This window comes from Anastrepha ludens, chromosome 5 (genome assembly GCF_028408465.1).
Source record: "Anastrepha ludens isolate Willacy chromosome 5, idAnaLude1.1, whole genome shotgun sequence".
Classification (NCBI taxonomy): domain Eukaryota; kingdom Metazoa; phylum Arthropoda; class Insecta; order Diptera; family Tephritidae; genus Anastrepha; species Anastrepha ludens.
The window spans coordinates 50,003,254-50,075,342 of NC_071501.1; the positions used below are offsets into that span (position 1 = coordinate 50,003,254).

Sequence of the window (72,089 nt, forward strand, 5' to 3'; positions counted from 1 at the left end):
TATATAAACGTAGTATTGATTTACGCAGAATTATTAACTTTTGATTAAATTGTTTCTCAATCAATTTTTAACCCTGCGCAATTCGAATAAAATAATTGGTGTACATGTCTTAAATTTCAATTTAAAATTAATATCAATGTGTTTCAAAAAAAGATATTACAATTTATTTGAAATTAAACAGTAACTGTGCTAAATCTGTGCTGAAATCTTTAAATGCTCGATTACCTGCATCAAAACAGTATCCCATTTCTCCTTTTTTTGCGTATAAGTTAATCGTCATGTACATATGTATGTGTGCACAAAGTGGAAAATTAAAGGAATATGTGTGTATTGAGTAAATTAATTGGAAAAAATCCAATGGATTCACGCGACAAGCAATTGAACAAATAAAATGTAAAAAATATTTTCATGTGTTAAGATAACCAACGTAAAGCGATTATATTTATACATACATACATATACATACATATATGGATGCATACTTATGCACATCGTGTGCCGACGGCTCTCATTACTTTTATACCCCTGACAAGAGAATATATTTAGCTCTGATTGTCTGAAAGTCAAAAATACATTTAAATATCACAACGAAACTAGTTAAATACAGCCTGTTTAAAGGAAGAGCGACTAGGAAATTCAAACTTAAAGTTCCGTTATAAAAAATTGAAAAGCGATGAAAAACGATTTTGGAGCAGGGTTGCTATTCACATTCTAAAAGCCAAAAATGTTACGTGCGTCTGCAGCAAAGTACTTGAAAAAGTCGAATGCGTTTATAAATAAATGGGTGCAACGGTATACCGAAGTGAAGATCGTTTACGTCGTTCACGGACGAGGCCCAGGAAAAAATACAGGGTCCGGCACTCGAAGTGTCACCAACTTCAGACCGATCGCGAAGCTGAAGCACGGGTACAGTCCAGAGTATTGTTTACAAGCACGCGGAAGCATTTTGCCGAGAGTAAACGCCAAAAAAGAAAATCAGTAATGGATTTCAAGCGTAAAGTCTGATGCAAATATTTGGCTGGAAATTAGAACCAGCGATTGTTCGTGAGCTTGAGCACCTTAACGTAAATAAAGCTTTTGTTTATCGCACCATTACTCGTTACAATGATGCTGGTAGCATCGCGAAACGTCATGGAGGTGGTCATCAAAAGAATGCAACGTCACGTGAAATGGTTCAAAAAGTGAAGAAGCGACTTGAGCGAAATTCCCGCCGAAGTGCAAATCAAATGGCGAAAAAACGGAAAATATCTCACCGTAGCATCCGCCAAATACTGAAAAACGATCTCAAAGTCAAGCCTTACAAGATCCCTAAGGCTCATGATCTTACACCAAAGGAGCAACAAGTCAGACTTGAGAAAGCGAAAGAGTTGCTTCGCTTGGCCGATAGCCGTCAATTTCCGAACAGTGTATTTTCTGACGAGAAAATTTTTCAAATTGAGCAATTCGTAAGCTCCCAAAACGATAACGTTTATTTGACCGACCGTCCATACGAGATTTTGAGGCATCGATTGGCCACCAGGAGGCAGCACCCGCCACAGGCAATGGTTTGGGCCGCTGTAATCGCAAATGGGCGCTGTCCATTCGTTTTCATCGAGCCTGGCACCAAGGTAAATGCGAAATATTATCGGTAAAGTATTATGGAGGTTGCTTTGAAGCCGTGGGCAGACAAACATTTCGGTGGCAGACCATGGACGTTTCAACAGGACTCGGTACCGTCTCACGAAAGCTAGGGTGGACCAAGAATTGCTAAAAAACCACGTTCCGAACTTCATAACGTCCACACAATGACTCTCAAATTCACCCGATGCGAATCCGATGGATTATTCTGTCTGGACCATTTTGGAGAGCAAGGTCCGAACTTAAAGATTCACCAGTCTCGAGGCGCTGAAAAAAGTCATTATCCGCGAGTAGGACAAAATACTTGCAAGTCACATTCGGGCAGCTTGCGATTCGTTTCTGGACCATCTCAAAGCCATAGTCAAAGCAAAAGGAGGTCATATCGAGCAAAAGTAAATTGATTCTTAATTTTGAATTGTTTTCACACATTTTTTACTTTGAATTTAATAAGAGTAATTTTCCAAACTAAATTTATGGCCTTTTTAATTGGTTACACTTCGAGTGCCGGATGCTATATATATACGAGCATATATATTGGCGCTTACAACCTGTTTCTGATGTGCGTCTTGATGTTGTTCCACAAATGGAGGCACCTACAGCTTTAAGCCGACTGCGAACGGCAGATATTTTTTATGAGGAGGAGGAGAAATGCTCGTGAATGTTTGTCATTGCCTGCCGAGGGGCGAACGCTATTAGAAAAAACTTTTTCTATCATTTTGGTGTTTCATGTACGGAGACTCGAACCCATGCACTTCCGAATGGAAAAATTCGATTTTTTAATTAAAATTTAATGCATAATGTGCTTAAAAGCAACCTGAAAGCGTTAGTTCTGGTCGCGAATACTCTATCAAGATCGTGGCCAATACAGGCATATTCGCTTCCAGCTTTAAAGAAATGCACCAACGTGATCCGGAGAAATTTCAAAAGAGTGTCCGGATGACCTCTAAGGCTTTTATATGTTGTATTTTCACCATGTCCATGAGTTATTCTTCCATTATTTAATTGTTGAAAAAAGAAGAACTATACTTTAAAGTATTTATTGCCGAAATTGCATATATAAGTATAGTATGATACATACATATATGCCTCGTTTTTTTGTAATGTAACTACAGATTGAGCAACATTCAAGCTATGCGAATACGCAAAAATTGGGAAGCAAAATGAAAATTATTTAACTGATGTCAAAGAGCGCCAAAATATCGGAGGTGCCCATCTTTTTACGTCGCGTAGCATTTTAAAATTTTTACATGACTTTTTTCGTATAAATTCATACATTTCATCTTAGCTGTCAATGCGAATCTGTCACGGAAAGCGCAGCAAAAGTTTTATCTGACACGGCCTATAAGTTAACGTTTGAGTGAGGCCACAATGGCATTGTCCTGGCAAATGAAAAACATTTTTCTTATCTCGTTTATAAAGAAATATCACAATAAATATTATAAATTATTTGACTATAGAGTGGAATACGATGTACTTAATTGAACACATTTCATTTGTGTTAGACCCCCAACAGGTTTTCATATAATAGGAATATGAATAAGTTCGTGCGGTTTTTTTCGAAATTTGAAACTTTATTGACGTAAAATGGTTACAAATTTAATATTCAAAATATTGTCCATCGCTTACTACTACTTTTTCCCATCTTTCTGGCAATTCACGGATTCCCTTTGTGAAAAATTCGGTCGGTTTTGCCGCAATCCACGAATCGATCCATTTTTTGACTTCATCGTAATTACGGAAGTGCTGGTCAGCCAGGCCATGTTGCATCGATCGGAAGAGATAGTAATCGGATGGCGCAAGGTCTGGACTATACGGCGGGTGGGGTAGGACATCCCATTTGAGCGTTTCTAAGTATGTTTTGACCACTTGTGCAACATGTGGCCGAACATTGTCATGTTGCAAAATAACTTTGTCGTGTCTATCGGCGTATTGCGGCCGTTTTTCTCGCAGTGCTCGGCTCAAACGCATCAATTGTCGTCGGTAGACATCCCCCGTAATCGTTTCATTCGGTTTCAGTAGCTCATAATACACAACACCCAGCTGGTCCCACCAGATACACAGCATAACCTTCAGGCCATGAATATTCTGCGCCGACGTCGATGTTGAAGCATGGCCAGGGTATCCATACGTTGCCCGACGTTTTGGATTGTCGTAATGGACCCACTTTTCATCGCCAGTCACAATTCGATGCAAAAAACCCTTTCTTTTGTGCCGTTGAAGCAGTTGTTCGCATGCCATAAAACGGCGTTCAACGTCTCTTGGCTTCAATTCATACGGCACCCAATGGCCTACCTTTCGGATCATTCCCATGGCTTTTAAACGTTTGGAAATGGTTGATTGATCAACTCCCAAAGTTTTTGCAACCTCTTCTTGCGTTTGAGCCGGATCTTGATCGAGCAATTCCTCCAATTCGGTATCCATGAACTTTGGCGGCGCACCCTCGCGTTCTTCGTCTTCCAAGCCAAAATCACCACTTTTAAAGCGTGCAAACCACTTCTGGCACGTTCGCTCAGATAGAGCATGCTCACCATAAACTTCCACCAAGATACGATGACTTTCGGCTGCTTTTTTCTTCATATTAAAATAATGAAGAAGAATTCCCCGCAAAAACACATTATTTGGCACGAAATTCGACATTTTCAAGTGTGGTAAAAATATTGTTGTTTACGCTTCAAATAAAAAACTTATACTGACGTTTGTGCCTTACGACAGTAGCTCTCCAATGAATGTTTGGAAATGTGGATCGATGGAATAATAATCAAGTTACGCCATCTGTTGTAAAACCGCACGAACTTATTCATAGTCCTATTAGTTCCGTGACAAATGTTTAAATGGATAAAATCAGAAATTTTGACCTCAAATGATTCGGCTTTTGAGAAGAAAGCGTGGAAATAAAGCCAAGAGGGAAGAAGTTCTTGCTTCGAACGACGGTTATAAGGCCTTTTGACCTTATGAGTAATTTATAAAAAGTACGATAACCCAAAAGTACAATGTGCACTTGACTTTAATGAAAGTGGAATAAGGGTTGATATTTAAATAAACAAATCTTCTTCAAATATAAAAAATTCTAGGCCGAATGGTTTTGTGCTCTGGCAAACAGTGGCCAATCTCTGTGTGTATTTTTCCTAAGAAAAGTTTTCTTATTAGAATTAGAATTAGAATTAGAATTTGTCGGCGGCAGGCGGCATAAACTTTAGTTTATTTTCTTACATCTCTAAGAAAATATTATTTCCGAGTATTTTAAATTTGATTTACCCTTCGGTGAACTAACTACTTTGAGTGGATACGATTTCCGCGGCATCTTCACGGTGACAATTTCAGAGGTTATAAACGAATAGCAGCACATGATTGTGAAGAGTGGGAAATGGCCAATTGGCAGCTATATTTGAAAATATCATTAGCAAAAATTTTGCTGATAAAATTATTTTATCTAACTATTACTCGTGAAGTGTTTCTTTGTTTGTTGGCCTTGAAATAGAAAAGAACTCTTCATATGTATTGGCAAAAAATATTATTAGCAAACCTATAACATAGGTATGTACATATGTATGCCCGTGTACAATTGCAAAAAATAATCTTTTATGAGAATAAAAAATTGATATAAAGAAAACGGCCAACTGTGCTGTGTCATGGGAACTTACACAAAAGTGAAATATATTCTAACACAGATAACTAACTAATGTTGATTTAAAAAAAAATACCAAAATATTATAAATTTTTTATAACTATTTATTATTTAGTGCGCGGATGGGGGGGATATGGCTAAATCGGCTCCTATTATCGTTCTGAGCATTTTGGTTCTGAGTATATCTTGATTTCTTCATGCTGTTACATACGGCGTTACGTGAAAAAAAGTTACAATACCCTTGTGAATAAGTGTGCGCGGGTATAAAAACGTTGTTCCTTTAATATCTTGGAAAGATACTTGAATTTAAATTATATGTGCAGGAGAGTCGAGGTAAATCCTATAAACATTAAACAAGTCGTGAGGCTGCAACCCGGAGTAGGAAAAAAAGCTGCGACACTAGAACTGTTTTGCGCCGAATAGTAACGTTTGCCTTCTTATTTCTTTCGAAGTATCCGAGGGAGCTAAGTCTGGAGAATAGGAGGGATGTGAAATGAGTTGGAACCCTATTTAAATTAATTTTGCGACCATAACTGCTGAGACGTGAGCTGGTGCGTTGTCGTAATGGCAAAGGCAAACTACTCGACTTACTCGATTCAAATGAATTAAAAACACAAAGAAATATACAAATCTGGCTGAGACTTGGTGTGTGCTATTCCAAGAGATGTTACTAACTAAACATAACTTCGATACGTGACAGTAGTGTGATTTCTCTGATTTTGAACAGACTTTTCTAACGACCCTCTTAATTATATAAATGCATACCAATGCTAGATTTTCAACTTTTTACTGTTTAAAATATATGTAAACATGACTTTCGGCAAAAAACTATGTTTTATAGATTACTTGGGATTATAGAAGAATAAAATTAAAGGTAAATTTTTTTAATAAAATGTCGCCGCCGTAGCCGAATGCGGTGGTGCGTGACTACCACTCGGAATTCAGAGAGAACATAGGTTCGAATCTCGGTGGAAGATCAAAATAAAGAAAACAGTTTTTTCTAATAGCGGTCGCCCCTCGGCAGTCAATGGCAAACCTCCGAGTGTATTTCTGCCATGAAAAAGCTCCTCATAAAAAAAAACTGCCGTTCGGAATCGGCTTGAAATTGTAAGTCCCCCCATTTGTGGAATAATATCAAGACGCACGCACACCACAAATAGGAGGAGGAGCTCGGTCAAACACCCAAAATGGATGTATGCACCAATTATATATACCCCAAAAAGGAAGATGAGGAAGAGGAAGCCCAAATCTCCGTTGGAAGAACCAAGTGCGCAGGATCTGTTAGCTCTCGAGATTTCTAACTGGCACCAGCGAGCGCAGGATAGAAACAGCTGTTGCACTATCTGGAACTAGTCCGAATCTGCTTTTAGGCGTATTTTTTTCACGTAGTTGTGTATTAAAAAAATGCATTTTGACAGCCTCTTGCGAATTTCAAATGCCATATTATGCTATCTGTGGTGCTAGCACCTACGCGACTGTTGAGAGTTATAAATATTTGCTTCGTAAGGGAAGAAGAGTCGATTGCATGTACATCTGTAAGTACGTATGTGTGTATACGCCTATGAACAAATGCATGCATATCTTATCAATGTACATTTATTCTTAGCTTGTTCCTCAGTAGACTGTTACTTGTAAAAATAGAATCCAATTAATTAATTGAATTGTACCACGTAAAGGGAGCATGAATGGATGTAATTTTAGAATTCACAAAACATACAGGTGGCAAATCCCCATTTAGTTGGGGAACTATGTAATAGCTTAGACAGACGGATACTGATACTGAAAAATAATTATTTATTTAAAAAATCTTAAATTGCAATTTCTCAAACTGCTTCGAAATATCAAAACAGTTAAAGTAATTTCAAACTTGTTAGTGCCATCTAGCATTGCATCTAGTCTTTCTTGTTCTTCTCTTGAAAAGTTTTATTACATTTCATTCATTAACTGTAATTTTTCGGCAATGTTGCCATCGAAAATTGCCCTAATCCGCTTAATTATAAGAATTAAGTCAGTTGTCCATTCGCATTAGTTGCACTTTTTTCTTGAGATAAAAAAAATTAAAGTCGTTATTATGCACGATTACGTCTTAGCAGGTAAATAATCATAATTCAGTTATGAGAGGTTTGCTGACTTGTGAAATTAGAATTTTGAAACTCCCCTACAAAAGGTTGCGTTTAAGAAGTATGCAGAATGTGGAAAAAATGAAATCGCTTTTGGTAAAAATGGTAGCAAAAAAGTATATCTTTACTTACTGAAAACAAATGGGTTAATTTAATTAAAGAATTATATTTTAGTTCCGAATTTCCCCATTATTAAGCTTTCCTGTTACTTACGCAAAATAGGGTTATATTAAAGCATTTCATAGAAGAAGCGGGCTCATCATAAATTTAATTGACTAAACAAAAACTTTGAACATACTTACACCTTACTTAACTACGCTTTGCCTACGAATGCTTAGAGTTTTGACTCCCAAGTCATGACTTTTCAGACATTACTTACTACTTCCCCAGCACCTGTACTTATTTAAAATAATTATAATATTCTCCTGCTTAAATCACCTACCTTTGTCGTACCGACCCCTGTGTATGCTGGAAACAGTGAGAAAGATACACGGATGCATTATCTGTGAACGAAGTCAGGAGCATTTAGGAGACCCAACAGGTCTCTCTTACAACCAATTCGGCTTCCGGATAGCTAGATCTACGGTCGATGCAATAAGAACGATGCTAGAAATAGCACGAAGGGCTATAAGTGCGGAAGGTCTGCAAGAAAGTTTTGCGCTGTGATCATCTTAGGCGGTATCAATGCTTTTAACTCGGCAAACTGGCGTAGCACCATCACTACCCGTAAGGGATTTAACGTCTCAGCCTGTCCACTTAATCAGCAGTTATTTGATTTTTTGATTTGTACGATGCAGTGCTGAAGGTGAAGCTTCCGGCCAATACCAAGTAGTAGTGCTCTGGTAGTAGTTGATAGTTGACCACTTATCAGGAGGCCAAAAAACCGAAGCTGTTCTAATAGGTGCTGAAGGGCGAAAGTCCTTTGAGTTGAATATAGGTAGTCACCAAATAAACTCGAAAAGGCGATCAAATATCTCAAGGTCTCGATCGACACAAAACTTTGTTTCAGGCTGCATTTAATAAATGCAAGTCCCAAGGCGACTTCTATCAATGGTGCTCTGAAACGATTTTTCACTAAAATAGGAAGGTCCCAAAGTAATCATGGGCAATTACTGTCATTGGCTGCTGACTCCATAATTCTTTATGCATGACCTATCTGGCAGGAACCAAAAAGTTCAATCTACGGGAAGTCACCCAGACATACGGGCAAGGTGCGCTGTGTGTAGCTTGCGTGTACAGAACTATATCTGATAACGCAACCTGTCTAAAAGCTGGAAAGCTGGACCGGCTCTATAACGTGCAAGGAGCCCGGTCCACACCAGTATAAAAAGGTGCTGAGCGTTGGCCAGCGCCGTTTTAAGCTGGCAGTTAGACCTTTCTGTTCAAACTGCCCGGATACTGACGGAAGCGCAAAACATGTAATTTTTTATTGCGCCTGCTTCAAAGAGGAACGAGCTATTCTCGAACAAGCCCTGGATCATCAACCACCCGCCAGCAACGTTATACAAGATATGTGTACTACCAGCAGTAAGTGGGAGGCAGCCCAAACGTTCGCGGCTAAAGGTATGACGCAACTCCGCCATTTTGATTGGAAACGGAAGGCGATGCAGCAACAGTTACAGCAGCAGCAGCAGTGAAGGCGGACGGTATGACGAACCGACGACAAGCACAGACTTTTTTAGTGAAGCACTCACTACAATATCGCACAGAAGACCAGATGGTAGTGGGTTAATATAAGACAATTGAGACTTTTCCGATATCTCCTTTACTTTACTTTAGAATCACCTTTGAACACAGTGGACGTAATCGGGACAATCGTCGGCGTATAGCCTTCATATGCCTGCAGGAGATGAACCTGGACGCAGGTACTTATTGAGTCTTCGGACATAAAGGCGGCTCTACCTATATGTTACACCTTTCTAGTCCCAGGGTAAATTAAGTCAAAGTGGGATAATTGTTATAGTATATACATATAATATATAGTACTAGTGGGATTATTATTATTATATTTGGAGGGATTTTTGTCCTGTAGGCGTGGTCGTGGTGTTAATTTGCCTGATGTTACCACTATTCTTTATAATGAAATAAACATCCGTTTTTAGATTGGATATGCCTCCTAGAACGAAAGTCATTGGATTCGCGGATAATATCGTGGTGTTAATGGCAGCAAAACACATTCAAGATGTTAAAGGGATCGCCAGCGAATCTGTGAATAGCATCAAGGCTTAGTTGACATCCATGAACCTGGAATTAGCTGACCACAAAACTGATGCGGATGTACTAAGCAGCAGGAAGACAATAGAATTTATGAAGGTAAATGTTGGGACTGTCCTAGGGGTGTAACTAAATACCTAGGGGTGATGATTGATTCCTTTGTCTAGTCTTGGACTAGTTCCGATCGATATTTTGGCAAAATAAATGTAGATGGTATACATATTTATATCCAGATACGGAGGTAGAGCAAGGCGTACAGAAATTGCTGCAGAAGAAAGGCGTCGTTCGATCGCCCACTGGCAAGAACGGCGAAGCAGATCACCTAAGGGTGGATGGACGCATGAGTTAACATCTACTCTTACGATGCTGTTAAAAAGGATCCTTGGGGGAACAAATTACTACCTAATTCTATTCCTTTCAAGGCACGGGGAATTTAGAAAATACCTTCCTAGATTTGGCCATGACAGTTCACCAAACTGCCCAATCTGCCCGGAGACGGAAGAAGATATAGATCACGTTTTGTTCCAATGCCCACGCTATGCTCCCGAAACCTTTAAAATCCTAAACGGAGAAAATAGGGTAAACTTTATGCTGAAGTCAAGTGATAATTGGAAAGGGTAATGGGCGCATTTAACCCATATTCATATACATTTAAGCAGTTCCGCGGGGAGACTGGTGAATTGTGGAGAGGTGTTTAGTACGTTGGTGTAGTTGTGATGCTGCTATGCCGGTATACCAGTGCTCATGAGAGTTTCCCCTTCAGGGGCGTCATCCCGCTAAAACCCAGTCCCCTCTACTAGTGCTCCTGCGCACTCTTGACTTTGGTTAAATCTATCTAAATTGAAATTTATTTGATTAGAAATAAGATATCAGACTTCCAAATTAATATAAGCCATAAACAAACTATTGGCTCACACTCAAATAATACCGTTGTCATAGGTATATTTGTTTGCATACTAGCAATTTTCATTGTTATAAAGATACTAGTCAGACGGTCTTGATATTGATCTATTGAATTCTACACTCTTGAATATTTGATCGACTTCAACAATTTCAAAAAATATTTGTTTCGCGTATACATATATGTGTGTTTGTATATGTACATATGCATTTATAGATACAGTGTTCGAACAACGGGAAAATGAGATACCGCTTTTAAAACGCTTGTACATTTTAAAGGTAGATGTCAAATTTCTCTTACATATCTTCACACATGTTTGTACATAACATACGCACATACACATATGCGGGAAAATCTGTAAGTGAAATGCTATAAAAATGAGAAATATTTTCAATTTTTGCACAGTGTAACGGTAAGCATCACCTAAAACACTATCGGCAGCAGTATTGTCGGCAGCAATAATTCTCTAGGCAAATTTCATCAGATCCAGTACAGTATGAGGAAAGCTCTTGGTAAGTGAAGTGCAATCATATTGCAATTATTAGGACATACAAGTTATAATTCACATATGCATATTCTGATTCACTGTATTCTGTATACTTTTTCTTCATGTAATTCATACGTCATATAACGACTCTATTAATATGGGGTCGCAGTATTCGTAGGCGTGTTTCTAGCCTTAGCGGGCGTAACTAATGCTGCGGCTTTGGATTCAAGATCATGTGGTAACGATGTGGAGACAACAACACCCCCCCCGTGCACCAAAACGCCTCAGCCAACAACAACGTGTGCTCCAATAAAAACTCCTGCACCAACAACAACCCCTTCACCAACAACAACTCCTGGTCCTACAACAACCCCCGCTCCAACGACAACTTCTGCACCAACAACGACCACGTGCAAAACAACCACTCCTGTTCCAACAACAACTCCTGCACCAACAACAACCCCTGCACCAACAACAACCCCTGCTCCTACTACAACTCCTGCTCCAACAACAACTCCTGCACCAACAACAACCACGTGCAAAATAACAACTCCAGTTCCAACAACAACTCCCGCTCCAACGACTACTCCTGCACCGACAACAACCCCTGCCCCAACGACAACTCCTGCGCCAACGACGACGCCTGCACCAACAAAATCTCCCGCTCCAACGACCACTCCAGCTCCAACGACAACCGTGTGCAAAACAGTGACTTCTGTTCCAACAACAACTCCCGCACCAACAACAACTCCCGCTCCAACGACAACTCCTGCACCAACGACAACTCCTGCGCCAACAACACCCACGTGCAAAACAACAACTCCTGTTCCAACAACAACTCCTGCTCCAACAACAACTCCTGCTCCAACGACAACTCCTGCTCCAACGACAACTCCTGCTCCAACGACAACTCCTGCACCAACAACAACTCTCGCTCCAACAACAACTCCCGCTCCAACGACAACTCCTGCACCAACAACAGCCTCGTGCAAAACAACAACTCCTGTTCCAACAACAACTCCCGCTCCAACGACAACTCCTGCACCAACAACAACCCCTGCTCCTACTACAACTCCTGCGCCAAAAACAACCACGTGCAAAACAACAACTCCAGTTCCAACAACAACTCCCGCTCCAACGACAACTCCTGCTCCAACGACAACCCCGGTACCAACAACAACCCCTGCAGCAACAACAACCCCTGCTCCTACTACAACTCCTGTTCCAACGACAACCCCTGCACCAACCACAACTCCTGCGCCAACAACAACCACGTGCAAAACAACAACTCCTGTTCCAACAACAACTCCCGCTCCAACGACAACTCCTGCACCAACAACAACCCCTGCTCCTACTACAACTCCTGCGCCAAAAACAACCACGTGCAAAACAACAACCCCTGCCCCAACAACAACTCCAGTTCCAACAACAACTCCCGCTCCAACGACCACTCCAGCTCCAACCACAACCGTGTGCAAAACAGTGACTCCTGTTCCAACAACAACTCCCGCTCCAACGACAACTCCTGCACCAACAACAACCCCTGCTCCTACTACAACTCCTGCGCCAACAACAACTCCCGCTCCAACAACAGCCTCGTGCAAAACAACAACTCCAGTTCCAACAACAACTCCCGCTCCAACGACAACTCCTGCACCAACAACAACCCCTGCTCCTACTACAACTCCTGCGCCAAAAACAACCACGTGCAAAACAACAACTCCAGTTCCAACAACAACTCCCGCACCAACAACAACCCCGGTACCAACAACAACCCCTGCAGCAACAACAACCCCTGCTCCTACTACAACTCCTGCGCCAAAAACAACCACGTGCAAAACAACAACCCCTGCCCCAACAACAACTCCAGTTCCAACAACAACTCCCGCTCCAACGACCACTCCAGCTCCAACCACAACCGTGTGCAAAACAGTGACTCCTGTTCCAACAACAACTCCCGCTCCAACGACAACTCCTGCACCAACAACAACCCCTGCTCCTACTACAACTCCTGCGCCAACAACAACTCCCGCTCCAACAACAGCCTCGTGCAAAACAACAACTCCTGTTCCAACAACAACTCCCGCTCCAACGACAACTCCTGCACCAACAACAGCCTCGTGCAAAACAACAACTCCTGTTCCAACAACAACTCCCGCTCCAACGACAACTCCTGCAGCAACAACAACCCCTGCTCCTACTACAACTCCTGCGCCAAAAACAACCACGTGCAAAACAACAACCCCTGCCCCAACAACAACTCCAGTTCCAACAACAACTCCCGCTCCAACGACCACTCCAGCTCCAACCACAACCGTGTGCAAAACAGTGACTCCTGTTCCAACAACAACTCCCGCTCCAACAACAACTCCCGTTCCAACAACAACTCCTTCTCCAACGACAACTCCCGTTCCAACGACCACTGCTGTTCTAATAACAACTCCTGCACCAACAACTCCTGTTGCATCTACATTAAAACCATGCGAAACTACGCCACCACCGTGCACCACGGCTCCTCCTCCGTGCACCACAACTCCACCCCCATGCTCTGGATCCGTCTCCGGCAAGGCTAAGCCATCTATGGACACCAATATCGATCGACAGATTCAGTATAGTTGTTCAGATAAAAGGAATGGCTTTTTGATACCATCTTTAAGCAATTGCAACGATTTTTACATTTGCCGTGAAGGAGAGGCTGTAAAGGTTACCTGTGGTAACTTACATTTTAATGCCATTAGGGGACTCTGCGATCTTCCTGAGTATGCTGGTTGTATGAAATCCTAAACCTAGAAAACGAAACCAAGAAAAGAAATGGAATGCATGCAACCCATGTTATTCGTAATTTATAATAAATGATTTATTAACAAACCTACGTGACATTTATTTTAAAAAGGGCATTGTATAATTAATGGCAATAGTAAATATATGTTTATCTATTTTAAAAGCATGTATATTTCATTCTAAGTGTAGTCTATAAAACTATATATATACAAGTATAAATAGGTATATAAATATATGTGGCGCGTAAGTCCTTTGTCCGGCATTTGTCCGAGCTTTTGCTCCAGTTTGTGGTGTGCGTCTTGATGTTGTTCTACAAATGGAGGGACCTACAGTTTTAAGGCAACTCCGAACCTCAGATAGTTTTATATGACGAGCTTTAGGCGTGAAGTTCATAGAGCACTGGCGGCATCATCGGTCCTTATTTCTGTCGAAAGGGGGAAGGAGCTGCCGTTACGGTGAATGGCGAGCGCTTTCGAGCCATGCTGACTAAATTTTTGTTTCTAAAAATTAATCAGCTGACATCGACGACATTTGGTTGCAACAGAACGGCACAACTTGCCCTGCAACGCGCTTAGTTCCGATGTTTCATTCGCGGTCACACGAGGAAAATCGTTTTCGACAACATTTGTTGCTTTTGACGTTTACTTCTTCAGTCGTGATTTTTGTGATTTTTATAAAGTGAAGAAAATAATTTGTTTTAAGTTTACCGCCAAAAAAAGTGTTTCCCTGTGTAAACCTGGACTTAACAAGCGATTTATTGCAATATTCAAGCCACCATTGACGTTATGCGGCCAGATTTATTGGATATCGTATTCAGAAAATAAATGATATTTACCAGATTATATATTAATAAAAAAAAAAAATCATTCCAACAATATTCCTTTTAGTTTATTTATTCGGTTTTCTTATATCCTCTTCCTGACAATATATCATAATTTTCCATCAACAAAATTGAATTCATTATCACAAACTGTCTTCTGAATTTTAGCAAACAGCGAAATATACGACAGTATTTTCTCAATTAAAGTTTTATTATTTCGTTACTGAAGTAGAGAGCCGCAACGTGTCATGAAAATTGAGCATGAAAAACAATAAATGTATGTTTTGAATTTGCATAAATATATACTAAGTTGTCCAATATGTTTTGCGGTTCGGTAAGAAAAACATAATTTTATAGTTTGAAATACACTTTATTATTCAGTATAGTCGGATTGAAGCGGCGATCAAGCTAAGCAGCTAAAAGAACGACATTGTTATCTCTAGAACACAGCCCAACGCGTCGTGCGTCGGGACAAGAGGAGCTACATCAACAATTTGGCAGACGATGCTGAAACAGTACTTAGACCCGATGATTTTCGTGTGTTATTCAAGATCACGGAAAAAATGGTGGACAAAAGCTTGAGCGTTAAAGACCTAAACGGAAATCTCCTAATGACGGAAGAAGATCAGATTCGACGCTGCTTAAAAATGTTTTAGACCCTGCTTTAGACAAACAGTCCGTCTCCAGTAGAACAATAGAGATTAATGCTAGAATCAAAACTGCACCACCCATCGCTGCTGCGATAAAACAACATCCCAATAATAAGGCCGTCGGCATTGAGGGCATACCATCTGAGCTTTTTAAAGCCAATATATAGTACTGCTCTCTGACGAAATATGTCTCCCACTTATAACATCTGTGTGGGACAATGTAACCTATCCTCAAGAGTGGAAAGAAAGAATTATTTGGAAGCTGGCAAAGAAAGGTCACTTGAAAAACTGTCACAACCGGAGAGGCATTTGTGTCTCCCTTCTGTTGCAAAAATAATAGCCCGCATTAAACTTGGCCGGTTAAAAACCCACCTCGAAGCATCGATTAGTTCCTGCCAAGCTAGAGTTCGTAGTGGTTTTCCTGTGCATACCATATGAACACACTCCGTGTTATCATAAAAGAATGCACCGTGCATAACTCCAAACTTCACCTGCTGTTAATCGATTTCGAAAAAGCTTAAAATAGATATGTAAAAACACGTTTTTGACAGTTGAGAGAAGCATTTGATTTGTTATTGTATTTTGGTTTTTGCTTGCTTTCAAGGATTCAAAAAGTGTACCGTTACAAAGTACTGCTAACTATGTAAGTTAATGAAATAATTTTCAAAGGCTCTCCTTCAATAAGATAGTTTAATGAAAGAAGTGCAGATGACTGGAATATTTTAGTATGTCAAAACAAACTTCTTGACCAACCGTATGTATGGCTGGCGATACATGCAAACTAATTATTTTGTATTAAAAATAGAATTTTCTTCTTTAACCAAATAAAACGAATTAAAATGAATGAATGCTGTAATAATATAATAAGATTATTTTTATTAATACTTTTTAATCAGTTAGTAGCTATTTGATTTGTAAAACTTTTGTTTTTTATTTCTTGCAGCATCTGCCTATCAAAATTGGCAAAATATTGCTCATACACAGCAAATGGATCCGTATCGTAGAATTTATGAAATGAAATTGGTGGATCAAGCGCCAGAACCTCGCCCGGATAGTCCTGGGGACGAAGCTGGAAAATCAATCATTTATTGAGTATTCAAGAAAATATTTACAGAGAAGCGTTCGTATGTACGTTTGACCGTTTTTCGATTTTGTGCAACTAACCTGATGAAATTGCGGAGAGTGTATAATTGGCACTTCCAGGCTGTTGAAGCAGATTCCCAACAACATGTCATCGGCGTCTTGAGGATGAATGCAATGACAATACGCTATCAACTTTTGTACAGCGGGCAAACTCATGGCAACCCCACCTCCACTAGTTATGTAATTAAAGCCGTTATTAATACTATGATGAAAACCGTATCGTTCTCCAAGATATATCTCCTGTGTATGATTGAAACAACCAAGCAGCGCACAAAGGTTCGGAATGCTTAAAAAATTTTGTGAAAAAAGTGGATGGATTTGTTTGTAGGTAGGTACCCCACACAGTAACATATAAATAGTATTAAAGAAAAATTGTTAAATTATAAATTTACAAACCTTATCAGCGTATCATCATCCGCTAAAACCAGCCAGTATATACGTTCATCACGCTCAGACACTAAATTCTTCAACTGCATATTTAATTCATCGATTTCTTGCAGTGCTAACTTCAATATTTTCAACGTTTTTTCACAATGTCCAATTTCTGTGTTGGGTATACCTGTGTAAGTTGTTGGAATTTTCGGATCTAAGATGAGGTGGTTGTTAAAATTTATATATCAGATAAATGTGTATTCAATTTATAAAAAGTGATATTGTTTTTTTTCATTATTAGCCCTGAACTCACCTGCTACATCGCTGTAGTATCGAATATGGGTGGCAATACGTCCCCAAGTTGCTTTTATGATAGGCATGCGATCGCTGTGAAAACGTTTGCAGGTTTTGACCGCAAAGAAAACGTTTGGTGGTCGTAGAGTAACCTATAGGAATAGATTAATTAAATAGATTAAATTTAGTTTATATTTAAATTAAAATCTTTGAATGAGGAAAGATACTAAGGCTATTTAAGGCATAACTTGTGAAAATTTTAAAAACAGAGAAGTTGCAACTCCGGTACTAAAACTCAAGAAAGACATTCTCCAAGCTAAAAAGCAATTGAGTCCAACTAATTGGAAGTTAAGGCATTTTCTAACGCAAGTATTGACAGTGATGGTGTCTTTTAACCTCTATACATCCACTATACTGCACAACACTAGCTGGGCGGATGACTAAAGGGATCGATAAATATTTTCATTCCATTAAGGAAGGATAGGATAGGATAAATGGCTGCCCATGCGAGGGGCCCACTTGGACAAATCATCAAAATTCGTTCGCTGTGATATCATACAAGGGAGAGGGGGGACAGAAGGAAAAGAACCAAACAGGTAGAAAAAAGAAGAAGGGATTTTGGATTAGAGGATGACGACCAACAGTGACTAATTACGTTCCCATTAACCGCTTCAAGCTACTGATGAATTTCACCAGGTGTGTGATATTTAAATCCGCAATATCCTCAGGTGTAGTAAAAAAGTGAGAGACCAAATGTGTAAATATTTGACCGATGAAAGCAAGGCAGCTTACAAGACGGTGCTGAGGCTCCACCTCATCCTCCAGACAGTTTCTCCAGAAAGGACTTCAAGCAATCTCAAGTCTCGCGGCATGGACACCTAACGAGCAATGTCCGGTAAGGGTACTTACCAAATTTGAGAGCTGCGGCTTTGTTAGCCTTAGAAGTTTTCTTCAGCCCCCTCGACCTAATCGTGACCAGAAGGATCTCGCGACTTTGCACATGCCCGCTTTAGCCCTGCGCTAGCTGAATTGATGCGAGGCTCATCTATGAAGGAGTAGACCACAGATTCTCAAGTATACCGTAGGTCCTCCCGTTTTGCGTTAAAACCGTCTCCAGAGTCCCCTGTTTAGCCAGCTTATCAGTCCAGCAGCTTCCCTCCATGCCGCTGTGACCAGATGAACCCAACATTGAAGTATTTAGATGCAATAGAGAGAGAAAACACAAACAACGAGCCCAAGGCCCTAATTGCCGCTTAGTAAGGAATCTGTCAAAATTCATACAGAGTACTGATTAGTATTTGTTCCTTTTAAATGTGACTGCTTAACCTCATCTAACCTATTACTCATAAATCGCCGGGCTCTTTAGCTATTCAAAAGCAGACTTTTTTTGTACCTAAGAAATCTGTAATGTACCAGATACTAATATAAAAATGTATGTTGACTATATTTTACTTACAATTTCTCAAACAAGCGAGCCACATACAGAAATCAAACATTTTTTAAGATGTTCTCTACATTAAATGTAATGGAGTTTACTGAAATTTAAACTATGACTGGTTTACAATATTTCATAACTGATTGAAAAAGTTCCTAGATTGGAGGCTTACTAAATCTAACTTCTCCGGTTTCCGCTACAACTTTGGAATGTGGGTTAGGTTTCAGCATTATGGGACACAGTAAAGATCATAGCCCATAATGCGCACGGGAAACTTGTCCTTATCTCTCCTATAACCAGTGTGTGCTTTTCAAAAATTTTAGAATATCCCTGATTTCTGCAAAACTGAGATCTTTCAACTGATTGAAAAATTGTCTACCTCAAATGGTGGATCTACAATGGCACAGAAGCTGCGAGCTAAACAAATCGAATTATAATCTATTTGTTGTGAACCTATGTTCCACCTAGAAACCAAGGGAAAATATATAATACATATTGTCTGTGTACTCATCAGATGTAGATATCATCTCCAGGTATCGTATCACTATGTATCAGTGGCTTTTATTATTGGCATCAGTTCAGCCTGAAAGACACTGCAGTAGTGGGGAAGCCGAAAACTAAACGAGATCCCTAGATACTCGGCATATTCACCTCAGCCCCCCTACCCTCTGTGTATACATGGATGGACTCGGCCTATTTTACATCGTCCCGTTCCCACTCTTTCCTTAATGGTATGTACCGGTTATGAGAACAGAGCGAGTCTTTGAACCTTGCCAACCCTCAATGTTCACATCCTTCTGAAGGGCATTCCATCATACTACAATACCATAGTAAAAAATTGGCCTCACTACCGCTGTATAGAGCTTATGTATGATTCTGGGTTCCAACCCCCATTTTTTCCCAATTAGTTTTCTGTAGGAGTATAACGCCGTTATTGCTTTGCGTAGTCTATTTGCAACTGTGAGTCCTCAATTAAATTTCCTATCCATACAAGGGATAGATATTTAGCCCTTTCCGTCACTGTAAGGGGTTTCTCCCCTAGGGATATTTGTTTAAGAACGGTGTCTTTTGTCTTCTGCAAAAAAGTATCAAAACCGTTTTTTCGGGTTTTACTTCCAGTCCCCGACTATTACACCAAAGTCTGTTGAGAGATCACAATGCTGGAAGGTGTTTTCCCGAGATCGCTATTACAATAATATGGGGGTTTAATTTTGTCCGTCAGATTTTGGAATGTCATCGAATGTCTTTTGATAAAAATTGTATCGGTTCCACTAGGCGCACAACTATTTTTATATACAAACAACACACAAACGCACAAACGTTTTCCCTCGTTCTCTGATACACAAATACTTACACAACTGCTCTTGTCCATGGGCTGAGCGTACATTGCACACTTCTCGTCCAGCGTAGTTTTAGTCTCTTCACCCGATTGCGGGCAAATATAATGTGCTTTTCGCATTAGCACTTTTCGTACGGTGTTGAGTTCCTTGGCACCTACAGGGTCTTTGCCACTGTATTTACTTTCAATAGCATTCTTTTTTACTTGGTTGTATATGTAAATAGCTAATTCGTGTTCCATATCTATGATAAACGGAGAGTTATAAATATTTGTTGCTTCCATTTCATCTGCTGTCTTGCTGATTTGCCATGGGAAAAAACAAATTGTGTTTATGTTTTTATTACATATTTTTATACAACGAGCACAAATTTACATATTAATAATTTTAATAAAAGTGAATATCGTAATCAAGATACAAGAAATATTAGATGCAATCAACTAAGTATATGAAAAACTTCAAATCGCCTGGGGAAGACAATTTAACATCTGAGCTGCTAAAAAAATGCAAGTACCCAGTTCATTGAAAAACTCAGTTGGAAACTCCAAGTGAAGCCAAGTCCTTCTCTCCCTGATCTTCCCAATGCAGAGCAAACCTTCTGTTCTTCTGCTACCACCAACTGGAAGATCATTTGTTTCCATTCAGACGACATGACCCAGCCAACGAATCTTTATTCGCTGCGCTATGTCTATGTCGTCTTAAAGCTCATACAGCTCATGGTTCCATCGCCAACGATACTCGCCGTCGCTAAATCCGCAGAATCTTTCTCTCTCATCGGATGTTGTCATCGCCCAGCTTCTACGCTATACGTAAGGACGGGCATGATGAGAGCCTTATGGAATGTTAGTTTTGTTTTTCAAAAGAGAGCTTTACTAGTCAATTACCTACTCAGTCCAAAGAGGCACTTATTGGCAAGAGAGAGAGAGCTTTACTGCCATGGCCGTAAAAGTTCCACGCCTTGCAGAAGTGGCAAAATCAAAATACTACGAATCAACGCAACGAATAACAAATGCCTTTCAATAAATAACCAGCCGACCAAAGATGTCAACTTTTTCTGCTACCTGGGTAGCATTATTGCCGCCGATGGCGAATCTGACGGTGGATCAAGACAGGCCTTTGGGCGACTACAACCAGTTTGGACGCAACAAGCATCAAAATAAAATAATTTACCCCCAATGTAAACTCAGTACTCTTGTACGGCTGTGAGTCGTGGAACATGGGTGCCAGCGATATTAAAAAAGTCAAAGTTTGTGGGCAGAATTCACAGGGCAGGGCAGGGCAGGGAAATCCGTAGGCCAGGACGCCTAGCACCTGGAGAAGGACAGACCGAGCTCGAAATTGTAGCCAAAAACAATAGCTGAAGAGAGATAAAATGCCTAGCTTTAGACCGAGAAAGTTGAAATATTTTTATAACAGCCTTGTAGACGTGTATTATATGGTATATTTGACTGCCTCGTATCTTACCTTTAAAAGATTAATATTTTTCACATACGATATGTACTTGGAAATCGAACTACATAAGAAAATAAGTAAGGAAGGCTAACATCGGTACGCACCGAACTTTATATAACCGCGCTCATTTTAATAAGTATTCATTTGGGTTGGCTGTTAATTTTTGAAATAAAAAACTCCTATTTAACAGAGTTACAGCTCGTAACCTTCAATGGGCGGACGGGAATTTAATCTTAGCATACAGTCTGTGTCAGAAAAAAGGAACCGCGATTATTCATGAAGTATAAAAGATATATATTTAAAATTGTTTGTACATGAAAGTATGTACAAAACTACGAGTCGCAATTACTTAATCAGCCGTGTAGTCTTCATCGCCGTCGAGTATAGCTTGGCATCTTTTTCATGCTTTGAACCAGCTTTCCGAGAAACAGGACTAGATTTTGCGAATTTTACGTACGAGTTGCTTTAAATCGTGGACTGGCTTTCCGGCAAGATGCGTTTTCATAATTCTCCAAACATTTTCAATGGGGTTGGCGTCTGGGGACGGGGGAGGCCAGTCCAATACTGTGACGCCATTTTCTTGTCTTGTAGTTTCTCAATGTGTTTTTCTGAGAGTAGTGGTTTTGATGATGTGGGACGGTAGGATATGTTCGCCTCCTTCAGTCGACGTTCGATGGCGTTAATACCCACATCTATTCCCTTTTTAGCAAGAATTGAGAGTGTTTGGCGTAGTCGCAAAGAAAGGTCCTGCTTAAAAAGTTGGACGATTACTTTATCCTGCTTTTTCGTCGTCACTTGCTTCAAGCCGCGCTCGGAAAAGTCATCATCATTTTTATACACCTTATACGGCTGATTCCACATCACAACAAACTTTTTTGTTTTTTTTAATCACTTTTGCAGCAGCGACGTAAGATAATTTCGGCCCCGTCGAATGCGTGCATAAAAATACCGTCTCGAAACGCTTCGCGTAGTTCTCACTCATTTTTGTTTGGTTGCATTTACGCGAAAATTTCAAACTACACTAACCTAAGTAGTCCTTGAGAGGGACTATTACGCAGCAAAAAGCAGAACGAAATATATCTTGAAGTTACAAAAATACTGGTTCTTTTCTTCTGATACAGACTGTCAAAGTGTGCGTGGTTTTTATCTAATCTGAATCATATTTATCCTATTTAGCTGAGATGGGGTGCAATACGTGAACTAATTTTGGGCGAGTTTTCTTAAGCTGTTATCGAGATACACGTATTCACCCAAAAGTAAGCCTGATGCCGCCTATTTTGAAAATTTTTCTTGCACAATTCCTTTTTTGGATTAATTCATGTATCAAACATAAGCAATTTTTCTTCGTTTATAGCAGAGTTATCACGTTTATTTCTTTTTTGAAAATTGCCCTTATATGGTAGGAGAGCGCGGCCATTTTAATACCACATTACCTTGGAAAAAGAGTAATATGTGTACCAAGTTTTACTGAAAAACGAACGCATGGACGGACGACACGGCTAAATCGACAGTATACAAATAGAGACAGTTCTGGATGGTATTCCTTTTCCTAAGTATGTACCATATAATCTTTCAAGTAGTCACTAGCGTAAGTGAAGTAGTGCCTATTGGCTGGATATTTGGTAAATGCTTAATAATAACAATATTAATATCCTTAACTCCATTGGAGTCTATACTTACATTATTAGTGCTCTTGAAAAAACAATTCCCGCTCGTTGAAACGGAAACGGAAACCATTCCGAATCTTTGTGAAAAGCAAAATGATGTCTGATGTTAGCCTGATGCTCATAGAGCGTATGACCCAAATAAATATACTGTAATAATAACAATAGAAAAACTATTTTTAAAATAAATTAATTTCACTTAATTGGCGAATATAAATTATAGCGCTTTAAAAATGTTCCTACATACATATATATATTATCTATTATGTTACACCATATGTAATTTGACAGCCACTTACTTTTCATAGAATAAATTGTGCAATATATTTTACTCATAATCTTCTCACTTACCTGTGTCGCATCCTCAAGGGCTAACTGTTCTAAAAGCAGCAGAAGTGAAACATGTGTACTCTCCTCCAACCACACCACCCATTTGGTATGCTCTTCAAGCAGTTTGGAGCGCACTAAGGGCATAGAATTTTTTATCGCCCAATAGCTTGGAAAATTGAATATTTCATGTAATATATGAACAGTGACAATGTAGTTAGTGTTGTCCAATTGGCTTTCGGCTTGGTTAATAATGTCATGGCGTAGACGTGCTGCTAATGGACGATGGTACGTTGTGTCTTGGCTGGAGATGAGAAACAATACCCCAGTGGGTTCTGCATAGAAAGAAACGTTAAGACGGCAAGAAATAGTGGATAGTTAAAGTAGAAAGTATTGGCATAAAAACTTGCGACTTTTACGATCGATTATTGTACATACATACATACTTATATATATGTAAAAAGCAATATATGTAAAGAATTCTGAAATATTTATATTATATACAAGGTGGCGCAAAATTAGCCATCCAATTTTGTTTTTGACTACCAAATAAACTAAAACTTTTACTAAATAAAAAAATAATTATTATTTTGAGGCATGGAAAGCTTTACTGCGCAATCTTCAACGGCATATAAGAACGCCAGTTTGGTGCCAGCTAACCTCCCTTATCGTAAGCTCTTCACTTCTGTGCTTCTCCTTAAGGGGGGAAGCTGGTCTAGAATTTTGAAAAAATCGAAAAATTTTTTTTTGTCTTAAAAGGTGCTTTAGGGTCTTAGAAATAGTATACCAAATGAGGGATGCCAGCAAAAATGTCTAAATGCCCAAATTTTTCATTCGACGGCAGTGCATCGCAGGTATGCCCCGAACGCTACTTACAACTTTAAACGCGTTTTTCTCGAAATCACTTTTTTTAAACTGGCCGAAGACATAACTCGAACAAATCTTTACCGATTCTTACGAAATTTTGACAATACATTCGAAATACCTTTCTCCGGAGACGTACGTAGGATTTTTTATTTATATTACATAGTTTTTTTTTTAATCAACAATTTTATGTCGTTCTTTATAGTGAAAATTGTAACTTTTTGTTCAAACGTGCACCATTTCGCGAAAAAACAAAATATCGAAAAAATCCTACGTACGTCTCTTTCTGTTGTTATATAGAAACTAAAAAAATTTTATTTTTTGATCCAGGACAAAAATTAAGGAGTTTACGTCTTCGGCAATGGACCCACTAGAAAAAAAGGCGCCTTAGGAGAACTGCTGGACAGCGGCCATTTTGAAATTAATTCAGACGAAAAATTTTGTATTTGTACCATGAAAGCTATATTATTAAACCTATTTCACAGATTTTCGATTGATTCCTTTGTTGAGTCAAAATAAATTCATAAAATATGCCCATTTTTTGCGCTCTAGACCAGCTTCCCCCCTTAATGGTGTGTTTTCTCACAACAATGAAGAATCGTATTAATAAGGAGGCCGCAGCTTCTCTTGCCAATGTACTGGGCCGTCGAGGTAAATCCGGAATATTGAACTTAAAAACAAAACTATTGGATTTTTACTCAAAAATAATTTTATTTGCACTTAACTTTGTATAATGTGAGTACACATGTCATAGTTGAAAATTATTCAATGTAACCTCCATCTCGTGCAATTACCTGCTCCAGTCGGGACCTGAAGCGCCCACGTGCGTGAGCTACCTCCTCTTTGTCCATTGTGGTCATCACTTCCTCGATGGTTGTCTTCAGAGCGTCCTTAGTGTTAACTTTTGCTTCAACTGTGCCCCACACGTATTAATCAAGAGGATTGTAGTCTGGGCTTGAAGGTGGCCAAAAATCTGGTGACCAGTGGTAGGGTAGGTTGTTCTGTTCTTGAGCCAAGCCTGAGACTTCTTTGCCTTGTGAGCAGGTGCGGAGTCCTGCTGAAACACATATTCTCTTCCAGCAGCCACGCGGTCCATCCAGGGTTGCGTTTTTTTGTAGCCAAACCACTCAATTATCTCTTTAGGGTTTTTTTCCGGCGCGAAGTGACTCTAGTATCGCAGCTCTTCTGTCCTGCTTTCGACTCATCGTTTCTCTAGCACTTACTCCGGCACTCCAATGTCAATCAAGAATCAATACACTAAAAATGTGTCCATTTATCAGCGGACTTAACGCTACTGCTCCAGAGCTTTCGAAATGTTTTCCGGGTTTACCTCGACGGCCCTGTATACGCTGCTTCGTTCCCAGTCATAACCTTGTGTACTGGGACCTAAATTATTCGGCTGTGATAGTGAGGCCGTCGCAGTCGAATGGGTTGGTGAATTCAGAATTCAGTGAGAACATAGGTTCGAATTTCGGTGAAAGACCAATTTCATATTGTTTTTCAATTTCAAAAGTTTTTTCCAATAGCGGTAGCCCATCGGCAAGCAATAGCAAACCTCCGAGTGTATTTCTCCCATGAAAAAGCTCCTCATAAAAAATATCTGCCGTTCGGAGTCGGCTTGAAACTGTAGGTCCCCCCATTTGTGGAACAACATCAAAACGCACACTACAAATAGGAGGAAGAGATCGGCCAAACACCCAAAAGAGGTGCGCGCGCGCCAATTATATATATATGTATATATATGCGTTCCTAACAAATCCAGCTTCTTGATACAGTGCCTTGCCATATACATCAGCCTTCTGGTGTATTCGAGCCATGTGTGTACCAGCGTACACTCCTGGAGTTTCCTTTAAATGCAGGTGCACTTCAGTTTACTTTGTCGTCCAGTTCAATTCTGGACTTCTTTTCAAATTTGTTGACGATAGTGATATAATTTCTGGGTAGCTGGCCAAGTGGGAGCTGCACGCTCAGCAGTTCCATGTTCCAGTCACCTTCACTGCACGGCATATTCGGAAGTACAAATCCACCACTACTCTTCATATTGCCTTGTAACAATCGATAATGAACAATCCAAAATACAGGCCGGTGTTCTAAAACTTATTCATACATATAATCAAAACTGAAGTCTACAGTGAAAGAGGCACCAGAATTAGCAGAAGTTGGTGTTTTAAGCCACCCACCATCAATTTTGTATATTATTAAAATATCATTAGTGGCAAAAGAAACTTATACTAATTACACAATGGAGCATACAACCTTACGCTATAAGAAATTTAAAATATTACAATAAATATCCGGTAAACAAAAATGTATTCGGAATCGAAAAAAAAATTGTAGACGATATAAGGACTTGAGTATTTGTAAGAAAAGTGGCTTACTTTGAAATGTTGCTAGCAACATTGATTGTTATGTGAAAAGAAACGTCAAATTTATGATTTAAAAGCGTTTTAAACAAATTAATACACATACTATACTATATACTTTGACACAAAAAAAAGATTTACTTACACAATTTGCGAAAACATTTCGCTAAAAAATGCCATATCTTCAGGTAGGAGAATTCGAACTCAGACACTTCACTTGCAAACGAACTTTTAGTTTTCACATAATTTTAAATGACATGTACATTTTAAATACATAGGTGTGAAAAAATGTTGCTGGCATGTTGCGCAGTGTTTTCACGGTGTGAAATGAGCACTATTTTGCGGTGAAATACATACGAAATTTCACGCCTATTTCCCCGCAATGCAATTTGTATGAATTTTGACGGCCATTCCACGTGAAACGCAAACTTAGTACACACCCTCAAATTATCTTGTAACGTTAACAATAGTCGAAACATCTCCCGGAATGAACTTATAGCTTTAGGAATGTTTTTCTTGAACAAGAAAAATTTACCATAGATGGTAATACTAGAACCATAAATGGTATTTTAATCCAAATTCAACAAAGCAACAGGTGAGAAGACTTACTAAAACTTCGAGTTACCTCCACAAAGTGTAATGCCTGCAATAGCTCAGCCAACCTTAGGAGAGGCACTCAACGAATTACATATTAACTAAAGATGCAAACAACTTTAACAAGTTGTTGCTGAAGGACCAAATCTCAAGCGTCATCCGAAGTTAACACTTCTAACATCCAAAATTTTCAGTATCCAATTCACCAACTTCAATAATACCCAGAAATGCAAAACCCCACCTGAAGGCCAGCAAACATGAGCAAGCTTAATTAGTTAACAACGGAACTACACTTCCCGTGGGAAAGGTTTTCCATGCGTTCATCTGCAGGCTGCAACATGACAGAGGCCACTGCGTGGATTCTTAAACTCGTCAGTTAACTTATACAAATGATTTTGCATGCTCTCTCATGTTTTACGAGCATACTAATGCCTGTTAGCGGACATATGTACTAATGCCTGTTATGAACACATGTCCATACATACATATGTATGTATTGTAGATTTCCTCAATAAGCTTTAGTTAGTTATTCTACTTTTTGAATCGTCTTTCAAAAGACGTGTTTTAAAATAAAACATGTAAAAATTTAGATTCCTCCAGGTTTCGCTATTTTTATTCAAAATACGGCTCTTGACAGTTTTACCACTTTGATCGAAAAGTTCTCCGAACAACCGTCAGGTGACGCTCTAAGTCAACTGATGAGTTCTGTATATTTTTGTTGATACATCTGTGATTAATAAAAAAATAAATAAATAATTGGCGCGTACACTTCTGTTAAGTATTTGGCCGAACTCCTCCTCCTATTTGTGGTGTGCGTCTTGATGTTGTTCAACAAATGTAGGGACCTACAGTTTCAAGCCGACTCCGAACGGCAGATATTTTTATGAGGAGCTTTTTCATGCCTGAAATGCACTCGGAGGTTTGCCATTGCCTGCCGGGGGCGACCGCTATTAGAAAAATGTTTTTATTAATTTTGCTTTCACCGAGATTCGAACCAACGACCTCTCTGTGAATTCCGAATGGTAATCACGCACCAACCCATTCGGCTACGGCGGCCGCCGTGATTAATATTCCTACCAAAATTTTATCGGCATTGCTTTAAAAAGTTCTGGAGTAAATCTACTCGGAACTTTTTTTCGATTTTTTTGCAGTTTTAAAAATAGATTTGTATTTGCTACAACGAGTACGTCTTATATTTTGCGTTCAAAGTAGATTCAATGGTGCAAACACTTTAGAAATGTTGAAATACTGTTTTGGTAATGATACACTAAAGGCAATAGCCGTTTACGAGTGGCCTAAGTCCATCGAGTATGATGAACGTAGTGGCACAATTGATGAAAATATCAATGAAGTGGCAGAGCACTTGAACATTGCTTTTTGATCCGTTGCGGATATTATAGTTAATGATTTGGGCTTGCGCAGTGTTGCTGCAAAGTTGGTATCAAAGGTCCTAAATTTCATGCAAAAAAGAAATCTCTTTGATATCGTCAAATACATGATTTCCAAAGCTGAATCCGACCCAACTTTCATCAAACGCATCATTACTGGAGACGAGACGTGGGTTTAAGATTACGACACGCAATTCAGACATCAGACGAGTGAGTGGAGAGCGCAGCCGAATAACCCAACACTAAAAAAACTACGTCGTTTTCAGCCAAAAATGAAAGCGATGCTCACGGTTTTTATGGATTACAACGGTGTTGTGCACCACGAATTTTTTCCAGAAGGTCAGACATATAATAAGGAATGACGACGGCGTAGCCGAGCGGGTTGGTGCGTGAAACCCATTCGGAGAATGTAGGTTCGAATCTCCGTGAAGCACCAAAATTAAGAAACAGTTTTTTTCTAATAGCGGTCGCCCCTTGGCCGGCAATGGCAAACCTCCGAGTGTGAATGGCAAACCTCCGTGAAAAATGTTCCCAAAGAGAAAGGATTTGCGGTAAAATAACTCGAGGATTTTGCACCATGATAACGCGCTGTCACACAGTGACATAATTATCCGTAAATTTTTGACCAAGAACGAAACGAATACCATCAAAATACAGAACAATCATCGAATTCACCTGGCTCTGTGCAATTTATTTCTGTTTGATCTAGTCAAAAAAACCCCAACGGGGATCTTATTTTAACAGCGGAAAGGAAGTAATGGAAAAATCGAAGACGGCTCTAAAGACTATACCGAAAACAGAGTTCCAGAAATGTTTCAAGAGCTGTATCAAACGTTGGCATAAGTTCGTTGCAGTTGATGGGGCGTACTTTGAAGACGATAATATCAGTTTTGAGGAATTTACATATTTTTTTTGAGTTTTCTGAGTATATTCCGGGAACTTTTTGATCAAAGTTTTATATACAAAAATTTTTGTTTTATTTCAGCAATTGGAAACATTTTAGTATATGTTTTTATTTGAAATCAGCAAAATCTATACAATTCCATCTGCTACGTAGCAGCCATTTTAGAAAACTCAAAAATTTAATACTTTCTTTCATTATTTAAAAAAGAAATAAGATAATAAATAAATTAAAATTTTTGGAAACAAATTTCAGGAGTAATCGAATTTTATATCCGAGTATATGTTTACTTAGTATCATATTTGAGTTAACGTTATTTACAGAACTCCCAAATTCAAATCGGTCTTCTATTTGAGGTATTTACTATATACAGTTGGTTCTGTTTTTATGCGGTTTTGAAATAGTGCGGTTTTTTTTTAATTACAAAATGCATGTCGACCTATCGGGAATTGTACATATAAACAAGATTCTAAACCAGCTAAGCAAAAACTCATCACAGATTACATCAGAAATGCTAACCCTACAAGTATGGAACCGCCTGCATAACTATCTAGATCAGACGTGCACATTTCCTCAAGTGACGAAAGTGATTTTACGCCAAATCCTAAACGAACGCGCAACATGTGGGTATTTTCTGAATCTATTTTTGACTTAAATTTATTTTTCGATTCTGATTCTAAAAACAGAACCTACTGTATTTTAATACACAACCCCACAGTTTTCAGGGACAATAAGGAACATTTTTCCATGCCAAACACATATAGACCACCCTAATTTATACAAATCTTCTATGCATAATATAAATTCTACAACACAAACTTCGATGCAACAATATCCCTGTGTTGCACCCTATCAATTAACTCATGATTTCACGTGCGCCGCAACGTACATACGAGTATAAACCTCCCCATTGCCGGTTGGGCGTTCGTTGTCAATTCGTTACGTTTACTTTGTCAAACCACACGGTATTAGTTTGTATTGTAATAACATCGTAAAACTGAACTCAATATACTCGATAAGAATAAGAAGTTTGCAAGTGAACACGATTTGACAATATTTGCTCTAAAAATTAGCACAGTGTAGACGGACGGGCGGAGTTTAAGGGAAATTGATAAAACCAACTTAATCAATTTGACTTTATTGACGTAAAATGACTGATTTTCTATGTAAGTCCTTGTAACACATTAACGGCTGAGTAGTAGATACAGGTATAGATGCAGTGCATCAGATACAGATCAGATACAGATACATATTCATATACTAGGTTGCTCAATAAGTTTTGCGGTTCGATAAGAGAGAGCGTTACTACTGGCCTAATTTTTTGTTATGTTGGTACACTCTTCATATGACCGTATGTTAACCTTCATTTCAATCTGTGAATTCATTCCTTGTTTACAAGCCATTTTGTATCGACATGTCATAGTATTTTCTAGAATGGAAGAAATCAGGTATCGTGCAGTTTTTTTATTTTTAAGGTTTTAATGCAAAGGAAATTTATGAACGAATGTTGAAGTTGTATAATGACTTTTCGCCATCAAATAGTACAGTATGTAGAAAGGTAAGTTGCTGTTGCCTTGAAGAGGATTTATGTCAAGGACGTCATAAACCAGCAGCAATACCAGAAATCATAGAAAAAATACAGGATATCGTATTGGAAAATCGTCGAGTGACTGAAAGAGATTTAGTAGAAGCCTTAGGCATCCCATTGGATAGTTTCAGCAATATTTTGACTGAAGTATTGGGTTTCAGAAAGCTAACAATGGAACAATAACACATTTGAATGCGATTTGCTCAGCAACATTTAGAGCGCTTTCGAAAGGATGAAATGGATCTTGTGCGTCGATTGATCACTATGGATGTGACTTGGGTTTATCATCATGATCCTAAATCATAACAAGAGGCTAAATAGTGGTGTGAACCTGGTTCTTCGCCTCCGAATCGAGTTCGTGTCCAGAAATCGGCCAAGAAGGTGTTAGCATCAGTTAAATCGTTAAAATAATAAATTTTGAGTATAATTGTAACCTTTTACAGGGCGAACGATATGAAGTGTTACCAACTTCACACTGCTTGTATCTGTAAAATAGCTCATGATATCAACGTCAAAATTGTTCTAATGACAGTTCAATATATTGTTTATAAGCATTTGCGTCTCAGTTTTGTTGAATTTTTTTTTCTGTGATGGAATTCAAACGTAATAGTGTGATTGCATTATATTTGGCTGGAAAATCACAACCAGGTTTTTTCCAGCGCTCAAAAGTATCAAGATATCAAGATGGCTTTTGCATGTGCCTCAAATTGTTTATTAATTGTTACTAAAATTATTGTTTTGATCAATTTGTTTATAAAAAAGTGTTATTTTTTTCCACTTCAAATTTTAATTTTTTCTTTTCGTAAAAAATAGTTAAGTGCAAAGCGGAATAACTTATTTTAATGGAAAATTTTTGTCTGGTTGATTTCAGTTGAATACAAGAGGCTGTAAATTCCACGGCGCAAATTGGAGGAGCCACGTTTGAGCAGCTGTAGCGCCGCCATTTTGTTTTTGTTTTTATTTCAAAAACATTTTTGTAATATATATTCATTTAAGTATGAATATTAATATGTAACTTATTTATTTAATAAATACTCTCAGTTTTTGGAAACCTCGTTGTCGGGAGGAGCTGCCCCTTTAATAAAATTTGTTAACACACCGGCTTTGCCTTTTGTAAATACAAAATTAGCTAATTTACAAGATTCACTTTCATTTTAACGAGAAGTGAGAGTAAAGTGAATGCCATTTGCACTTAGAAAAGTTAAACAAGTTAGCGAATAACGAAGAAAACTTTAACGGATTGGGTGTGAAAACCCCCATCGCTCACATATTAAATGTTTGAAACAAACATTCACTGATCATTTGGTTCCATTATTGAATTATTAAAAGTTTGCTCACTTGTGACACTAGAGTTTTGACACTCCCTTACAAAAGATTGCATTTAAGAAGGGTGCAGAAAGTGGAAAAAATGAAATCGCTTTTGGTAAAAAGGGTAGCAAAAAATAATTTTTTACTTGACTGAAAGAAAATGGTTTAACTTAATCCAAGAATTAAATTTTACGAATTAATTTTTAAATTGAAAATAGATAAAGCTTTCATGTTACCTAAGTAAAATAGGGTCATTGTGAATGATCTCATAGAAGAAGTGGATCCATCTTAAAATTAATTGACTAAACACAAACTTTGTACTTACTTACACCGAACTTTACTACGCTTTGCATACGTAAGTTTGGAGTTTAGACCCGGAAGGTTTTGGAAGAAGGTTTTGTTTTCCTAATTCTTCACTAATGTGCAACTTCGGCGAAACTACTGGGTTTCATCAGTGAGCACGTTACCAAAATTGCGGTGTTGTGGGTTGTGATTAGTTACGTTATAGTAATTAATGCAACGTATATTTTAATATGCTCTAAAATCTTCACATTATTCAATTTCCAGCCGTGTAGTTGTGCTAACCGGTCATTGGTCGATCGGCACATTAGCGGAAAAGCTGGGTTTACCATTTAAACCGCATTGCATAAGCTGTGGGGACCTTTCCGAGAAGTATACTGTTGAGATCTTTCTCTGTAAATGTCCGGGCTTGGTGGCTAGATGATTAAGGTCGCTAAGTGCTCCTTTCTTCACCTGGGGCAGTGTGCCAACCTAAATTCCATAAATCTTCTTCATTACGTCAACAGCTTCGGTTGGCTATAGGTTGGAGGACTCATAATGGTAATGGTGCTTTTGTGCTAATTGGGGAGTGCCAGAGTGGTATTTAAAACATTTCACTTACCTACCTACCTAAAGTATATTAAAAAGCGAAGAGCAGAAAATGGAGAACTGAAGTTTAGTTTAAAAATTTAAACACCTTTAATTTAAAGCGTTCAGCATTCTTAATGGATTTTATAGAAATCGCCACTGAATTCCACAATTTTTTAAAAAGGGGTTCCGAGTTTTATATGGATGCAAAAATAAAAGGTTACGATGCATTAAAATAACAAAAAGAGGATGCAGGTTATATGAAATCGGTGGATCTATCGGCAAGTGTGTTTTTGTTTCTTATTCTAAATCTTGTTCTCTTATACCCACTTCCTACCGTATTTGTGGTTCTAGTTTAGCCAATCGAAGTGAAATTACGGATCTTGGCGTGGTATTCTAAATGCTCTTTTCAAAAACATTTAAATTACACCATTTCAAAACTTGCGTTTATTCGACGTTTTAGTTCGGACTTTGTTGATCTATTGTATGTAATCTTAAGTTGTTATATACGTCTCTGATGCGCTGGAAGTTGGAATACGCCGTCTTTATTTGGATACCATATTATGCTTGTCATATTAATAGGCTTGAACGTGTCCAGACAGCTTTTGTGCGTAATGCTTTGCGTTGTTTAAATTTCACTGATCCAATTCCATCCTATAAAAGTCGGTACTTGCTTATTAATCTAAAATCACTAGATATTAAAAGGACTATTCTCTCCATTACTTTCCTTTTCGATTTGATAAATGGCGTTATTGACTCCCCATTGCTACTCGAGAAAATCAATTTGAATATTCCTCAATGAAGTTTACGCAATCTTGATTTTTTCTGGTTCGGGATAGTAAGAACTAATTATGCTTCCAATGTTCCGATTTTTAGAACTCTGGGAGAATTTAATTCGCTTTCAAATTATAATGGCCTGGATTTTTCTTCCACAAAGAACCACTTCAAATTGATACTAAATGAATTTTCGAAGTAAATTCTTAGTATTATCTAATAACCTTCCTCTGTAAATTGTAAGAAATGTTATCTTTTTCTTTTACTCATTGATTAACTTTAATCATTGATTATTTGATTAATTTATTTAGCATTAAGCTGTTTTCATAGTCTGTAAGAAATACTGTATTTTTTAGACTATTAATTGAATAAATAAATAAATAATATACATATGTTTCCCTATGCGCCATCTTGGGACTCTAAAAATGGATAATCTATATATATGTATATGTAAGTAGGTACGAGGTGTGTTTAAAAAGTATCGCGAATTTTGAATTTTCGCAGGTTATGTATATTCGGATTTTGGTTTTTTTGTGGCGATATGTTGGTACTCATGTTTCTCACTCATGCTGACGAGTTCGACCATTTTGAATGTTCAGTTAATTGTTGACAGCTGTTTTGCTTGCACGTGTTTCGGCTTGTCTTCGATTGTTACCTATTCAAAAATATGGATCAAAAAACCTGTAGCAAAATTTTGTGTGCAAAACGAAATTAAGTGCGCGAATGTATTCCGAATGTTGACTGTGTCACACGGAGAAGCTACTTTGGACCAAAGCAACGTTGGTTTTACAAAATGTTCTCAGAAGGCCGAGAAGATGTGAACGACGAAAAGCGTGCCGGACTCCCGAGCACTTCAACAACAGAAGTGAAGAAAATGATATTGGCCAATCGTTGAATCACCGTTAGAGAAGTTGCTGAGGACCTAGACATATCGATTGGCTCGTGCCATTCGATTTTTTTCAATGATTTGGGCATAAGACGGGTCGTCGCAAAATTCGTACCAAAACTGCTCAATTTCGACCAAAAGCAGTATCGCATGGACATTGCTAATGAGATGTTGGACTCAGTCCGCGACAACCCAAATTTGCTCCAGAGGATCATAACTGGTGACGAATCGTGGGTTTATGGTTGTGACGTGGAAACCAAAGCCCCAATCATCTCAATGGAAGCTGCCGCACGAACCATGACCGAAAAAAGCACGTCAAGTTCGGTCGAATGTAAAAGTTTTGCTTACCGTTTTCTTCGATTGCAGGGGCGTTGTGCATCATAAGTTCTTGCCCTGTGACTTTTTCTTGTTCACGAAACTGAAGAGGCCCATGAAAGGACGACGCTACGCTACGATTAACGAGATAAACGAGATAAAGACGAAGCAGGAGGTGAACAAGATAAAAAACAATGATTTTTGAAGGGCTTCGACGATTGAAAAAAACGTGGACACAAGTGCATAATATCTCATGGGGACTACTTTGAAGGGGACAAAATAGATATTAATGAATAGATAAATAATTTTTGAAAAAATACAAAATGCTCGATACTTTTTGAACACACCTCGTATATTTTAATTTCACGACTTGTATAAGTATTAATGTAGGATTTTATACGTGTTCTGTTTTTCAATAAACCCCATGTACATATGTATGCATGTGTATACATACGTGAAAATCTCATTTTTTAACTATTTACTTACCGGTTGTAGTTCTCGAAGCCTTCAGCAGCATTACGACCAGAAGGGCAATACAAATTCGATGCATTGTAATTTTCGTACTTAATTCATCCCTTTCCCTTTATACTACATTTCTATGGTATAAATTATAAGACATAATTCATTTTCGTCTCATAAAGGGGAAAACAGTTAATAAAATTAGTTTAATATAGGGCGAAAAAATTAATTCACAAACTAATAGAAATACCTAAATTCATATTTTAATATTGATACTCGATTAAAGGAATGTGTTAGGTAGCGGCTTAAGAAAAATATTTAGATTAGGATTAATACCAAGTGACGTAAAATTAGCGATCCAATTTTGAAATTTGAATAACTCTTTTGAAAAAAAAAAAAAAAAATTATTTTGAAATGGAAATTTTTATTTTGACCTTTACGCGCGCCATTGCTTGTCTGTTTATATACTTCAGCTGTCTCATTCACAAGTGTCAAATATGATTGACGTACGACGCCATTTGCAATTATTATAAATCCTTCGAAAGGGTGACTAATTTTGGGTCACCTTGTATTAATAAATACACATATGTATATGTAAGTATAATACTTCCATATATCGCCATAATACCTGTAGTTATGTTAAAATTATTTAAAAAAAGCTCCATTAACTTAAAAGTGGGAACTCATAATTACATACTGCAACCCAGGAGCTTAAAAATATATATGTACAGTTGCGAACACGAAAATAGCAGTGCTAAAAAGTATTAGATGTTTTCCAAAAAATTTGAATCTATGATGTGACTAGAAAGTTTTTATTATCGTTCCAAATATTAATATAGGTATTTTTTAACTAAACACAGTTTGAAAACAATTTTGTAACGAAAAACAAAAAACTTTTTATAACAAAAGATAGAAATTCAGGGCTAACATTAAAATAGCAGTGTTCATATAAGTAACACATTCTGAACGAGTTTATAAGAAAATCAAAGAAAAACTGCATTGACAAAGTTTGCATGTACAAAGTTGTTACTAATATTTAGTTGAATTTCCCATTTTTTTATTACGGCACCACAACGACGGGGCATTAAGCCCAACAATTTCTCACATCGCTGCTTTGGAATCTTTAGCCCCGCATCTTTAACAATTTCCTAAAGTTGATGATTGTTGCTTGGTTTGGCATTGTGTACAGCTCTTTTTGAGTCCCTTGAGATTGGGGTACTGAGCTGGCTATTCCATAACCTCAATTTTATTTGCGCGAAACTAATCCTAGACCTTTCGATTCGTGTGTTTAGGATCATTATCCAGCCGGCAAACCCATTTCATTGGCATTTCTTACGTGCAATATGACAACACAACATTCTGCATTATTTTGAAATAAATGCTGGTGTCTGTCCATTACGCCATCAATTCTGTGTATGAGGCATGCGCTACAACATGAGAAAGATCCCCATAACATTATTTTTCAACCCTCATATTTAATGGTTTTTTGATTCCACTGTGGTGATTTTCGGCGCCAAGTAGAGGCTTAACATATTGTCGTGAATCCGTGTCACCATACAAAATTATTTTAGACTCGTCAGTCCATAAAATATTCGCCACATATCAGCTATCCCGCTAGCATGTTTTCTTGCAAATTCCAAACGGTTTGCCTTATGTTTTGGTGTCAGGAGAGGCTTTTCCTGTAGACTGCGAGCTGCTTATCCAGCTTCCAGTAGTCTTCTGCGTACAGTTTTGTCAGAAACATTTAAGTTAGCCTCTTCTTTAATTTTTATTTTATCATGGAATTCTCTTTGGAACATCTTACAATACTGCTATCGTATTCCAGGGAAGTTTTCCCTTTTTCTCTTCTTTTTTCCGACTTTTCCACAAATTTAATTCCATTTGAAATCATTTTTGCTAAACGGAAAAGAATATTTCGTGTGCCTGTGTGTCCATCTGCTCACAATTGCAGAATCTATTTTCGTTGTTCTGTGGGGCAGCGTTTTGCTCGAGGCACTAAAGTCAAAACATAAGAAATACTTGTATGTGCATGGCACTCACTAAAATTAAAAAAAAATATAAATAAATAATAATAAGCACACTATCGCCTAAATCTGTGCAAAATTTTATTAATACTCCTAGTATAGTCTAAAAAAACTTAAGGCACTAAACTCCCCTCACCCTTCGAAGTTATGGTATTTGTTATTGAAATTTTTTTTTGTACGATTTTTAGGAAAAAAATAAATTACTTCAAAATAATTTTTTAAGGGTACTGCTATGTATTTCCATGTTCACAACTGTGTGTATATAGTTTGTTGCGTGACATATTTTTCTATATTTTTCTTTAATTGCACGTCATTGGAATGTTGCTGAAATCAGTTTAATTTCACTTGGTAGAATTCCTTAAGGCTTCCTGCAACTCCCTTTGTACTTTAACTTAACACATAATTGCAACTAAATTAAAAAAAAAAATTAAAAAAAAAGTTCAACAAGAAACTTTAAGAATTTATTTGGCTTATTTTCCTTTAAAAAGTAATTTTAATTTTTTATTAATCATGTAATGCGATCGTTGAAGAAAACTCCCTAATATCATATTTGTTCTCGTTTTAAGTGCTCATTAAAATGAAAAATGGAAAATTTAAATGCAAAAGATACAAATAATATTGCAGGTTCAAGTTCAGCAATTGACACAATCACATTTAATCTCATGCACTCAACGAGCCGTTCTGACGTATTTCATCTTTTTCATTTTCGTAAGTTCGCATTTAATTGAATTGGATTGAAAATTATAGCCACACACATATAAAAGGAAAAATACTTTGACACTATGCACTGATATACCTATTATTTATTTGATTTTGTTTGGTTTAGTGCTGTAGTTCCAGCTGGACTTTTGTTTATTTTTTTTTTGTGTTTTTTTGCACACAATCATTTAACATTGAAATCGCGTTGGTTTTGGCACATGTTACAGAGTGCGTCCCACAGCCGAGCGGGACGTGACTTACAGAGTGGACGCCAGATTATCAACTAACTGAAATGTGCGCCAAAATGGCAAAATTCTAAATGTGCTGCTGCTGCCACTGCAAATAACTCAATTTTCCACTCAAGCAACACGGGTGCACTGCGGCGGCGTGAAAATGCAAGATTTTATGAATGAAAACAAGCGGAGTTACAAGCAAAAAGTTGTAAGATTTTGAGTGTAAGAATTGAGTGCGGAGGCACTGCAAAGGGAATCCTGTACTTTATGATGTTAGCTGTAGTTTGTATCGAAATGCTGCTTTGGTGACACTTTTATGGAGGCACATTGCTTTTTTTGTTGTTTTGTGTAAAACTCGCTTTAAAGTGCTCTTGTTGGTATTTGATTTTAGCTGTAGGCGATCGCTTATACTAATTGGCGTAACGAAAAATGTACCCTAAACATTTTAAATGATACTCACGTACATGAAAGTGCAAAACCGCAAATTTGTTCAATGTTATAATATTTTGAATTACGAAAGTTTGTATAAATTCATATGTATGTATGTATGTATACATGCAATTTGTGTTGAAAAAACAGCAGCAGCGGTGATGGCTTCCTTCTCTCTGGAACGGCCACCTTTGTTATGATTTCTTTTAGCAGTTTTCACTTCAGTAATAATTTACCAAGTTGAACGCTAATGACCTTTTAGTGCAGTTTTTGAACAGCTATACAAAGTTTATCGCTGTACAGGGTGGCACGACTACACTTAAAACTTATTTGTAATTGAACTTCTTTGAAGCAAAGAAAATAAATTTAGGATAAAATATAATTTTGTCTTTAGCGCGAAGTATTGCTCTGAACTGTTCGTCAATGATCGCAGTTCAACGTGCGTATTTCCATCTTAGGATTTCCTCCCTTTATGAAGGAGAGAATGCTTGAGCAAATCCAAGGATGATAGATTACAAGGTTTGGCCATATGACACAACTGTGAGAGTAACTTCGGCTGCCATGTCATCGGGTATTCGGCAGCAGAATTCTGTCCGCTCATTTCACATGTATTCTTATGGTTGCCCAATCAGTCCTTTTTCGGACGCCATCGAAGCAACATGAGCGAAGAATGTATTGATTTTTTTCGTATATTACGGACACAATCTTAGTTTTTTCGTAAGCTTATCTCAGCTTATCTCTCTTTTCGTAAGTTATCTCAGCCTCTGTCACAACCACGGTATTGTTAGCGTATCAGCTTATTCCTTCAAAAGCGCTGAGAGCCGGTTAACTGTTTGATGTTGGTTACACTTTGTGAATTCTTTTCACCCTGAAGCAAAACAATTACTGGTAGCTTTTAGTTTATATGTCTGCATTTTATTATGCAAAAATTATTATCTATTGCAAAATCGTGCGAGTTTATAGCATCTGGTCGCGGAGATCATGTCCGGTCGATTCGTGTGAAGCGCTGTACTCAGTTAGTTTTCGTTGGAGCGTACTTTGTGTGAAAGTGTATAATCTTGCTGAGAGGGTCCCTCGGTTAGAGTAACCGAAATGCTTGATTGCCCATGGGCATGAATGCAGAAAATCTTCCGAAATTTATGCCCTTCACACCATTGTCTATTATAAACAGGATTGCATGATTTCCTGAGCTCATTCGAATGTTGAAATTTTGTAAGACTCAGTTATTAAGTAAGTTAGATGCGTTTTTTTCGGCTTTTGAGTATTTATTGCTGCTGAGCACTCATTTGCCTTGTACTATGGATCGAATTTCACACCATCATACTAATTCCTTCCACTTTCTCTGTCTGCTATGTTTAGACTCTGATCACTTGACGAAAAATTTCCATGTGAAAGCAACAACAAAGCTTTCGAGCAGGAATCGTCACTAGCAAGTATGGTTTTAAAAAATAAAAATAATAATAATAATTGGCGCGCATACTTCTGGTAGGTATTTGGACGAGCTCCATCTCCTATTTGAGGTGTACATCTTGATGTTGTTCCACAAATGGAGGAACCTACAGTTTTACGCCGACTCCTAACGGCAAATGGTTTTTTATTAGGAGCTTTTTCATGGCAGAAATACACTCGGAGGTTTGTCATTGCCTGCCGAGGGGCGACCGCTATTAGACATTTTTTCTATAATTTTGATTTTTCAGGTATGGAAATTTGAACCTACATACTCCCGAATGGTAGTTACGTACCAATCTATTCGGCTACGGCGGCCGTCGTATATTGGTTATGGCTATATGGTTATACCTCATAAAATTTGTGTCACCCACTATATTCAATGCTGCCAATTCTCGTTTCTGATATTGGGCAAGCCTAATTAGATTGCGTTCTTGGCAACTTTGTGATCGACGGGGAAGGTAGAGAGGGACTGAATTACATGTGCTCGGGCAACACGCTTGATGTTCTTGATTTTCTAATCTAGTTGTTGAATGCCGGCAACACCTCGATTACGCGAGTCTGGATGCAGTCTTACTAATGCTCATAAAGTTCTTCCAAACAAATGCCACTTTTGGCAGCTCTTCTTCAGTGCTGCCAAAATATGTTTATTTATGCAAGTTGCTTCATCTATTCGCGACCCGCTAGCGGATATAAAATCGAATAGGATTTGAGTTAAATGCTGTTAGGCCAGTATTTAAATAATTATAACAGTTTTAAATTTATTTGATTGGATTACTCTGTATTTATATATGCATATATCCATTTTGAGTAAAGCCTTAGAGATTCATAACCATATTTTTTATTACTTCTTGCTAAGTGTATAAGTTTTCAGGCTTTAATAGGCTTTGAGGCCTACATTGTTAAAAAATTAATGTCGTTTGGGTCAAAAAAATTCTTCGATTTTTCGTTACTTCTACTATTTTATAAGTATATTGTACATATTATGGCAATTGATTTCAGGTGAAATTTCTTGTTCCCGACATTTCTTCACAACGACTTTTATTTGAATATTGAATTTGCTTGTGCTAAAATTTTTTGACTTTCAAGTAGGGCGCTTTTTTCTCTTCATTTTCACTACGCATTTACTTTGCACTTTCGCCTACCATTCCAATTTATTTTATTTGCATACCGACATCGTAGCGAAAACCGTTATTTTCGCTCGCCGGTGTCAATAGCAAACGGTCCTTAGACGTTTCGTGTTTTAGTATATGCAATGAATTCCATATATTTTCTCATTAAATGCAAATTATTTTCATTGAAGTGAATTCGACCACAATTTTGCATATTGTCTACAATGATGGCTTTCAAGAGATCAATACTAAAATATGATATAAACGCACACCGTGCCAAATATATAATGATGAAGTAAAAACCATTTCTCATAAAAAACACTATCTGAAGCGGCATGAAGCAGAGGCCTCTAGGCCTTCTAGGACGACATAAAAATGTAAGATGTAAGAATGTCAAGTGTTAATTCGTAATTTTGAAATATACATACATGTAGGATAAACCAGTCAACTTCTTCAAAGTATCAATGGTCCTTCTATTCGAGAAAGCTGTGGAAATAAAACTTGGAAATGCGCTTTACTAATATTACTACTAAGTTTTCCAAACTCGATAAAGAAGCAAGGAAAATGGGCTTGGTGGACAATCTTCCCACTCGCGTGTTGGCACCCACGTCTCTTTTGGCAGTTATGATTTTGGAGTTGTAAACGACTTAGGAAACAGCATTAACACTGATAATAATGTCAGCCGTGAAATCTCTTGCTAACAAATGCTACTTTGGACTAAGTAGGCAATTTATTAGTAGAACGCTCTCTTGGCGAGCAAAACTAACACCTTAAAAGTCTCTCATCATGCTCGGGCTATCGCTTCGCGAAGAATCTTGGACGATGACAATATCCGATGAGGCGTCCCTTGGAGTGTTTGAGAGAAAGATTCTGCGGAAGATTTTTGTACTTTTGCACGTTTGCGACGGCACGTAGGCGATGGAACAATACTGTATGGTAGCAGAGGAAAAGAAAGGTCTCTTCTGCGTTGGAAAGATCAGGTGGAGAAGGACTTAGCTCCACTTTGTGTTTCCAACTTGCGCGATTAGTACGAGAAGGAAACGACTGACACGCCTTTTTAAACTTGCCTGAAATCGCTTAAGCATTAAGCTTAATCATGATTTAGTGCGCAACTTGTTATTAGCATCTGACCTGTTTTGGACAAGATATTGCGACCGATCGTGAAATTCAGTTACTACCAACGAACGATCGGGAGTGATCGAGTCGGTGAAACTATGATTCACTATTTAGGAATTACGGTGAAAATTTTTTAGAGGTGTGTTAAGCTCCTCTCAGCGTATTTGAAAGAATCAGCTGATGGGCTGACGTCCCATGGGGTATGACAACGCTTTGTTTGCGAAAAACTGAGACCGTGTTGGTGGTATATGAAAAAATCAACACAATTTCCCCTGTTATTTCGTTGCCGTCTGAACATCTATTAATTAGACGAGCGTGAAAGGAGCGGGAGCAATTTTGCTGTCGAGTCCCATGTGACGTGGCAGCCAAAGTTACTCTCACAATTTTCTTTTTCATCACAGTTGCTGACCAAGCCTGTCAACCTATCATCTTTAGTTTGGAACGATGCTATTGCTCTTGAGTACTCAAAATTCGATTCATTATTAATTTAATACAATTTCTCATTTTCGGATCGGCCAGGTTTTTCATGCTACGCCGCTATAACAGAGCTATACTCTTCATGCGGCTAAAGTTACTAGTGAATATTAAAATTAAATTAATATTCAACAACAACTTTAGCAACACTTTAGTTACTTGTGATCACTTTCATACAAGAAGGCACAAAATTCATTTTTCATTTTCATTTTTGTTTTTGAATAACCTTTTTACTAAGTAAAAAAGTGATTTTGAGTGATGGAAATCTTTATTTTGACCTTTACCTTTATCTCTTTGTATACTGCAGCTGTCTAGTTCACAAATGCTAAAATCATAAATTTTCCGACAGGATGTGGCCGAAGTTGCCAGCGAGTACCCGAAACTGCCTATTTTGTGTTTCGTTTCTTAGTTCTCGGCAGGTGAGAAAATAATTGAATTTCTCATTAGCCTGTTACTATATGGTTGATTCATATACAATTTTTCATTATTAAATCCAAATGGAAAGGGTTAACGGCTCTCGTATTTGACGAAATGAACCTGACTCCCATATACATATGAGTACCATGCATTATTAGCTATAGTTCGGAAGCCATCCAATATTGTATAAAAAAAAAACAAAAACGAAACTTGCTTCAAAAGAATTTTTGAAGCAAATAAAGGTGAAATCATTTTTGAAACTAACAACTCGCTCAGAAATTATTCAAGATTGATATAATACAAGATTTTACCATCCAAAGCAAAAGTGCGAGAGTAACATTGACTACTACGTCGTAGGGGCTTGATATCCTGCTCATTTCTCACAGCGATGTCCAGAATGCAAAGATGTGGCCAATATTAAATCGTTAATTGAATATCATTGAAGGGATCAGCTGATTTGGAGATATATTAAGTGGGATGACAGCAGTTTATTAACATACAACAGGGGTCAGTTGGAGCTGATATTGTGCTAGTCAGCCACTGCCCAGTGCTTCGTTACTATCTACATATTAAATTGACTGCCTGTGATGGAGTCAACCTTCGTTTTCAGCCAGGAATTGAAGTCCTCATTATTTAGTAAAGGATCTTTCAAAAGTGACGCCTAGATGACAGTAGTGAATAATTCCTAGGCGATACTTTTTTAATGTCATCTTTGTCAAGTAGACAAATTTAAAATTTTACACAATAAAATTATTGAAACTTATTATGAAAATGGTGGATCAAAATTCGTAATTTTTTGGTAGAAATATTTGTTCGAATGAGTCGACAATTCAAAGGTTGGCGAAAAAATGTCAAGCTACTGGTGCTGTCAAGGATAGAAAAAGAACCGGCAGACCAAAAACTGGATGTTCTGTTGAGTATATTGCCGTTGTTGCGCAAATAGTTGCTGAACAATCTTCAATACCGAACTCTCGACGATGAATTCTCAATAATTAGGTCTTCATGAATCGACTGTTTGATGGATTTTACCTGCAGACGTGCGCATGGTGGACATTTAAATTATATTATTTTATTATACATATTTATATAATTGTTAGGAGTTGTATTTTGAATAAAAGTAGTGAAACCTGAAAGAATCTAAATTTTTACATGTTTTATTTTAAAACAACATCTAGGTGCGTCATTTTGAAGACTCTTTATTTTCGAAAATAAAAAGAAGAGCGAATGACGAAACCATTCCAGAATCCGCACAAGTTTCTCTCTAATGCAATGACTTCTTAAAATCGAGTACGAATTTTCCGATCCCCAGATGCGCAGCTATATGTGCCTACAAAAATGCGTCTTGTTATAAAAAACAAAAACCAACAAAAATCCGTATTCTGTGTTTAAAGAGTGCTCCAGTAGCGCATTGATGTAGCACCGTATAATAAATTTTCAGACAAAATATTTATGTACGTTTTAAAGAAATCTATATATATTATATAAAAATTCAGCCGTTTTTCGTGTTTAGGATGTGTTTGTACAATATGGGTAGCAAATGGAAGCTGTTGATGATTTCTATAGTATAGAGTATTTTTCATACCGTTCCGTGACTAGGCTCTCGAGATATAGGCCAAAACATGGACCCGGGTAACCCTAGGATGTGTTTGTACAATATGGATATCAAATGGAAGCTGTTGGTGAATGCTTTAGTAAAGAATATTTTTCATGCCGCTCCGTGACTGGGGTCTCGAGATATAGGTCAAAACGTGGGCCCGGGTAACCTTTGGTTGTGTATGTACAATAGGGGTATCAAATTAAAGCTTTTGATAAGTGCTTAAATACGGGGTAATTTTCATACCTATTGATGACTAGGGTCTCGAAATATATGCCAAAACGTGGACCCGCCGTGTCTTTGCACCCAATTAAACCAAACTTACACACATTGTTAAGTAAGTATTGAAAATGGGTTTCGTAAAGTTTGGTTGTAATTCGGAACACCGACAACGCGTACAGCGTTCTTTTGAACCAGCCATAATGTCGTTTACTTTTTTAACGCTAGGGGCGGAACTGAACTGTCAAATTGACAGTGTGAGTTACAATGTGTCAATATTTCTTTCTGATTTGGACGCCATAAGGAGAAGTGCAAAGTGTAAACATTTTTTGTGAATTTTTGTGGAGTGGATTTTGGAACAGTGAATAATTTCTTACGAAATTTGAGAATTTAATGTGAAGTCCGAATGTTCAAATGAAATTATGTTTTGTGGATTTATTTTTTCGGTTCATATGCGATAAGCTACGATACACCATGAGTGAAAAAATGGTAAAAAAATGAAAAAACAAAAGAAATTGTTAAAGGATGCAAAAGAAGAGCACGAAAAATGCGAAACTTTGATGAAAAAAATAATAGTCTTATCATGCAAATTGTCAACAATTTTCAGAAGAAAAGAGATGATTTAAGAAAATCACAACAAAATAAAATAATCCTGACTATGTGGACTTGGGCTTTGAAACACATATGTATCGAAAATATAATCCACAAAATTGAAAAAAAATATGTTTTAAAATCTCAGAATACCATAATTACAATCATGTTTATTACAGTACAAATGCCAACACAATCACGTAATCATATTGGTCGTTCGACAAATAATAATAGGTGCATGAGAAATGCCCGGAATAACGCGACATCAGAAGAACGTCAAGAACAAAATGAAGTAGTCAAACGATTGATGAATAATGTTATCCAAGCAACTATTTTAATTGGCAAATTCAAGAATGAAGACGTTCTAATACCAAGAATTCCAATGATTCCACCTGAATTGCCATTTGAATTCAAGCGTTCGCAACTGCCCATTCGTTTAGCATTTGCAATAACTATTAATAAATCACAAGGGCAAACTTTAGAAAAATGCGGGATGAATTTAGAAGAACCAGTATTCACCCATGGTCAACTATACGTTGGCTGTTCACGTGTTGGGAAGCGAACAACATTATATATTTACTCAAAAGCAAATAGAAAAACAAAAAATATTGTTTATGCCAAAGCGCTTGAATAAAGAATAAAGAAGTAAATAATATGAAAACCATATCTTTTCTGTTCCAAACCATAAATATTCTATTTAAGTGTGCCCAGCGAAGCGGGCCGGGTTTGCTAGTATATATGTACATATATAAACATTTATTTGCAATACAAGAAGGTGGTTCTAGCGATTAAGGCCTTCAGGCCATATAAAAATTAATAGTAAAACCTTCATGCCTTTGTTTTAAGTTATATGATTGAGTTACTCCCGCTACTCTTCACAATGCTTTCAATAATCTTAAGTAATCAAATCACAATCAACTGTTGACACCAATAAGAAAGGGGGCATTTGGTGGCTTTGGCAAGACAAATGAATTGACTGCTGAGTAACCGACACTGCTGACTGCTGACGTGTTTCCGATTAACTGTAATAAAGGGCGATTGCGACGGTTGATGATTTTGGCGATAAGAGCCAGACTGCGGAGGGAACGCGATATCCGTACAACGAAACCGGACGCACACAAAAGGAAGTTCGAGCAAGTTGCTGCCGATTTATTTAACACAAACAATTATTCCATTAATAATACTTACAAATATAGTGTACATCGATTTTGTACTCACACTTGCTAGCTCACGATTTATAAGAACACTTTTGTTAAAGCAGCGAAAGGTTAACAAAGTTTTCCCATTAATTATGTTCGACAAATTGGGCTTTTCTGGCGAGCGTTAGTGGCTGTTTACATATAAATCCGCTGAGGATAAACCATAAGTGACATTTCTAACTACATATATTGTATTGAACAAATTTCACTACAAACCCTGCAGGGAAAAACTGCTCCAGAACCAGTACGCCCAGTACGTTTATGACAATTTCGAAAAGTAAACGCAAACGATAAACAAATAAATGCATAAATAGATGACGGTATATATGATCTCTTCTATCATATTTGAATTTTAATAAAACTGAAGTTATTAAAGAATAATCATTTAAAAATACTATCAATCAACAACAATGCAATCAATCAATAAATTGTGTTGTTGATTAAACACTTTTTTAGTTTACAGTTTTATTTCCCATAGGCACTTTAATTCCCTAACCAATACCAGTATTATGTATCACAAACATAGATCATCGAATTACAATCCAACGCCTCTGATAGTTTAAGCTCGAGTTGCCCGAATAGTGGAATTGAAATTTGAAAAGTCGAGCCAAAAGCACCGAGAAATTTGGTAACTCTTAAAGCACTCAGATAAAAAAGCACATTGTATTCAAAGCTCTTTAAAGTGAAAGGGTAGGGGAAAAGAGGGAAGTATCGGAAGGAAAAAGATAGGATAAAGAAATAGAGGTAGTTAGACTTGTGAAAATTTTCCAGATTCTTCGGTAGATCTGAAAATACCGTCTAGTTAGAGAAAACGAATTTTACTCGTCCTTATGACATCGGAACCTAAAATGGGCAGCCTTGCTCTAGCTCACAGATCCTTTTGTGCAACCTGACTGTCACTAAAGACTCCAATCTGTTTCCTGCTCCATCTCCTCTCAATTATCCGTTCTGCTACGTTCAGAATGGCACAAATTTCCATTTGGAAAACAGTTGCCATTCCTCCCGTAGCGTAATGATACTAGCGAATTATTACTATCGTTACGGCCGCCGTAGCCGAATGGTTGGTGCCTGACTACCATTCGGAATTCACAGAGAGAACGTAGGTTCGAATCTGGTTGAAACCCCAAAATTAAGAAAAACATTTTTCTAATAGCGGTCGTCCCTCGGCAGGCAATGGCAAACCTCCGAGTGTATTTCTGCCATGAAAAAGCTCCTTATAAAAATATCTGCCGTTCGGAGTCGGCTTGAAACTGTAGGTCCCTCCATTTGTGGAACAACATCAAGACGCACACCACAAATAAGAGGAGGAGCTCGGCCAAACACCCAAAAAGGGTGTACGCGCCAATTATACATACTATCGTTCAAGTACCATCCGGCTCCAGAACCTATTTCACCCATCGGTAAAGAAACCTCTTTGAATGCTCTCTGGATTATTCCATGGGAAATCTCCTTCTGAATGGTAGTATGTGGATTTGAATTGAATAGAATTTCGAACGAAATTGGAGGCCTCCTCGACTTCACTTGGTATGCCGGGTGTACCCGAGTATCCGTCGAGGCATTTTTATACTATTTACCAAATTATGATCTGAAATATCTATAAAATTTGTTCAAAGAAGGCGTTAATATGTGTGTAGCACTTACTAAATTTGAATTGCTAATTCCCTAGAAACCTACTAATTAGTACGTATCAAATTCTCTATTTGGTCGTTTCGCATGTGCGTATTCGTAGTGCGAGGTTGGAATTTTCACTCGTCTACTATCTATCGATGTGAAATTTCTTCAATTTCGATACTATGGCCAACAGCAATTGCTTTGAAATTAATGCGTTTGTCGTTACTTATTTGCCAATCATTTAATGTAATTTTAATTTGTAGATATAAATACTAAAATTCATTGTAAATATGTATGTATGTACGTACATATGCACAGAATTCATACTAACAAATATTTTTTTAAAAGGTTGAAGGGAGGAGCTCTTCTGTATACCTTCCTTATAGGACTTTAATTGGATATCTTGCGTTGATACTTTTTCTGATTGCCTTGCAAAATAGGTTATTGCGGTTAATCAAGAAGAGGTTTGATAAGGTCAAGAAGACTAAAGTTTTAGATGTAATTGTAGGGTTCCTCACTTAATTGAGCCCAATTTTGTTAAAATATTCTGATATTCTATCTACATTTATATTTTTCTTTAACACTAAGCATGTATTCATGAGCCAAATTTACCCAAACCACTTTACACAATGAATATTTCTTTATGGCTTTCATATAAGCGGATGCAACTCTTTTACTTTTATAACTAAATTTGAAAAGCGTGTTTTTTTGTTGCGGGGCAAAATTGCTCACTAAGCTAACGGTACATGTTTTATTATAAAAATGACATATTTGCACAGTGCCGTCAGTATTTGGACATACTTGGGTTGAAATAGATAGCAGCACTATTGAATAATATTTTGGGCTCTTGCCCTTAGCTGGAGAATTTCGATCAGTCGTCGAATCACCCGAATGTTTATGAGATGATCATAAATGCCTTCAGACTTTGAAATCGGCAATAAGTCAGCGTAGATTTCAAAGTATCTCCCGAGTTGTGCGATTTGACATGAAATTTAACAGAAATTAGAGGCAAGCGATAAGCTGGTTCAAATTAGAGATGTTCTTAATCCTTAAGGGGGTAATATTTTAATACAAAAAATGTCCAACCATGGTGGATGCACCACAGGCGATGAACAATTGGTGGCATTGCGAATCAAAACCTGGAAAATACGGTATTAAAGTATCATACGAGTATGACTATTGCGCATAAGCCAAGATGGAAATTGCGAAACTGATAAAGAATAGGGACGACGTGTTGTACTCGATCTAGAAAAAGATGCAGAAGGCTGTAATGTCACATGCGACAAATTTTTTTAATCTTACGATTTGGGAATTGAATTATTAAAGAGTAAAATAACCCTTCTTGGCACAATCTGCAAGAACAAAATATTATTTTCTGTGGAAATTACTAAGAAACCGCAGAAATACGTAAACTTCTGTTTTGATAAATATAACAAAATAGCCAGAACGACATATTTACCCAGTATTCTTTCTAAAATTTTTGAAATCAGTGCCAACACAAAAAAGGCCGAAATCATTGACTTATACGATAAAACTAATGTTAAATTAAATGGCTGCCCTTCCGATGGGCTTACTTGGACACAAATTTAAAATTTGTCCGTTGTGATACCATACAGGGGGAGGGGAGGGGAAAAGGAGAACGGGGAGGAGCCAGACAGGTGGAAAAAAGGTAGGTTGTAGGTTGTAGAATTGTTTCAACAGTTTCTTCGGAATTCTGGTAGTTTCTTGCAATGGTATTCACTGGACTGGTACAAGGAAAGGTAGCTCTACACAATATTTTCTGATTCTCATATTTTCTGATTCTAATTCATTTCTTGGCTCTTCTAAGGCTAACAAAGCCGCAGCTATCGAATTTGGCAGGTATCGTTACCGTATTTCTTAGGCGTCTATAACGCGAGGTTTGGGATTGCTTCAAGTGCTTTCTGCAGAAGCTGTCTTTAGGACGAGGTGGAATAATCTAAGCACCTTCTTCTCAGCTGCCCTACTCTCGTCGCACGGAGGCTTAAACATCAGGGGTCTCATTTTTTCTCTACACCGGCGGATATTACGGATTTAAGTATCTGGTGAAATTCATCATTAGCTTGAAGCGGTTAATACAAAATTTAATCTCTACTTATCTTGGATAACCTGCAAAAAATTAATTCATAATAATAATTCATTCTGAGACATCGATCAGACGCGTCAATTTGTTAAAACAAACGTAAAAACTTCTTTTAGGCTTAAACACTTCGCCCAACGCTATTCTAGTTTGTTGATCCTTTCTGAATAATAGGAGGTGCCCAAGTCTGAAAAATAGCCATTCGTTTTTGTAATGAATAAAATCTTTTTACCCTTAAGATATTTGTTAAAATTAGGGAACAAATAGTAGTCCGAGGGGTCCGAGGAAGCCAAGTCTGTAGAATAAGGGAGATGTGAAATGAACTGGAACCCTATTTCTATTAATTTTCGACCACGATTTCTGAGGAGTAAGCTGGTGCGTTGTCGTGATGGAAAAGGACCTTTTTGAAAATTACTAGACTTCCTTGATTCGAACGAATGCCAAACACAGTTCCTGATCTGGCTGAAACTTGGTGTGTGTTCTTCCAAGAGATGGTACTAAATAAATGTAACCTCGATACCCGCCGGTAGTGCCATTTCTCTGACTTTTTAAACGATATACTTTTTTCCTTTTCTTCTCCAAAATACGTAAATATGTGAAAGATCAAGGAAACTATTGAAAATAATTTATGCACACGCGGGTTAAATTCGAGATTTGAATCAGTTGTGTATGAGTTGAAGTTGAAGCTGGCTGCATAGCCGAACTTATCACTTGCATATATTTGGATTTGGGTAGGACGGGCTAGTAATACAGAGTATCAATACTTGCAAAACTGTTTTGGCTGACTGAAATTACTACTTATTTTTTTCCCAGGACTGCAGAATCATTTCGTTTGCGCTGGATAAGTTACGAGGGTTGCCTTTTTATTTTGTGCCTTTAAAGTACTTACGTGTGAGACGTTTGGTGTTTTTTAGCATAAACTTACATATTATGTACAGAATCGGCAAATATCCATTCCTATGTCACAAATGGAGGGGAAGGTTATGTAGACCAACCTCCACCATAGCAGGACAGCATCGGTAGAACTCCTCCTCATGCTTGAAGAAGGTGGCTTACGGTAATAACCTATTACACAAATCTTTAATTGGAAAGTGCTGGAGCAACCCTCCTATTCAGATCATAGGTACATTAGTTTTACGTGTTCTGGTAAAATCCCGAAGACAAAAGCAAAATTTAGAGATCCTGGGAAACAAACTGGGACCTCTATGAAATTTTGCTGAATGATTACACTCTTTCATCCTCCTAAATACGAGTACTCTCCAGCAGAGGCATAGAAGCAGTTATAGACTTCAAAAACTCTTCTTGCATATTAAAAATCCTGCCCGCTCACAAAGCTCAGTGGTAAGTCTAAGCCACCGTGGTATTGAGTATTGGTAAACAACGAAGAGAACTTAGAGAATTTCTGCAGCTAGCTAAACTTGCAGATTGTGATGAGGGGTTGGAGGGAATATAACCTATTACGCAGGTTATACAAAAAGGATATCAGGAACGAAAAAGGGAGCTCTTGGCGAGACTTCTGCGGCAATTTGGACAGAATTTCGGAGGCATCAATACTTCGGGAAGTTCTCGCCAAATCTCGTAGTGGAAGCGGGACTGAAAGTAAATCCTGAGAAGACGGACCTAGTACTGCTTACCAAGTAGTACCGAATTGGGCCCCACCTAGGCTGGATAGTATTCCATCATACCTTAAGACATATACTAGGTACTTAGGAGTAGTGTTGGATACCAAACTAATGTGGAAACTCAATGTGGAAGAACGAACGAAAAAAGCTCTTAATACCTTATACGCCTGCAGAAAAATGCTCGGTAATACATGGGGCTTATGCCCACAACTTACACAATGGATTTACGAGGCGGTAGTAAGACCAATAATGCTCTATGGCATTTTAATATGGTGGACAAGTTTGAACAAGAAGACATATGCAAACAAACTGGGGAAAGTACAAAGAGTTGCAGCAGCACTGGACAAGATACTTGACTTCCACTCAACTAAGTCTAAGTAGCAAAAAGATCTGTAAAGAAGTCTGCACTTAGGCTATTGACAACAGCGCAACTAGTTGGAATGCTTATGGCCACAGCCATAAACACTAACTCGGACTACGGTATTCCTCAAAATAATTTCAACAGGGAACCTAAGATAGTATTAGAAAAGGATGGATGGCGGAAGGGACAACTTTCAACACACCACACTTTCAACATATACACAGATGGTTTCAGAATGGAAGAGGGTGTCGGATCCGCAGTATTCTCTCCGGAATTAGGATATGAACAGTCATCCAAATTGCCGATCCGAGCTGAGATCTACGCGGCAACAAAAGTCGCAGACTTAGCCATAGAGAACACTCCTCCGAACTCTCTTTTACATTGACAGCCAAGCAGCCACAAAGGCAGTAGCATCTGTAATGATGCAAATAACGACTAGATATAGACGCAGCAATGATTCGAGAAGCGAACTCTAGGTGGGAAAGAAACAGCTTATGCAGAATCCCAAGAAAGAAAGTTTACACTTGAAGTAGGAATACTGACGGAGCACTGTCTCATTTCATCGTATGCGGTTAACTGAAACTAGCGCAGAACGATACATGCACAATGTAACGAAGTCAACGCGGGAGAAACCCTGGAACACTTACTCTGTCTCAGCAGAACACGTATTTACCTCTTAGGTTCCGCATGATTTTCAACATTAGAAAGGGTGCCAGATCAAAAAATTAGCAGCCTACTTAAATTTTCCAAACGGTATATCAAAGAAAAATTAAAGATAAACTCTCCATACTAACACTTGGTATCACCACGGATCAATTTCGAGTCTATGTGCGATATAGAGGATCAACCAAGCCTAACCTAACCTAACCTACATATTATATAACGTTTTCACTTTTACTTACGAGCTTAATTTGTTCTTTTTCAGTCAGTAGCAAAATTCATCTCGTTCCAAGGATGAAATTAACTCGTGAAATTCCATTGATTGATTTCCAAAAATATTCTATTGACTTGCAAGAATGAGTGAGAATATTTTTGAAAACAGTAAAGCCATTTTTATTATTATTTTACTATGTTTTCATTGTTGGGCGCGAAATATAAAAGGAACCCTTGTATATCGTCCAGTTCTGAAATTATCGCCTGCGGTACCTACTCAAGAGCATTATTTTACTTAGTTTTCCTAAGTAAGCCCGTAAACTCGTCTAAAATCCTATAGGGATTTGTTGAACCAATGAAGAAGTTCAATTTAAGCGAGGAAATAGTTGCGCATAACAAAACCATTTTTTTTTTTTTTCAATTAACATTTTTGCATTTTAATCCCGCTTTAAACAAACTTAACCATGCAACTCTGTACGTATAATTGTATTAAATTTTCAACAAGAAAAATCCCGTAAAATATAATGGCACAATTTTGGATTTAGCCACAGAAGTGCCAATTACTCACAATGCGGTTTCAAAAAAATTATATTCGTGTGTAAGGACGTGCTATACATAGGCTCAGTCGTTTTTTTTTTCCGTATGTTGCAATCCACAAATTTATGAGATTTTCATATGACAAAAATTCAGCAGCCAGCAGACAAAACGACCGAAATTAGCCACACGTTCAGCGCGCAAAAAAGCGATCAATACTGAATTACAACCATTGGTGGAAAAAGGTCCTCTTTATTCGTGCAAGGCGAATAATATCCGACTTTATTGGCGGCGCGCAAGATAACTGGGCAATCAGATTTCTTTTAATACTATAATAATAAATAAATTGAACTCAATTGGCGTTTGTCATTGTGTTATGTTGAGGCGGCATTGTTGTTGTGGTAAACAAAACCAAATGCAAATTTACTGCTGCAAGTGAGGCAAAGGTGCTATGGTTGCACTGTGAAACTCATAAAACCGCATTTTCTTAGTTTTCGAAAGTCACTACGTTTGAAGTACAACCGAGCTGACAACCGCATAGCCACGCAAATCTCTTAACGCGTCGGCACACGCAAACAATTTGCGCCAAGTTGCCGAGAAAATTAAGTAAAAACTTCAGTTTCACAGCTCTTCGGTGAAGGAGGCGATGGTGTCGAGGGAGGTCGTGACGATGTGTATTCGATGAATTTTCTGAATGTATGCCATGAAGAGGCGAAATGATTCGTTTTTAAGTAAGAATAAACCACCTTAACAGCGTTATTCTGAAGTTTCATGGTGTGCACCTGTCAGCTTTCTCAAAAAGTTTATGTCTGAGAATTCTTTAAAGAAATGCTTACTAACTTTTCGTAAGTTTAGAGTTGTGGACTAATGAATGAAATGCTAGAATATACGATTTATATAAAAAAAAAAAAAATAATTGGCGCGTACGCTTCTGTTAGGTGTTTGGCCGAGCTCCTCCTCCTATTTGTGGTGTGCGTCTTGATGTTGTTCCACAAATGGAGGGACCTACAGCTTCAAGCCGACTCCGAACGGCAGATATTTTTATGAGGAGCTTTTTCATGGCAGAAATACACTCGGAGGTTTGCCATTGCCTGCCGAGGGGCGACCGCTATTAGAAAAATGGTTTTATTAATTTTGCTTTCACCGAGATTCGAACCAACGACCTCTCTGTGAATTCCGAATGGTAATCACGCACCAACCCATTCCAGCTGGAAACCGGAGTAACTCTTATAACGAATTAAGGTGATCAGATACATCCGAACTTTATAAGTAAATACTAAGATATTGTGTTATCCTATAGAAGCTACGAAAAAGCGTTGTGCGAGCGCCAGAAATAGCAACTGACGAATTTGAATGGTATATACACAACCCCAGCCTTAAGCCAAACTGTAAGCTAGAGTGAATTCGTGCGTTATAACATGAACACACGTGTGAACACAGTTTTTTTAGGCGGTAAAATGAGCGTACAGTTACTAACATATAATGCTGAAGATCGAAAAATATGGTGAGCAATTTACATAAGTTTTGATCGACTATAACGCCAAAATGCAGGGTCTTTCAGAAGTGACATCTAGATGCTAATAATGAATAATCCCTAGACAGTATTTTTTGCCGATAGAACAACCCGTTAAAATTATTGAAATTTATTATGAAAATTGTGGACCTTCAAGAACAACATATCGCAAAATTCGTGAATTTTTTGGTGGAAATAATCTAAGGTTGGTGGAAAAATGTCAAGAAACTGGTTCTGTCGCGAATAGAAAAACGACTGACAGATCAAAAACTGCACGTTCAGTTGAGAATATTGCTGCTGTACCACAAAGTGTTGCTGAACAACCTACACCCAACAACATCGATATCTCGACGTTGTCCACAATTAGGCGTTCATTACATATGTATGCATTAATTATATGTATGCGCTCAAACGTTAACTTAAAGGCCATATCAGATAAAAATTTTCTGTGCTTTCCGTGACAGATTCGCTTTGACAGCTCAGATGAAATGTATGAATTTGTAAGAAACAAGCCATTTAAAAATTTCAAAATGCTGCGCGACGTAGAAAGATGGGCAACTCCGTTCTTTTTGCGCTCTTTGAAATCAGTTGAATACTTTTCATTTTGCTTACCAATTTTGCGTGTTCGCATAGCTTAAATTTTACTTGATCTGTAGTTACATTACAAAAAAACTAGGTATATATATATGTCCGATGAGGCAGGTACATTATTTCTCGATATTTTTTCTAGCAGATTCGGATTTGAAATAGCTCTAATTTTGATTGACCTGAACCAATTGAATGCGGTCTCTGACTACTAACTGCAGGGTATCCAAAGCACTCTGGCGAAAATTGAATCTTAAAAGAAAAAAATGCCTGCTTGGATTCAATAGGTCAACTACCAGCGTCGTCACAGGTGTTATAACGGGTCCCCGCGTTTTTGGCACCCTAGCCAGTGGAATGGGTGTACCTTACAGGTGATTTCTGCAGGAACGGTGGAGATGAACAAGAAATTGAGTTAGTACAAAAACTTTTCTGCGAATAACCTGCACTTCAAAGAAGTTGTGACAAATATATTGGCGATTATTTCCTTTGAATACCCGGGAAATTTGCAAAAAGTCTCACTGGAGGGACTAGTTACCTTCTTACAAAGATCTAAACGGTTAAAACAACTAGGGGATGAAAATCAAATGCAGGTATGACAACGGGCCTTAGGGCCCCCGATTGTCTTGTCTTAGACAAACAACCTGTTCAACCTAAGCTGCTTGACAAATGTCAAAGGTGGCATAAAAAAAGCGCAGTCTAGGAATTATTCACTACAGACTTCTAACCGTCACTTTTGAAAGACTCTTTACTTTGGTCAATATTAATCTTCATATTAGCTTCGTTATAATTAATATTTGAGGCGATCGAAATTGATTTTAGAGCCATGCTTTAATGGGCCTTTTTCTAAGAATTTCATATGGAATACGAATCTGCTAGGAACAATGTCGGAAAAAAATTTACCCGCCCTAACACGTATGTACATATAATGAGCCCGGAAAGATACTACTAGCCTCGCTTAATAGTAAATATATTAGTATGAGAAGTTATTAAAAATTCATGAGAAAATCCAAACACATCGTGGACACAAGCGAATAAATGTGAGTAAGATAAAACTGTCGCATTTATGCTAATCGGCCAAACATTATAAAAATATTTCGTTTATCAGTTTTAATCATCACAAGCAACAAATTGGTTACATTACAATATTATGCAAATATGTACGTTCTGTATGTAAGCCACATGTGAGCCCTGCAGGAAAAATATTCATCCAATATTCGAAATAAAACTCTTGTAACTTGCTAATGAAGATTATGAATGAGCGTCTGAAAACTAAGCTATTTAAAACTAATGTTTTTAAAACTGTTTAGTATTCAAATATTAAGCTTTCACAAATGAGTGCTATATGTTCGATTGAGTACCTATTGCACATTACAACGGACTAGACATTGGTTAAAATTAATGTCTCAGATGATAACTGATTTTTTCCTGTTATTTTAGAAAAACACCCCATTTTCAAGAGATTTTGGCTAGTTGAATATGAATCCGGCTATACAAATTTTCCAGCACGTCAGAGTTTATAGAAAATCGTGGTTTCAGGTGTTTTTGAAAATATGTGCGTGACAAAACTGTCCCAGCAACTCTTCGGAATAGCAGAATAGCATTATTTAAAGCGGCATAGTAAATTGGTAGCCAAATTTGGTTTTTAAGAGTTGCCAGCTGAAAAAAATTGCCTGACAATGGGAAGGAGTGTCGTGCTGACCTCTTTCACAGCTTCTGCAATGGGGGTTAAATGGTAACCCTAGCTTTTGCGCGTGTGTGCCGATCGTCCAATGAGCGGTAAACATAGCTACGAGTTTGGAAATTTAATGGCGAGGGGTCCAAAGGACTTTCTGAGTCCTTCGTATATTGTTCTGGGGCCAAAGGATTTTCGAAATAGCGCATGAAGAAATAGATCTCCATCTTTTCTGCGCTTTCGTGAGAAATAATTTGTGCAGTTCCCCCTTAACAACTGTCAGGTGAATGCCGATGACCGGGTAGGAGGTCTCTGCCTTGATCGCGGCTTACTATCGGCGCGTTCCCTAAGCATTTTGCATGCCTGCAGGATCGCCAAAACTTCTGCTTGAAAAACACTAGTAGTATTCGGCAGTTTAAAGGATATAGATAAATCGGCTGATTTAGAGAAAACCCCTGTTCCGACTCCCGATTCCATCTTGGAACCGTCAGTGAAGACAGAGGTACAAGCTTCGGTGCAGATTTTCCCTTCGATTCAATCCTGCCTGTTTGGAAAGATTGTTCTCGCACGATCCTCAAGCTCTAGTTTGCGGATAGAGAGATCTGTTCGAAGTTCGGAGAAATACGGTGTTAACTGCCCGAAAATGCTACCATGTCCCTAGAGAGATTGCCTCCAGAGGCGAACCTCTTTTAACCTGATTAAAAACGTAAGAAAATAACGTAAAAGTCGATGGGAAGTAAGTACAAAACGACATTCAGGGCAGCACTGGGACAAGTTTTATATGCTCCGGTGATGCCAATGCATGCAGTCCTTTGCCCTCTTCCCAGTTTAGTTGTAGCCTTTCCGAAGAGCTTTCCACCAAACCAAGCATCCATACGTTAAAATTGGTAAAACCACTGCGTTGTACATCCTCAGCACAACCTGTGGCTTGAGTCCCAATTTTTTAACTGAACATAGATTTGCAGAAGTAGAAGGCTATACTGGCCTTCTTTACCCGATTTTCACGGTGTAGCTTCCAATGGAGCTTGGAGGCAAGTATCACTCCAAGATACCTAACTTCCGATGAAAGCGGGAGAACGTGGTTATTTAATTCGGAAAGTCGAAAGGGTGGAGGTTTATATTTTCTGGTAAATAGCACCAGCTCCGTTTTGTCAGAGTTGACTAGAGGGTCGCAAGTGATAGGCCAGCGACTGAGTACAGACAGGGCACTCTTGAATTTAATGAACAACTTAATAATTTCTAATTTCTGATTAATCTGGTTTCAGATTCATATTTAATTATCCAGCAAACCTCGTGCACCTCTGGACTTTTAATTATGAAGGGTGATCAATTCACAGGTATCGGAAAAAGAAAAGTAAATCAAATTGTTTGGACAATCTTTATTATTTTTGAGTAGAACCATTCATAAAATTTGTTTTTTAAAGATAATCCCTTTGAAATGTTGGCCGCAACTGTGCAATAATTCAGACATCCGCAAACACCAATTTTGAATGACTCGCTGGGGGACTACGGTCGGTGTATCGTCAATAACTTTAGTAATGTAGGCTTCCAATGCCTCATTCGACGCTGGTTTATCCAAAAAATATTTAGACTTTACTCCACAAATAAAAGCTCAAAGGCGTAATATCAATCTTGGTGTCCGGTCAATCCACTGGTCCGAGACGAGAGATAATAAATTGCTCAGCGAAACGACGACGCAGTAAATCCATTGTTTCACGGGCTGTATAGCCCTCTTGCTGGAAACAAATGTTGTGGAGATCAAGGGCTTCAATTTCCACCATCGTCGTTTATCATGGTGCGATAGCGTTCCCTTTTCTCTGTTACATTAGCACCATCCTCGTGTTGGAAGAAATACGAGCCGACGGCTCCTCCCGCCCATAGGCCACACCAAACGGTTGTTTTCGATGGATGTAATGGCTGTTCTTGAATAGCTTCGGATTGGTCTTCAGTACAAATATGGCAATTTCGCTTATTGAAGTAGCCATTAAGCCAAAAATGGGTCTCATCGCTGAACGGTTATATACATCATAAGATGACCTGTATAGTATTTAAGGATACTGGATCTTTAAGGATACTGTAATCTTTGTAAGATGAGTAGTTTTTCCAAATTGTGAGTTTACTAAAAGACAGTAATTTCGAGTAGGATCTAAAGCCTATTACTCTCCAAAACTAGGTACTAGTTCACGCCTACGTGAGATCAGTGCTGGTTAGGCAAGTTAATCCATAAGCAGATTGGGTTCGGCTAATACCTTCCGTGAACAAAGTCTTTTTATGCAAATCAATTTAGTTATACATAGTTGCATTTTAAGTAAATGCAAGCAATTTTTTTTTTAATATGCACCAAATGTATAGTAAATACTTTTTAAAGTTACACTTTGTGTGTGTATTAATTAATTATTTGAAAGTTTTTATTTTGAGACTTTAATGGGGAAAACATAGTTGTGCCCATATTTATGGAAGTGGTCGAAGGCACAATTAAAAAAACTCATTCCGTTAAACTACATTTATTCAATGTAATTTTTACGATATCGTCAAAAATTAACTATTAGATGGTGATTGAAATTTCAAAATTGTATGGAATTGATTATTATTTATGAAAATAGTCTTTGACTCTTTTCTAACCGACATAATAAGTCGATAAATGACAATAATATAACAATTATCACTCCCTTATACCGAATTTCAATGATTTTGGGAGGATAGAAATTTTAATTAAAAAATACTAATTACTTATACAGCCCTGAGCTTTTTTATGAATTTATAGAAAAATAAAATAAAAAAAATAAAATTATATATATAGAAGAAGAAATAAGTTTGCCATAAAACGCGTGTCGCAGCCGGATTTTATTTCAACGAAATCATTAGATGAGTCAACAATAAGGAGAGTAAAAAATACCGCCGGCGAATCTGTTTCTTGGCCTCATATACAATGGATCAGATTCTTGCAAAATGAACCTTATAAAATGTTCTAAAATTCTAAGCTCGACGTTTTAGACCTTTCACCTAAAAGAGGAATGCCATAAATATACGGAAATGTTAAGCTACTTTCAATATGCAACACGAGACCAGTAACGGAAGAAAAACATCAAGGCATTTAGTGTTTACTACCGCACATCCCTCCAGTTTTTCAAGAACATTTTAAGAATCTCCAGAGCTCGAAATGATAAAATGGATTACTTTTTGTAAAATAATTAGTAATTTTTCATATGGAATAAAAGTCATAGTTCTTTATTTTCTTAAATCATTCATAGGACATTCAGTTAATTTTGAAATGGTTTAAGTCAATTATAATACAATGTTAAAAACAACTATTTCGTATGAAATTCATACAAAATTTTATATTCATAATAAATTTCGGGTAATCAAGACTAATAAAATACTAAATAAAAAGGTTGCATACAAGTTTTTAGTTTATTCAAATGCAATTCATTAAATATCTCGAAACAAGAAATATATGACATAGACCACTTTCATAATTATGGGCACATTTGTGGACCTGTTCTACTCGAGTTTAATTCTATATATTCGAAATTCGTTTCTAATTCATGGTACGAAAAATTGTGACACCCTGTGAATTTTTATGCTGAAGTAGATCTCCATTTTTTAATATACGAGTAATTTATTATTAATACATGATTTTTAGTAGAAAGCTTCAGTACTACTTAAACTTATTTAATATTTAGTGGAAAGTCTGGAGGCGAAATAGTTTCCGAGTTTCAAGACCGTCTAAGACTTATGTAGCTGTATATTCTTTATCTTTCCAAATGCAATTTAGAAGAGATGCGATTCAAAAGTTGGAGCAGAGATCAAAAACGGAGATCAAGATTTGTTACCCAAGGCAATTTCTGTAGGCGTGGCATATATTCCTTTCCATTATTTCTAATAATTATGTATATTATGGCTACTAAAGGCGGCCGCCTTAGCCGAATGGGTTGGAGCGTGACTACCATTCGGAATTCATAGAGGGAAGGATAGTAGGTTCGAATCTCGGTGAAACACCAAAATTAAGAAAAACATTTTTCTAATAGCGGTCGCCCCTCGGCAGGCAATGGCAAACCTCCGAGTGAACTTCTGCCATGAAAAAGCTCCTCAAAAAAATATCTGCCGTTCGGAGTCGGCTTGAAACTGTAGGTCCCTCCATTTGCGGAACAACATCAAGACGCAAGCCACAAATAAGAGGAGAAGCTCGGCCAAACACCCAAAAAGGGTGTACGCGCCAATTATATACAATATATATAATATTATGATTTGATTATTGACGTGATAACGTCTTATAATTCGATTTAGCCGGCTGCACGCACGAAAAAATGTGTCGTTACCTTGCTCATTTGTCGTTACCTTGCTCATTTATCGTTAACTTGCTCATTTGTCGTTACCTTGCTCATTTGTCGTTACCTTGCTCATTGCCGTTACCTTGAATGAACTGCAAGCGAAAGCGCGGAACGAACGACAAAGCAAACAAAGCAAACGAACGGCAACGTTCGACATCTTGCTCTCTCCTACTTAAGTGAACGTATATATGTATGTATATGCGCATATGTACATATTTAAATTCACGTATTTGTATTTGCATATGCCTTCTTATTGATTATTATTTTGATTATTATTAATTTGATTTACTTGAAGAATTTAAAATAAAACCAAGTTTGTTAATAATACCTGTTGTTTTAACGTTATTATTATTAATTTTTTTATTATATATGAAGGAAAAAATGTATGGTAATATTTACCATATACCTTATAAGATATGTTGTATACTAATATATGTATATAAACATGCATATATTGTACATATACAATTTCGCGCCATTTTCAAAAGGAACAAATCTATATGTAAAGATGCATACAAGTCATATGGACATATCAAATATACGAATCTATTCCGTACGCAAGCAAATGTAAGCTAATGTGCTTGAACTGCAAGCGAGAGCGCGGAACGAACGACAAAGAGCACAATCGGCCCCCGCGTTCGGCAACGTTCGACATCTGGCTCTGCCCTACTTGAGTGAGCATATATATGTATGTATATGCGCATTTGTATATAAATTCACATACTTGTATTTGCATATGCCTTCTTCCTGTGTGCATGGCAATGAACCATTTCTCTGTTGAGAATAGGACGATGATAGAAAAAGTAGGAAATGAAAGGGAGTGTTTCGAGTGTAAAGTGTCTTAAAAAGGCAAATTGATGATGGTGCCTCTTAATGTTGTTGACTTATTAACGTCTGATGCGCAATCGAAATTGAAGATATCTTTCATGAATTTGATAAATGTTTCGTAATTTTTCACGTTTGTGTAAATGTAACTTGACCTATTCCATTGCAATTCCATTTACCTCCTCGTCTATATCCATACAAAATATCTATCAAACAAATAAAATTAAAATTTTGTTTTGAAAATTGCAACCATTCCATCAATATTTTCTTATGACGTTGTCACGTTAAACTATCGTCAGTACACCGACTTTACAGACAACCTCTTTTTTTTAATACATTATTGTGATATTTTTATAAGTGCTTGCAATCAAGTCCGGCTGCAAATTCCCTAGACGAGCACCAATTCGAAAGCAGTAGAACTCCCGGCAGGGATGTATACAAAAATAAGTAAAAGCTATTCAAAAGTGGCAGAGAAATTTGTGAGTAAACTAGAAGTGTGTGTATGTTAGTTGGATTTTATAAGTCCTGAAATGCAAATGCAATGCAGCAACAACGAGTAATAAACCAGCACGCGACCATCAGCATACAGCGACCAACTAATTCGGAGGACGGACTCCCAACGGTTTCAACATGGATGCTGGCGCGTGTAAAGAACCAAGTTGAGTTCGAAGCCCAATCTAGATACATACATATACAGGCCGATAAGAATGCAAAGTGGTTGTATGCATAGTGGAATTACTCATATCTTGAGAGAACAGACATACTTACATACCCACATGGCATCTACCCTGTTTCAGTTCAGTCCATATGTCTCATGTGTCCGCAGTGTTATTGCGCGTATGTGGTTTGGAAAAGTCGCATCTGTTCGCCTTCTCCAAGTTGTGGCATGTCCGCATGCTGAGCGGGCATACACGTCTACATACAATATATGCATATTCTTGAGTATGGGTATTGCGTTACCTTAGGGTGTGCAATGGTGGGTGTGTGTCAGCGGCTCGCCAAGTAACCCGAGAATTAAACGTTATAGGCACTGATTACGAACTTGCATATCTTAAGTTGTTTCGCGGCCTACTGTGGAGTACCAACAAGAGTCATGCCGACTGAGAAACACTGAATAACAAAATCTTCAAATTTCTTTGGAACTTGAACTTAGAAGTAAAAGTTATCTCTTACGAATCAAAATATACACAACATGTTCAGAACATAGGTAGGTATGTAGGTTAGATCGCAAGAGTACCAGGAGTATACTTCAAGTAGCACTAGAGTGCCGTTTTCATACCATAATGTAGACTACTAACTGCGAAAAATTACAAAACTTAAAGGAAAATAAAACATCTATAGCCGTCCAGTGCTGTTGGTGCAGTGGAGGTATATAAAAGGGATCTAGGCTGGAGAACTGCCCCAGGTTATCGTAAAAAAGTAAAGTACACTAAGTAACTTCAAGCACCTAGCAGCCAGACCCGGACATGCAGTGAATACATCTGATGGACGTCGGTCTATACCGGTGAAAGTATTTGATGTAGTAACTGCTGGTGTTGGAAATTTATTAATTGAAAATTTAGCTTTGTTATCTTGGCTTTCACTCTGATTTCTTGCGTTAGTTAATTTCATACTTACGTATGTAATAGAAGTTGTGTTATTGCAATTGATGGGGTGATAGAAATTTATTACTAATTATTATTTAATTTGTATAGACACACTGCAGATATCCTATAGTGATATCGTTCAAACAAGACGACGTTTTAATATGATTTCAAAAATCGAGACTTTGTTGCATAGTGTAATACGAGAGCATTTTTATATTTATATACACATTCATAATTTGTAATTTCGTATCGAATAAACATTTTAAATTGATTAAAATGCGATAAATCATAATCGTCGCCTGTCGACCAACCGTTGTTATTGAGCGCTGCTTGTCGTATGCCATCAAAAAAACATAAAGTTAATACGAGTAACAACAAAAATCGTTCGCAAGCTTGTGCTCACATATACATACGTGTGTGTTTGTTCATGCTTGTATGTGAATGTAGTTGGTTAATGCTTGGTGTTGCTTGTTTGCGATCACACTAATGCCAACTTGGACTTCACTTCGACAATATCCACACCACATCTCTACCCGCACACCGGGCTACCATTGCCTCATGTGCTTCAAAAAAGCCACACATGCATACATATGACTTTATACATAAATTTATTAGCCACCAACATAATAAAGTGTTAACGGAACGCGTTATTAATGTAAGTGATGCACCTAAGTTGCACGTATCGATCGTAAAATGCATGGCAAGCTACATTGGGAACTGACAACTGATATGTTTGGGAATATACATGTATGTGTGTATGTACAATATATGAATACATGCATATATGCAACTACTTTAATAAGTTTCCTCTTCAATTTGTCTGTCTTCATCTTTTTCCCAAAAATAACGTGGCAGCAAGTTTTATACCCCTTCTAAATAGTTTTAGTGAGAATCAGTTTCATAACAGAATGTATTCTTCTTCACTTCTAAGCAATAATATTTTTGGAGAGATCCCTCTGATTTCTTTATCCTAATAAGACGGCAATGCATGGAGATACTTTGTATTAGAAGGATTCTAAAGCAGTACAGGGTTATGCCAGAGCAATACAGGTTAATGCGAAACACTATGCTTTCTCTTAGTAGCTCACACAACTTAGTTTATACACTGATAGAAACGGAATTGGAATTGGAATCTTCTGATATTAAGCTTTTTGCCGAAGTTGTCATATTTGGTTGGAGAAAAAGTAGTTGCATAAATATGTATTGATTTTATATCTGATATTCGAAAACATGAACACTTTTGTTAATGCAAACTCTCTTGATTTGAATAAGTTCGGTCTATCGAGCGGGCACTCTACTACCTTCACAGTCGTGAAATTTTGCCAGCAACGTGCATTTGGCTTGGCGCGAAATGTTGCTAACAACATTGATTATCAAATTAGAAGAAACGTCAAATTTATGAGCATCGCACCAGAAGCAGTTGGCAAATTCGGTAGGCAATGACAAACATTCGCGGGCATTTCTGCTATGAAAAAACTCCTCATAAAAATATCTGCCGTTCGGAGTCGGCTTGAAACTATAGGCCCCTCCATATGTGGAATAACATCAAGGCGCACGCCACAAATAGGAGGTGGAACTCGGCCAAACATCCGAAAAGGGTGTACGCACCAATTATATGTATAATGGTTTCAAAATGTTTAGAAATTGTCATCTGAAACACTTAGGTGCTCAAAATTTAGAGTTGAAGATTGATTTAAAGATCGTTCTAAAGAATCTGAATCACTCATTCTGAACAATATTATTGAAAATTTCTGGGAAAAGATTAACTGCTTTTAATGGCATGTTAGCAGATTTAATATCAAAACAAATATCATATGGCACACTACTACTCCATGATAACTTAGATTTTATGTGGTGTCAAAAATCCTTAGGACTTAATGTAATATTCTCTTCAACACTTAGAACGTAATTATTGTGATGAAATTTGTTTAAATTTTCAAGCACTGCTTATAAATGTTATAGCAAAACTGATTCCCAGATTTTTAAAATTTTTTAAAGAACTTATTTTGTAGGCTCTTTAGTTTGTTGTTATACCATGGAAGTTTGAAAGGCATTTTTCGCATTATAGGAATATTTTGTGAACAAATTTCGAAAACAAGAGATTTAAATGTAGAGAACCAATTAGAGACATCCAAAACCGAGAAAAGCATTAACAGTGAGTATTTAAAAATATCTTTTAATGGGGACAAATTACATAAAGAGTAGTTAAATGCAATTTTTTTAACTGGCGTACTAGAAGCTACTTCATATAATTCGTTCTTAAGAACTAATGGGATGTGATGCTCAAGAGAGAATACAGAATATCACTGAAAGCGAAAGATTATGTCTTAACGCCGAGTAGTTCATACAGCTTTGTTTCTACACTATTATAACCGGCACTGCCCACTTTTGATTTAAGATTTTAAGTTCTTTGCCGAAATTGTGAAATTTGGTTGAAGAAAAAGTAAAAGGCATTTACAATACTGTCATTGAACAATATGAATAATATCGACCGATTTGACAGCTGAAGACTGAAAGATAGTAAAAAACATGAAATCATATGAAATATTTAAAGCTGTGCCATCACTGAATTTGCAAGAATCTATCATATCAATTAAAATACACTAAAATGAGTTGAAGTTAAGACGTGTAATAACTCAGTTGGTTTGAATCTATTTAAAAATTTGGCAAATTGGGCAATCCGGATCTTGTCATTGCCATACTCAAATCAAAAGTTGAGCGCCTTTTCAGCGCAACTAATACTTTTTAAAGCAAAATTCATAACGGTTTATCTCTTACATCAGGTAATACAATGCTCCGCATAAAAAACGGATTAAAAAGGGAAAATTGTTGTTGTGAAAACTAAATGATGCAAAATGGCATAACGATACTAAACACGTTTATCATAATTCAAAATATATTGGGCATCGGAATAAGTTTCCGCCCTCGTAAAACTGGTGTCGCTGCTGATACTACTTTAGTGTTCGCTCTAGTAATATACTGCTGATTTGAAGGTGAATATGGGAGGTCTCGATCGCAGTAGTTGACAATCGTTTGAAGGGTATAGATCCTTTTTTATCTGACGACGAAAATGTATATGTTCGTCCCGAAAAAACAGAATTTGTGGGAAGTCAGGGTTTATTATTACCTTTTACAGAAAAGTGCAGTTGAAACGTGTCAAATACAACTTGTAAAGAGTAGTTTCGACGCTTCCAAAGTAGCAATTTCGACGTGAGTGATAAAGATCGCGAAAGGGCACCGAAAAAAATCGAAGATACCCAACTACAACATTCAAAAATTACTGGATGAAGACGCATGTCGAACCCTTGATGATATGTCTAAAGAGTTGGATGTTGACAAATCAACCGTCGGTAAACGGTTGCACGCGATGGGAATGGTCCAGAAAGCAGGTAACTGGGTGCCACATCAATTGAAGGAGTGCGATATCGAGACGTGTGAGATGCTTCTTGAACGGCAGAAAATAAAAGGTCTCCTTCATTGTATCGTCACTGGCGATGAAAAATGGATCCCTATGCTAACCCTACGCATCGAAAATGTTTCAGCCTGCCAGGTGAACCAGGTCCATCGACAGCGAAACAAAATATTCATGCTTCAAAGGTTATGTTGTACATCTGAACTGCTTAAACCATCTGAAACCATCACTAGCGATCGTTAACGACTGCAGCTAATGCGTTTGAATCGACTCTCAAAGAAAAGCTGCCGGAATGGGACGGTAGACATGACAAACTGATTTTGTTCCATGACAATGCCAGGCCAACGTTGGTAAATCGGTCCAGAAATATTTAGAGGGACTGAAATGGGAAATCTTGCTCAATTGCCCCTGAAAGTGATTAGAAAATAAATTTTGAAAATAATTTGTAATAGGTATAACTTGTACACAGGAATGTAGTAAACGAAAACATTTTATGTTATTGAATTATATGATACGTTGTATATTTATTTTTTATTTTTTTGATGACTAAATCAAAACTATAACTAAGGAACTGTGTGACGAGCAAAAAAAATTTGTTATGATATTAAGCCGGATTACACTGGCTCAAAACTTAATTTGAATGCGAATTAAATAAAATTTCTGACTGAACAAAACAGAAAAGACAAAAAAACATCTTTCACAGGTATAGAAAAATATCTGAGTTAAGATAAAATAAGAAAAGTATCTTGAATGGATGGATATTTGTTATGAAAGTGTTTTTAAACATAATAAAATAACTTATTGTGTTATTTTTAGCAGGTGTTACTACACTTACCAGCATTTGGGTAGCTTTTCGTTTCAAATTCATATGTGTTGTAAATTGCAACAGCTCATGTATTTGTATGTTTTTAAAATTAAATTAAATAAAATGAAGTTAGATACAATAGAACAAAATAAAACATTATAATTGGCACCTTTAATAAAGTCGAAAACTATATAACAAATAGGAGAAAGTTAATATTCTTTTGCGTTTATTGAACGCTGAGACTTGAAAAATTATCTACATCAGCTTGATAGCTTGTGTGGGCTTGCGCTGCCTGGAGCAGTTAACTACTACCTGGAGGTTAATTAGCGATCAGATTATAATAGTTTATTAGCACATATCCAGTCAAGAACTGTGGGGACAAGGGTGGTTCGAATGAAACGATGGCATATCGGAAAGTGTAGCCTTGAACCACGGTAACTCTAAGAGAATGGTCCTGCTCTTAAGTGGGAAGAGCATGTCTTGCTGACGTCGGTTATAAGCTGACGCAAATTTCCAATAAATTATATTTGACGTGCTAATTGTGACATTTGTGTCAGGCGAATAAAATAAAAAGTATGTAAATAACGCATCTCGCTTAATCAGTCAGAAGGAAGGAGTGATACTACCTTATCGATTAGGTCCAAAGTTAAGCCTAATACATTTAAATTTATACTACAACATTTCATATTGTGTTATTTTACATACATGAGACACTCATAACTAAGCCGTCGTAATAACGCACTAATATTTAAATAAATATAAATCCATTTACGGTCTTATATCTAAAACATGCAATAGATTACAAGTACAAGATCAGTTATCGCACGCTCACACAATGATATCAACAACAAATGCCTGTTATTTAGCTTTGTGATATCGACTTACCAACTGCCGTTGGGACTATTCAACATGCATACATATTTGGTGATGTCTTTCGTGTAGTTTTCGAGTTGAAAACATGCCAAGCAACTCACAAGAAAGCGCTCACGTGTGCCTATATGCATTTGTTTGCGCTTGAGCCTTTGCTATCGGGAGTATGTGTGGCGCAGTTTGAGCGGCGCGGCCACACGTATGTCTCCCATGCAACTCAGCAGGAAGCCAAGCGTTGCGGACAATCAATAAATTTTAACACGTGATCAGGCCAATAAACGATCTGCAATGACGGCGGCAAGGCGACGAGGCGGCTAAAGCCGATGCTGATCAAGAGGGCGACGATAACGGCGAGACGGACGAGACGATGATTATGATGACGACAACATCAACAGCGACAACAGAAACGACGGCGTGAGCACACGCGTATTTAGTTTTAGCGTGTGCGAGGACAGCTTGAGGGTTTTAGGCAACCGGAAGATGATCGATGAGGAATGGCGGGGCATGGTTTCTCGTAGATGTTAAAGTAATAAGTACAGCAACAAGGTAAGAAATAGCAACAAAAATCAGTTTAACACATTTACTTAGCATCGACATATCTGGTTGATATAAAAGCATAAGCACATATGAGTTACGACAAGTTTTGGGGAAACACGCGAGCAAGGGAGCGATACAATCTAGAACAAAACGGGATTATGTATACAATAATTGAATATGCATGCACACATACATACACACACACACACATAAAAGGAGTATTTAAGTAGAGGTGGAAAATAGATTCGAAATTATGACTGAAGAACAAAATTTTGTATTTCTACGAGTATGCACACACATAACGGGTGTTTTGTTTTAAACGTAAGCGCTTAAAATGCTAATATACAACAGAAATATTGTTGGTATGATATTTTTTTATTACAATCTGATAAATAATTTCAAGGTATTTATTTTTTTAATATAATACCCGGCATATGTCCTCCGCGGCTACAATTTACATGGTCCATTCGATCAATCCAATTCTACTTCCTCAAATAAATCTGGCCGTATGGCGCAATGGTGGCTTGAATATTGCAAAAAATCGATTGTTAAGGAGCGCATGTGGCGAATTGCGGCGTCTTGTTGGAACCAAACGCTACCGATATTTAGCTGATTCATTTTTGGAAACAAAAATTCACCAGCTCATTCGTCATTTCGAATAAGGACAGATGTTGCTGCCCGTGCTCTATGAACTTCGCGCAAAGATTTTTTTCAAAGTAAATTTCCACAGTTTGGAAGCGTTTTTCTGGTATTAAACGATTCATGATGACTTGCCAAATCTTACTGAACAGAAATGTTAACACAGTTTGCCTTTCTTAGCTTTCACGCCGTAGTTATTGATATCGGCAGTTCTCAAGCAACTATAAAATCACCCAATATATACGTATTTAAAAAGAAAGAAAGGCAAAAATATTGTAATGCATTTAGAATACGTATTAATACATACATATATTAGAGTTTTCCATTTTCTTCCTTCTTGCTACCGGCGATCAATAGTCTAATAACCGATTATTAATAATTTATGATAAAAATTCTTCATATATTTTTTGATTGTTTTAAACGAATCAAACAATTGAGGTTTTCAATCTGACTTGAGATTTCTTGTAATCTTCATAAGTAGACTAGGACAATAGAGCTGGACATGATGCTAAAGACGAAACGTATCAACAAAAGAGAACGTCTAGTGCTTAAAGATATGATGCTGACTAATAAACAGCGAGAACAGTACGATGGAATGGGACCTGCAAACTTTAGTGAAGAAAACGCAAAACGTGCCAAGACCCTCTGACTAGACTTTAATCTATTAATATGAAAGCATGAAAAGGCCTCCAGCGTATTCTAGTCTCAACCGTACAAGAGAGGGGTACAAGAGTTTGAAAGAGTAGGGATCGGACAATGACGAACAATTACGGCGAACAAATGCCAACAATACGAACGATTTAAAAATACAATAATAAAATTGATGTTAATGGTGAAACTCAACTTGGTTATCTGTCACCCACCAAATGTGGGCTCTTAGGACTAACCTTCGAAAGGAACCTCTTTATTTTAATTTAGAGGAATTTTCGGTTCCGGAAACTATTTGGGGATTGAATTCCGCGCTATCCCAAGCGTCTGGCGAAAAACTTTTCCATTTCATTTCTGCATTATCCAACATGGAATTCGCGTTCGTGTAGCTCTAGCGTCGCAGAGCACGTAATTGAACAGCAAGGTGGTAACTTATAAAGGGTCTTTCAATAGTGACGCAAAGTAGAC

General features: G+C 37.6%; 2 protein-coding genes across 3 annotated transcripts; one reads left to right on the forward strand and one right to left on the reverse strand.

The window, feature by feature from the left end:
• Positions 1 to 10,893: 10,893 nt before the first annotated feature.
• Positions 10,894 to 13,903, forward strand: LOC128864159 (mucin-2-like). Its single transcript, XM_054103681.1, has 2 exons — positions 10,894 to 10,989; positions 11,134 to 13,903. The coding sequence occupies exons 1-2, from the start codon at positions 10,974 to 10,976 to the stop codon at positions 13,746 to 13,748; spliced, it is 2,631 nt and encodes an 876-aa protein (XP_053959656.1). The 5' UTR covers positions 10,894 to 10,973; the 3' UTR covers positions 13,749 to 13,903.
• A 2,168-nt stretch (positions 13,904 to 16,071) lies between these two features.
• On the reverse strand, positions 16,072 to 38,536 carry LOC128863215 (beta-1,3-glucosyltransferase). 2 transcript variants are annotated; one of them, XM_054102255.1, is made up of 9 exons: positions 38,367 to 38,536; positions 35,574 to 35,683; positions 23,264 to 23,574; positions 22,929 to 23,062; positions 19,814 to 20,096; positions 17,044 to 17,176; positions 16,755 to 16,944; positions 16,380 to 16,644; positions 16,072 to 16,284 (listed from the first exon to the last, which is right to left on the reverse strand). In XM_054102255.1, the coding sequence occupies exons 2-9, from the start codon at positions 35,635 to 35,637 to the stop codon at positions 16,108 to 16,110; spliced, it is 1,557 nt and encodes a 518-aa protein (XP_053958230.1). In that variant the 5' UTR covers positions 35,638 to 35,683; positions 38,367 to 38,536; the 3' UTR covers positions 16,072 to 16,107. The 2 variants fall into 2 exon arrangements, with proteins under 2 accessions (XP_053958230.1, XP_053958231.1); XM_054102256.1 differs by having other exon boundaries at positions 35,574 to 35,719.
• Positions 38,537 to 72,089: the final 33,553 nt, after the last annotated feature.

What these genes read in the sequence shown, in the direction of transcription:
- LOC128863215 (XM_054102255.1), bottom strand. Translation starts at nt 35,637, where the DNA reads ATGCATCGAATTTGTATTGCCCTTCTGGTCGTAATGCTGCTGAAGGCT. An exon ending in GGCTTCGAGAACTACAACCG is followed by an intron (nt 23,575 to 35,573) that starts GTAAGTAAATAG and finishes CTTTCTATGCAG; the next exon opens with AACCCACTGGGGTATTGTTT. An exon ending in ACTCTCCGCAATTTCATCAG is followed by an intron (nt 16,285 to 16,379) that starts GTTAGTTGCACA and finishes TTGATTTTCCAG; the next exon opens with CTTCGTCCCCAGGACTATCC.